At 35.6% G+C, this 72,089-nt stretch overlaps 2 protein-coding genes, 1 long non-coding RNA gene and 2 pseudogenes across 6 annotated transcripts; 2 read left to right on the forward strand and 3 right to left on the reverse strand.

The window, feature by feature from the left end:
• Nucleotides 1-3,424: 3,424 nt before the first annotated feature.
• Nucleotides 3,425-15,542, reverse strand: LOC142629587 (TMV resistance protein N-like). 3 transcript variants are annotated; one of them, XM_075803595.1, is made up of 11 exons: nt 14,951-15,542; nt 12,891-14,007; nt 12,427-12,687; nt 11,673-12,353; nt 10,336-11,575; nt 9,781-10,070; nt 9,233-9,613; nt 8,646-8,950; nt 7,444-7,668; nt 6,303-6,404; nt 3,425-4,244 (listed from the first exon to the last, which is right to left on the reverse strand). In XM_075803595.1, exons 1-5 carry the CDS (start codon nt 15,442-15,444, stop codon nt 10,361-10,363), a joined length of 3,768 nt encoding a protein of 1,255 aa, XP_075659710.1. In that variant the 5' UTR covers nt 15,445-15,542; the 3' UTR covers nt 3,425-4,244; nt 6,303-6,404; nt 7,444-7,668; nt 8,646-8,950; nt 9,233-9,613; nt 9,781-10,070; nt 10,336-10,360. The 3 variants fall into 3 exon arrangements, with proteins under 3 accessions (XP_075659710.1, XP_075659709.1, XP_075659711.1); XM_075803594.1 differs by having other exon boundaries at nt 9,233-10,070; XM_075803596.1 differs by having other exon boundaries at nt 3,425-4,249; nt 9,233-10,070.
• Nucleotides 15,543-28,075: 12,533 nt separating this feature from the next.
• LOC142627801 (uncharacterized) lies at nt 28,076-30,430 on the forward strand (annotated as a pseudogene).
• A 3,136-nt stretch (nt 30,431-33,566) lies between these two features.
• On the reverse strand, nt 33,567-37,639 carry LOC142629590 (uncharacterized). Its single transcript, XR_012843082.1, has 3 exons — nt 37,159-37,639; nt 36,458-36,558; nt 33,567-34,401 (listed from the first exon to the last, which is right to left on the reverse strand). It is a non-coding gene; the product is annotated as an uncharacterized LOC142629590 (long non-coding RNA).
• Nucleotides 37,640-37,645: 6 nt separating this feature from the next.
• On the reverse strand, nt 37,646-45,070 carry LOC142629588 (TMV resistance protein N-like). 2 transcript variants are annotated; one of them, XM_075803598.1, is made up of 7 exons: nt 44,430-45,070; nt 42,385-43,501; nt 41,920-42,180; nt 41,166-41,846; nt 39,811-41,068; nt 39,235-39,539; nt 37,646-37,870 (listed from the first exon to the last, which is right to left on the reverse strand). In XM_075803598.1, exons 1-5 carry the CDS (start codon nt 44,918-44,920, stop codon nt 40,436-40,438), a joined length of 3,183 nt encoding a protein of 1,060 aa, XP_075659713.1. In that variant the 5' UTR covers nt 44,921-45,070; the 3' UTR covers nt 37,646-37,870; nt 39,235-39,539; nt 39,811-40,435. The 2 variants fall into 2 exon arrangements, with proteins under 2 accessions (XP_075659713.1, XP_075659712.1); XM_075803597.1 differs by having other exon boundaries at nt 39,235-39,681.
• A 4,027-nt stretch (nt 45,071-49,097) lies between these two features.
• Nucleotides 49,098-49,575, forward strand: LOC142628554 (uncharacterized; annotated as a pseudogene).
• Nucleotides 49,576-72,089: the final 22,514 nt, after the last annotated feature.

A 72,089-nucleotide genomic window follows, 5' to 3' on the forward strand; every position in this document is an offset into this window, starting at 1 on the left:
TGGATAGAACTTATTGCTGAAAACTGAAAATACTGTAGCAAAATAATTTTTAAATGTGTGAATAGTCTTTGCGGGACCCATTTTTAATAAAAAAAATTGCTAAAAAAGTACGTAAACGGTGCGCGCACAATACGCGCCTTTGCGCGCTTGTCCCCACAGCGTAAAAAAAAAAAAAAAAAAAAAAAAAAAAACGTGGACGCAGCAAATATAAGCTGGATCCAAACCCTCTCTTAGTATCTAGAGCTTCGTGAGGCTCGCTGGTCCTCTCTGAAGCTTGGGCATCGTGGTATAAAAGTCTCTGGTCACCCAAGGCTGGGCTCGCCCACTACCATCCTAGATGGGCCAGTGGCCTCTGGAAAGCCCAATTGAGAGATAAACTCCTGGTCTGAACCCAACACAGAGCGACCTTGATGTTGAGCCCGTGAGAGCTCCCTTTGACTCCTAGGAACCCATTTAGAGCTCCTTAAACCCCCTTTAATCACCCCAAAATTTTGATAGGCCCGTGACCCACTAGAAGGACCAACCACGTGCTCCCTCTGATTTCTATTTACCCACATAGAATTCTTCAGACCTCCTTTATTAGATTTCCATCCAACACGCCTTATTCCTTCCCCATTCACCTCTACTATCAAGCCTCCTCCTGTCCAGTCAGCTTTCATCGATTCACGCTCTTTTCCATAAGCATGTTTATTCCGATTTGAGTTGAAATTCAACAGAGATCTCTTATAATTTCCTACTGTATTTGTCTCTCCAAATTCAAATTCCTCATTAATGCTCCGGGAACCCACATCGCCTCCTCCAAGGTTCGTCTGACCAGAGAAGTTCACCGGCATTTCTCACAACATCCTCCGCTCAATAACTAGGTTCTGCTTCTTCCCCTTGTTATTCTCTAAAAGCAAATTCTTTTATCAAGGGTGCTGAGCAGGTTTGGCTGCTGATGCCCACGCACCGTATCGACAAAGGTTTTGAAAGGTAGAACCCCTGAGTTAACCTTATGATGTTGAGCTACAAATTTCCCAGACCCACCATTCACATAGTTTTCAGGTTCCAACATCTTCTTTAATCTAACCCAAAAACCCTCCATCCATTCTTTGCTCTGCCTTCTGGAATAATAATGGACCTCCTAGACCCGCCAACTTTAAACTCAGTCAGTAGTAGGAACAAGCCAAAAGAGTTGGAACTCCGTTGGAGGGTGTAAGCTAAATCACCTTCCCTGAACGTATAAAAAAAACTTCGTACTGATCCCAACAACAATCTGTTCTATACTCCTCATCAGCCATTGTGCCACAATCTTACCCATGAAGACCGACTTCATGAAGTACCTTCTCCGCTCAAAAATCCTTAAAGAAAAATACCGTCCCCCTTCCTCTACCTCCAGTTGAAAAAATTTAGACTCAATAAAAAAATTGCGTACACCACCCATAATGGAGAAGAGATTCCGATAATATAGAAAAGAAATAGTATTGAGAGAGATCAGAGAGTAAAAACCACAAATTTGTGACTAATCCGAGGTAGCCAGGCCTCTTCTTCTATGTAAGTTATCTAATGTGTCTACCTTGTATCTTATCATACAACATGGTGCCTGTAATATGTTTGAAAGTAAATAGGAAATCAGATTTCAATTTCAACAAAAAATCCAAGTAAACTTGGTGAAATCATCAACAAGTACAAGATAGTATTTAAAACTATTGATGATTGTATTGGAGCTGGACCACATACATTAGTGTGGATTAATTCTAAAGGTTTAGAAGACTGAAAAATCAGATTTAGCAAAGGTAGTGCCTACAATGCACATCAGAGTTATTTGCAGTACATGATTTTGAAAGAAAGGGAACTGCTCGAGCAAGAACTTTATGACTAGGGTGTTTTAGTCTGTGATGGCATGGCATCCACTTTTTGGAAAGAAACCTATTTACAGGATTTACACAAAGTCTAGATGAACCAGGACATGTATTGAGATGTGAAGGTGATGAAGATGCAGTTGATGCTTAGGGTTTTGAGTAGATTGGATAGACTCCATTTTCACTCAAATTCTGGTAGAATATTTTCCCATCTGAATATCTTGACACTGGAAATTATAGCATCAAAATGACAATTGTTACACAAGCATAATTGTGAACTGAGAGTAGATTAGAAGCAATACGAGTCACATGTAACACATTTCTAAGTTGAAAATTATGGTATTTAGTGCTAAGAGAGGCATTACCTACATGAACCTTCCTCCTCTACCACGGTTATGTGAATTTCTTGCTCGACCTTGATTTCCTCCCGAATTCAGACACATCTGCGCCTGTGAATGACTCACATTCTACTTCTGGTTTGATGAGGCATACATTGCCATAGAATGCAAATTTCCTTCGGCATTTTCAATCAGAGTTTTTTCATATGAATTATTAACTTCGAGTCTTGATTGCAGAAAAAAAAGTGAGCATACTCCTTAGGCAAGCCTCTGAGGACTATGCAGATTAACTCTTCGTTATCCACTGTAACACCAACTGCTAGTAATCAATCTCTTGCAGCTTTAATTCTCTGTAAGAATCCATTGATAGTGTCAGTGCCTTTTTCTATATTTTGTAGTCCAATCTTCATATTCAAGATATTAGCCCTCCAAGTTGAAGCAAATCGTTGCTCCGAAGTATTCCAAACTTCTCTAGCATTGTTGATTCCAACCACCAAAGAGAATTCTGAAGGCTCTGCTACCATGTGAGATTCAACGAAGGAATAGAGAAATTTAAAAGAAAATATCTAAATGATTGTATTAGCTCAGACACTCTGTGTTAGATTCATTTTTATATAGTCATTTGCACGATTAGAGTCAGTTATAGATCTAACAAACTATTAGAGACTGAAACAGTAATCTTAGAGTTAGTTAGTACAGGTGGATCTCACGTGTTGTAAGTTAATTAATATCCAAGATTGAAATGGCATTGTTCTCTTAAGTCATTCCTTCATTAAATGAAAACGTGTCGCGTGGCTCTCAGCTTTAGTAGGAATGGAGTGCTGTTTAGGTTGACTGTCGTTTATCTCTATCTCTATCACAAGATTCATGCTTCCCTAAATGCTAATTTGGTTCTTACTGCTAAACAGCCTTGAAACTCAAAGCATAAAGCATACATCCAAGTAAACCACATGGAACTGTGAATATCTTACTGCTACATTTCCATGAATCAAAGACTCCAAGGTAGTGTCAAATCCCTAAGGCAGTCATAAAATTTCGTAAATCGGTGTACAAGTATTTACAGATGTTGAATTTCACTATAGTAATTTTTTTCCAATGAAAATATAAGTATCTCAAAACTAGGAAGGTAAACCAAAAAACTATCTGGACACAGGCAAAGGCTTCCTACATGAGAACTTTTTGGATCAACTCAATTCAGTAATGTAGAAAAAGGAAGAAGTTAAAAGAGGAAAAGAGGAAAAGAGATGAGGAAATTGGAATAATGTTCATTATTTGAATGAATGAAGTACATATGGATATTTTTACATCTATGCCAATTCAATTATGCACAAGAAGAGGCAGGATTGCAACTGCACAACTATCTTCAACTTTAACAACATATAACTCTTTCAACTGTAAACTTCATTAACAGAAACATAACTATTCTATTGGTGAGCTTAGGTTGGTTTGCTGAGCAAGTGGAAGGATTGCAAACACTGCCTCCAAAACATGTTAAATATTGACCCATTCTCACACCTCACAAATAAAGGAAGTAGTAGATATTTTGAAAATAGGGCAAACACTTCGGCAAAATTTCAACCATAATCTATTGCCATAATATTATGTCGGTACCAATAAGTACCAAAAGGCACCTGCAAAAGGCTTTTACAGTTATGTCTTTGAAGCAGATTAGGACACCCTTGTTATTGTATTTTTGGCTTGTGCTACTCTCTTGGCCTTTGGTATCGAACAGCATGGCTGGAAAGATGGGTAGTATCATGGTGGGAGTATTATAGTTGCTGACATTCTGGTTGTTGCTGTTTTTTCTTTCCATAACTTCAAGCAATCCATGAAATTTGAAAAGTAGAGACATCATGGTGGACATAATTAGGGATTTTCAGCACCAACATATTTCAATGCACCTGTTGATATTGTCTCTCCCTTAGTCACAATTGTGGTGGTGTCAATTTTGGGTATGCCTCTGGCTATTTCTCTGCTTTGACTTATTCTCTGAAATGCATGATGGATGATCATGTGTTGCCTCAGGACCTCCTTGCTTGTGAGACACTGGGTCAGACACAACAATCTGCACTAAAAAAACAGGCACCCTTACATTAAACAAGATTAAGGTAACATAATTTTTCCTTAAAGAAGCAATGAGTGAAGATAATTCTACATAATAGTATCAAATGTTCTTGATATAATGCAAGAAGCAGTTGAGTTAAACACAACCAGTACTATTTACAACATTGATTTTGAATTGCCTGTGAAGATTTCTGGTAGCCCTGCCAACAAAGCTATACTTTCTTGGGATGTCTTTAATTTGAATATGAATGAAATCTATAATCCATGATGAAGCCTTTAATGCAGAGAAAAATAGAAGAAGAGTCTTGGCAAAGAGGAAGAGTAAGAAGGCTGTTCACACCCAAAAGAAGGATTGTCAGACTAAGGGATACAAATTCAGAGGACTGCTTCTAGCTAGCCTTTAACATGACATGAGGGTAAAAAGAAGAGCGCCTCCCTGCCCCCCCCCCTCACCCACCTTTGGCCCCCGGGTGCCCAATGCATAAAATAATTCTAAACCAACTAAAAGTTAAGAAGCTACTTCAAAGTAATTATTAGTTTTACTAAGTATCAAAAACTCCTATGGAAATTCAAAGGAAATGTCATTCTTCATTGAATTTTATTGGGAATACAGTTGGGGTAGTAAAAGACATACAAGATTGAGGGTGAAATTCATTCATTCAAGTGGATAAGAAGTTATAAAATCATTAGTTTGAGAAGCACAGTAAAGAAATCATACTTTAGTGGATCAAACAACTTGGTCCAACTTGACTAACCATAATATCAGTCCATGATTGATCTTATTTATGTGTTCTCATGTCTGACAAATTACTAATGTAGAAGGCCTAAAATCACACTTACTAAAATTACAATGAAGCATAAGCAAACCAAACTCGAAGCAAAGTGACCTCATGATTACTCCCATATTAAAAGCAAATTATAAGGCCAACAATTACCAAAAGCTAGAAAAAGGAACACACGCGCACATTTACTAATGCACAATTTACAAGAATGATGATGATAGATATAGGAATCTGTTTCATCTTTTCATCAGTTGGATAATAGATATTGAATGATGATTAATTGTCAACAAAATTGATTGTAAATTTAAGTTGCTTCAATAAGAAGAAATTTTCAGAATGCTCAGCTCTCAAGGTATTGCAACAATTTTAAGGTTACATTATATCTTAGGTATAATAGCAACTCTGGCAAGAGAACAACAATACCACAAAAGGAAGATGAACACATCAACTCATGTCAAAGTAAACAGACCATGATTTAAGGCAAAGCAAAGGGAGGCCAGGGTAGTTGTTGCCTCCCATGGGATTGAAATTTCTTATATGAAGTAATCCTTTGTATCATACGCCCCAATTCTTCTAATATATAATACACTGGTTCCCTTGAGTTTTTGCAGATGTCACAACCACTTAATCCCATTCAAAAGCCAGAGGTTTTGATAGGGTTAAGGTAACATCAATGGTACACCAGAAAAATTATTGATCTTTATCATGAAATTTTTGCTTGCCCTATAATTTTATTTCTAGACATACTTTATCCTAAATACACATTTTCCTTCAAAGAAGTTATTGTCCCCCTAACAAAAGACCCTAGGTTATATTATTGAAAAAAAAAAAGTGTTCACTATAGAGAGGAGTTATACATAAAATTGGCCTAGATAGGATGGCTAAGCAAGAAGAGAGTAATTTATATGTATCATCAATTTTTTTTTAAAGATATTCCAATGTTGAGATAATGAAGTTAATTAATTTCGTGAAAAGGTGATTATGATAAGCTGCAAACCAAGAGTACTAATTTATATGTTATTTCTTCTAATTTTGGGTGCCCTTATATGCCCTGGCCAGGAAGCAAGAATCGTGTGACCGGGCCACTTACAAGCAAACTTGTGGACAATCACTTTTGACAGGGATTGTTTTAGGTGACGGTTTTATCAATCTATAGCTCAAAGTAGGTTTTAGTTTGATTTGCAAGAAGGTTAGTCATAGTTCGATAGAGTTTACTTTTTTTTAATTCAAGAATATCCCAAGCAGAGTAACATACGAAGTAATACTTATGAACATACCTCAATGGCCTATGCCAATTCTGTGAGGGCAATCAGGTACTTGTTTTGAAATTGAAGCTTGTCTTTGCCTTTTCACTCACTTGCTAAGAGCATTCATCTTTTCTGCAAACAAGTTTGCATGTTTTCAAAGCATAAAGCTCCTTCATACAGATAAAAACATCTGGATCTAATGTTAACAGTTTAACTTATCAGCCATTGTCCTCATTAATATTTTTCTTTTATGCTCTCTAATTTTGGGTTATTCAAAGCAGATAATCAAATTAATAAATTATCGAAACCCACATCTAAGCTTCTCGAAATATAGTTTTTCTGTTTGCCCATTTAATGCATTTCAAATTACATAAGCATTTTCTATGTGACCGTGTTTATTAGATAATGTGGTTATGAGAGTACCACCATAGTTATTCTTCCAAAATGCACAAGCACCCACAAACAGCCTTCTGGCACACGTAGAAAGGGTCCATTTCTACGATTGCAATATAATAATGTCCTAAATTTTTTTTATAAAAATATATATTCTACATTGATGAATTTTATTACAAGAAAATCAAAGCATTTAAAATTATGTGTATTTTCATTGTAACTCATAAAGATGATTATATAGTCGCCATATAGGGAAAAAACATTGTAAATAACAAACACAGCTGAACAGAAAGTATATGACAAAAGATTGACTCACAACTACAGTTCCAAAACATTGTCATCCTGGATAGTAAATTCATTTCTGTGCTGATGGTTCTAGGGTGGAGAAGGTCTGTATATAACAACATTAAAAAGTTCATTCAGTTTCAGCTAACTATATATGAATGTTGCTGTCCTTGCATCAACTTTCTCATAAGGTCCCACTAACTGCAGTCCAGCCATTGTGTGAACCTAATAATGGATACAATGAAAGCTAAAGCCTTGGCCACTGAGCTACCCAATAATGACAGCATGGTAAAGCCATCTGTGGGTCAATCAAAGCCATTTGTAACCAGGGTAATAGCAGTCTAACTTATTTTTGGTGCGGATGAAAAAGTGAAGAAAACACTCATTTTTAAAACTTTTCATTTGTCAAGTCTTCAATGAATTTAATGCCTAGGCAACTAGAGAAGAGGGTTTATTAAAACAACAGGCTGTTTTTAATAATTCTAAGGTTTACCATAGTCCGTCAACTGGTGATGGTGGAGTTTCTGCAGCAGTTTGCCAGTGTTGAGAGGCTAAATTGGGGGCAATGGAATGCTTGCTTTGGACTTGCATCTTTCTGTTGACCAATTGTAGGCTCTTCAAGTGTATTCCAGTTTCTGGAGAGCAGCTGGTGAAGCAAAGGTTCTCAGCTTCTTGGAAGACTAACCAATAAGTCCAATCATTTGTAATGTGTGACTTTCTGCATTAGGTGAAGTGAAGGTAAAACGTAGTGCTAAGGGATATCAATTCGAGAGAAAGCTTCCAGTTAGTCTCGAACGTAGGATATGTTCAAGTACACAAGGAGTAATAACTGTTATTTTTTTGACAAGAATAATATAAAACTTTAACAAAACAGCAATACAAAAGGCCTTAAATCATGTCAGCTAAAATTACAATGACATCAAATTATATTTCCAATTACAGAGTACTAGTATGCTATCATGTGAACTTCGGGGCAACAAACTGTATTTGTACATGAGTTCCTTCAAAAGGAGCAACACCAAGAGAGGCTGGACACATGATACCATATTCTGGACCTTAGCATGTAATGAATTTTCAGAACTGGTCTTAACAGCAATAAATTGATAGACCAAAGTCCAAATAGACATATTTTGCCAAAAGTAAATCACACCTCAGACAATATGGGGTAATGGGCAAGAAACATACTCATGTCCCCCATGATGTGTCAGTAACTTAAGAGAGAAAGAGAGAGAGATCATGAAAATCATGATACAATGAACTTCTATCAGCTTGTTTTCATAACTTTTGTTCTAAAAAATTGATTTTTTTTATAGTATTTTAAAATTCTTAACTTTCTTTTTGAAAAAAATATTTTTTGCAGAAATAAAACCTCCTTATTCGCATAAAATTAAAACCAAGACCTCAATTCCACCACGTAATGATTTGTACTGCACATTCACCTTATAACTTAACATTTTTTTGTTTTTTTCTAAAACAACTTAAAAGTGTTTATCAAATGACTATTTCTTTCATTAATTCTGGTTTTTCTTTTAAATAATGTCCTTTCAAATTGGATCGATACCCATGATGTGAATGAGCCAGTTAATTTGAGAGAGAGAAGTGATAAAAGAACTAACAGATGCAAATGAAACAACAAAACTAAGGGAGGAGACATACCTGACATTTAAAAACATAATAGAGAATGTTTCAATGTACCTTGGCATATTCTTAGAAGTTCAATCAAGAGGTTCTCATTTCTTTGAAAGTAGATATGGATAGAAGTCAGCATCCTACATGCATCATCGGAGGGCAAGGCCATCATTGCAGTTGTCGGAAAGTTTACAGGCAAAAGAAGACAAGTGATTTGACCCCGGCGCCCATCATATGAGGCTGTGGGCTACGTTTTTATCAAACCACATCCATAAATGAGGAAGAAGCCAAAGCCGAAATATCCTTCATTGTGCTCTTCCATTCCCAGCCGGGCTTGCAAGCTGGATTTACAATGAAGTTGATGATATTTTCTGCAATCCATAAGATAAATCCTCAACAACCAGCTAACAAGATCAATATTATCTCTACAACAGATTCATCCGACTGCAAACAAAGGAAGAGAAATAGCAATCCAATTGTGTAATCTTTATTGTATTTACTGAACCTCTTCTTCTGAAATGTAAGAGAGTTCATTCATTAATTCAGCCCATAGTAACATTTTATCAAATACTTGGAGTGTTCATACTTGGGATTATAAACATTAAAAAAAAAAAAAAACAAACAAACAAACAGTTTCAACGTTATTATAGTACCTTAGCATATATCTTTGAAGTTCAATCAAGAAGTTCTCATTTTCTTCAATGGTGGACTTGGGTTGAAGTCAGCGTCCTCATTTAGAAAGGGCTGGGCCATTGAAGATATCGGTGTTGGGATGGTGTTGGTCGGGTGACATTGGTGTTGTATTTCCGGTACAACAATAGGCATATCTGTCCAAACACTCTCATTATTTTGGTCTTCAGTTCCCTGTGTAATCTCAAGTGATCTCACGTATGAGTCATACTGTTTGTCAAGACGATGGGCTAGTTGGTCTATGCTGGCTTTAGTGTTTGAAAACAGAGCATCCTCCCTTGCATCCCAAAGGATTTTCATTGCCACTGCTGCATACAGTGTGAATTCATCTTTGTTCACTCTTTCTGCCAGTAATTCCATTGGGGGATCAATTATATGTTCAACGAATTCCATTATAGATTGAGCTTGGATCATTTCGACTCGAAAACCCCATGTACCACCATACTAAGGGAGGAAACATACCTTGACATTTAAAAACATAATAGAAAATGTTTCAATGTTATAAGGGTACCTTGACATATTCTTAGAAGTTAAATCAAGAGGTTCTCATTTCTTCGAAAGTTGATATGTATTGAAGTCAGCATCCTACATGCAGCATAGGAGGTCAAGGCCATCTTTACCGTTTTCGGAAAGTTTACAAGCAAAATCAAACTAGAGTGATTCGACCCCAACGCCCATCTTATGAGGCTGTGGGCTACAGAATTAGTGAACCCCATTCATAAAGCTGAAATTTCTTTCATTATGATCTTCCATTCCCAGCCGGGCTTGCAATGAATTTGATGAAGCTAGCTGTGTCACTTTCTGTTGGCTCAGAAAATGATGACAAAATTCAACAGAGCAACCCAAAGAGAAATGCTCGACAACAAGCTAACAAGACAAAATTATCACTAGATCACATTCATCCAACTACACTAAGGAAGAGAGATAGCAATCCAATTGTGTGATGTTGACTGAATTTTATCATTATATATATACGTAAACACTGAAACTCGTCTCTCAAAAAGTAAGAGAGTGAGGTCATTCATTCAGAACATAGTAACATTTTGTCAATATTTGGAGTGCATACCTTTATACTCTCTATCACAACTTGCTCAAGTCTGTCCTGTTTGGCCAATGGCATTGCCCATCTTGCCGTTGATGTTTATGCCACGTCTGATTCCTCTGCCATTTCCTTCTTGATCTTTGAGAACCACAGCTAAGCCTACATTCTTTTGATCACATGACGCATCAAAATTAAGCTTTACCCATTGATCAGGTGGTTTGGTCCAAGCACTTTCCCTGTTTTGCTCTTCAGTTCCCCTTGTAGTCCAAAGTGATCTCAAGTTAGAGTCGTACTGTGTGTTAAGACGATGGGCTAGCTGATTTATGCTTGGTTTGGTGTTTGAAAACAGAGCATCCTCCCTTGCATCCCAAAGGATTTTCACTCTTTCTGCCAGTAATTCCATTGGGGGATCAATTATATATTCAACGAATTCCATTATAGATTGAGCTTTGATCATTTCGACTCGAAAACCACATCTACCACCATACCACAATCCTTTAGCCAAGGGACAACATTGAAATAGATGTAAAACTGAATCTTTTGCTATTTCACAAAGAGGGCAATAATAGCCATCTTGAGCATTGGACAATCGGTCCAGCTTTTGCTTAAAGGGGAGGACATCTGCAGCCACTCTCGATAAAGACATCTCTAATCTTTCATCAAAACTCATTTTTAATCTTTCCTGAATTCTTATGCAGGCCACCTTATCTACAGCAGAGTTCTGAGGAGAACATGTGCATGCTACATGGACCCCACACTTTTCTACAGTAATTTCGGCTTTTTCTGGATTATCATTTGAAAATTCAAATTGAAGCTTAACTTCAGTCCCTTCATTTAGAATTATGCCTTCCAATGAACTATCCCTTATATAGAACACCCATAGATAAGAATAAGATGACGATGGTCGAGTTCGAGTTGGAATATATATAGTATTTGAGTGCAATCCTTTATAACCATCAACGAAAATGTTGATAGCAAAGTAACCTGATAGAGAATAGCTATACCTCTCCTTCGATTGCACTTGAATAACAACACAGAAAGCAAATGATGGAAGAAGTTTCCGACTGACCGAGAATGATATGGAACTTCCACCAATTTGATGGTTGAACCATTTTGGAATCTTACTTCCTTGAATGAACGCTTCTCCATCAATTTTAAATGAAAACCCCTTTTTATGAGGAAAGTCAGTTTCAGATGCATAGTCCCGGTGCGATGATCCCCTTGGACATACAATATTCCGTGGAAGCCCTACCTTTTCTGCGAACTGCATGCATTTAGCAAATTAAAGAAACCACAGTTTAGCAAATCTAGTAATATATTTGGGAAAGTTAACCAAAATTGAATCTTTGAGAGAGATGAACCTGTCTCAATAATCTTCTGCTTGATTGTGGATCCAACGATTTGCATCCTGTTACTTGTACTGTAACCAAACATGATGGAAGTCTTGAAATTTTCTGAAGATTACAGCAGTTGCTAATATAAAGGCTCGTTAATTGAGGAAATCTGCTAGAGATGTCGGGGAGGGTAGTAATGTTGCTGTCGATAACCACTAACTCTTCCAATTTGGGGAAGCAATCAGGAATATCCAGGTTCTTTGGAAAATATTCAACATCATACATACAGAGGAGATTAAGATTTGGTAATGTAGAGAAGCAGCTTGGAAGATCATTAAGATATTTAGTACCGATGATTAATTCTTGAAGGCTAGTGAGATTTCCAATTGACGGAGGCAGAGCTAATCTTTCCGTACTTTGCCCAATATTGGGAAACTTCCAAAGACTTCTACAGCCTTGGAGATTAAAGCATTGAAGGGATTTCAACTTGAGATTCCTCGGAATCATTTTAAGATTTTTACAGTAAACGAGACTCCAATATTCAAGCGCTTCAAGAAGTCCAACAGACTGATGAATCTCAACTAAATTTTCACAATTATCAAGTTCTAGCCGCTTTATGTTTGGGGCAATCACCGATAAGTCAGGTAATTTGGTAATGTTTTTACAGTAATTGAAATCCATATATTTCAAAGCTGTGAGCCGGCACCTCTGTAGAGGATGGAAAAAAAATCAATAAATATAGCATAAAAATATAATAATTTATAAATAGTAATGGTCATACCTCAAAATGCTCGTCCAATTTAATGTGGCTTCCTGGCACTGTAAGTGCAACAAGTTTTTGAAGACTAACGGTGGCTGGCAAGGAAGACAAAGGAAACTCATTCCAATCAATTAACCTTAACTCATTTGGAAGATATTTAACATCTTCACAAATTAAATTACGAACAATCAAGTATTTGAGTTTTTTCATCCTTCCAAAATCTATTTGCATGTTTCTTGGTTGTGGGAAGCACAATGTTATGCCTTCAACTTCTTCTAATCCCTAAATGGACAAAGAATTACAATAATTACATTATACAACAAAATTTACAATTATTAAGTTGTAAACAAAATAAATGTGGATAAAGTTATATTTTCTTCAGCATTAAACGGGAAAAAAAAAACAAAGAAATGAGAAAAATATTCACTACAAAAATACATATGCTTGGTGAGAAAAAAGAAAAGATAAATCAAAATAATTTATACCTTATCTGGTAGATCGGAAGCACCATCATAACACAATAACCTTTTATGTTTCTTTGATACTTTTGATTCTTGTTTGATAATTTCCAAACCCATTTGTTGTATCAAGTCATGCATCGAAAATTTGCCGTCTTCATCAACAAATATGAGAGACTTATCTTTAAGTATTTCAATATCATAATATGGGTCATAAGAATTGCAACTTTCTAGTATATTTTCGACAAGATCTTTGCCTAATCCCTTGAGAAAACATGCAATATCAAGGAAAATATGCCGTTGAGTTTGGTCCAATCCATCATAACTTATTTTGAGTACTTTTAGAATATTTGGATTAAGAATTCTTTTGTACTTATCTAATGCACTTTTCCAACAACGCATATCATCTCTTGGATACAAATCAGAACCTATTATTTTCAAAGCTAATGGAAGACCTTTGGCGTAGCTTATAAATAGGTCTACGAGTTCTAAATAACCTTTCTTAGGCTTGTTTTCTTTGAATGCATGTTGACAAAAGAGCTCACGAGATTCATGTTTATCTAATTCCTTGAGCCTGTAGTTATAGTAGGTTAAATGATAATCTTCTTGAAGAGTAGATAGTAATTTTTCATCTGTTGTTGTAATAATAATTCTACTTCCAGAAGCAAAACGATTGCATTCACCAAGCAAATCTGTTACTTGAATTAATTTGTCCACATCATCAAGAATTATAAGAATTCTTTTGTGCTGAGGCATTTCCATTCTCATATTGATTCTTTTAATTGCACCAAGCTCCTTCAAAGTTCCACCTCCTAAGATCTCAGAATAAAGTGCCTCTCTTAATTGGCATTGTCCATCATTTGTTCTTGAGTTTTCTTTAACATTCTCTAGAAAGATGCTTCCTTCAAAACGATATGCAATTAAGTCATATATAGATTTTGCAATTGCTGTCTTACCAATTCCAGGAAGGCCATGGATCACTAGCATACGCACATCATTTGAACCAATATCTAAAAGCAAACTTATATCCTCCACACGAGAATCTATTCCAACGGGATATTTAACATCAAATATTTTTGTATAATTTAATTTAACTCTTGAGATCACTTCAAAAACTTCTTTGATAAGAGTAAATTGAGGGTGGCTGCCAGTTGCAAAGCATTAAAAACTTGTTAGAAAATAGAATATAAAGACGAACTAAAATTCAAAATGTTTAGCATGTGTACTATGGCTGAAATATTGTTAATATAAGTTAATGGCGAGTAACTCATGGATCTAAGAACTATTAGTATGAGCCATTTTTTCCTCAGCCAGAAAATCAAATTTTGGCTTTTAGCATGAAGACTCGTGAAAATCTAGTTAGGTAAGGAAACAAGCTTCGTGAATATCCACTTCTAATTGACAGACTCTAGCTTGAACGCATTCATTAAGATATTTTAGGGATCAAAGTTTGGTAAACATTATATGGGTGTGTAGTGAATCTATAATGGGTCCCAAGACTCTCCATTACATCAAAGTAAAAAAAAAAAAAACCTAAAATTGTAGAATGATAATTGATTTTCTTTTTCAAAGGGAAAAAAAATACTTTTGCATTTTTTCACCGATTCCAAAAAGGCCACAAAATATTAAACCATAGAAATCTAACTCAATTGAAACCGTAAATTGCTTGACAAAAAAAAAATGTTATGAGCGTGATGAATAATTATTGATAAGTTAATAAAACCTAAATACAAAAACTTAATAAGCAATTTTGCATCTAAAAAAAATTAAACAATATATATATATATATATATATATATATATAATATAGAAAGATGAATAAATAATATTTAATTAATATTGAAATATTAAAAAAACCTTAAAAACCTCAAAATATATAGAGCTGCCTGAAGTGAGAAAATCTTATAATTAATTGATAAGATAATCAGTTATATGTGCTTACCTTTCTATCTAGCCTAACTAGCACATTATTAAAAGATATGAACTTTCAAATTTTCAAAAAATAAGGCAAAAAATAAGACTTCGCGTGAGAGTTGTTTAACGTTAAAATTTTTTGGTGATAACAAAAATAGTGATAGAATGCATACTCTTTTGTGCAATGCCATCCACCTATATTGCCGGCTTCATGTAGAGCCATCCTCCATTTTTGCACTTCCATTTTATCCTTGAACTTTGTTTCATGTTCTGTCAAAGCTTCTCCAAACTTTCCCTTTTGGTTACGTACTTCTGATGGATCCACCTTGTAAAAAATTGGTAGCACAATTTGTTGGTCTTTCGTTTTACACTCAAGAATTTTGACAAGTTCTTTCAAACACCAAGTGGAAAATGCATAGTTTTTAGAGAATACAATGATTGAAATTCTTGAACCTTCAATGGCTTCGAAAAGTTTGTCTGAAATTTCTTCACCCCTTAAGTGCTCGTTATCGAGGAAGATGTTAATACCATGATGAGACAAAATGCCGATCAAAATACTCGTAAAATTATTGCGGGTATCGTCACCTCTAAAACTCAAAAATACATCATATCTATACTGGTGGGTGATAGAGGAAGAAGAGTCTCCTTTGTTGATTGGAAAAGCCATGGTGATTTGGATAGACAATAGAACAGATTTAAAAGGAAGAGAAGAGTTTAAGTGATGAAATTGGAATTGTAAGAGTTTAAGTGAGAATTTTCTGAATGGGTTTTTGAGAGAGAGAGAGAATGGGAATGGTAGTTCCTGTGACTGTGAGGCCATAGGCCCATAAGTGATAAGACTTATGTTAGTTTATTGTGAAAATAGTATATTATTAGTGAGTTGGTGGCCCAAACGCGGAGAAGACTTGTTTAATGCTAATTGGAAAATCACGCTGGAACCCAGTAGGAAAGTGGGGAGAAATTTCTTGGGTACGTCTTATTTTTGGAGTGTAGTCACTGTAGTGTAGTTTATGCATTCTAAATACGATTATCAAAAATGCATTCTAAATACATATTCAAACTTCTTCTCAAAAATAAAATAAAAAATAAAAAATTCATATTCAAACTTCAAACTTCAAACTTCAAACTTCAAACTTCAAACTTTTTCTGTGTCTCTTCTAGATTTTCGCTCGTTCTCACGGGTTGTCATACTGTGAAACGTGCTGTATCACTGGGACCCACCTCGGGCGCTATTTTTGTTTGGAATTTGTATCAGAGGTCATGAGAAACGCCACAAACACATGATGCTGTCGGCCAAAATGGCCAATGCAACTATTTTAATAGTTATCTCTACTATATTAAACGCGAAAAGTAGACAAAAAAAGAATAAAGAAGCATTAAATTTGTGAAATTAAATATTAATTAATATAACTATATTGAATTTAATCGGAAAAATGTTAAGATTTACTAATTTTATTGTTTAAAAACTTGAATTTGAATTTGGATTTAAATTTAAAATTAATTGATTTAAAATTTATTAATTTTAGGAGTTATTTCAAATCTAATCATTTAAAAAAAATTAAAATCTTTGTAGATTTGTCAAATCCAAATCCTTAACATTTTTTTAAACTTCCCAAACAAGTTATTCGGATTTTAATCACCCAAATTCAAATCTAAATGCCAAAATCATATTATCCAAACACATCATATGTAACTTTCATCAATTAAATTGATGTTGTAATGAGTGTGATTGATAATAAATTTCGAAAACATAATGAACAAATATACAAATATATGCATTTTTTTTGTAGAAATACTATGACTACAACATTTTCATAATACTTTCACAACAAATTGTAAGTGATAGGTTGTTATTAGTAGGACAAAAAAGTAATTTCATTGGTAAGTTCAAATTTGAACCAATGACAACTAATTAAGAACCACCTATGATTTGTTGTAAAAATATTGTAAAAATGCTGTGAACATAACAATTTTTTATTTTTTATTAATGACATATCAAATTGTAAAAATTATGCAATAAATTTTGTAATATCCATAACATCACTCATTAAATTCTACTTTGAAAATAACACTGTGAGGACATTAAACTGGCTTATCCGCTTTGGGGAGCCAGTCCCTCACGGTTTAATCTCAAGCGGCGTGGAGAACGATACCGATACCTGGAGCAAGGGCGGACCTTGGAACTCGAACAGGCAGAGCGGGCGTCCCACATCGACAAGAGATCCCTCCCACATGTGGTTTATAAGCGTCTGGCGCGACCACATGTGTACCACTACTACACATGTGGGAGGGATCTCTTGTCGATGTGGGAGGGATCTCTTGTCGATGTGGGACGCCCGCTCTGCCTGTTCGAGTTCCAAGGTCCGCCCTTGCTCCAGGTATCGGTATCCAGGTATCGGTATCGTTCTCCACGCCGCTTGAAATTAAACCGTGAGGGACTGGCTCCCCAAAGCGGATAAGCCAGTTTAATGTCCTCACAAACACTATCAGTACTTTATCATATATTTGAATATAATTAAAAAAATTCATAGGTTTTACCAATTATTTATTATTGAGATTTCAATATACTAAAAAATAATCAACACATTACTCACTACCTGCCATACATTATCTCATTCTCATTTATTTACTCTTTTTTTCCAAATTGTTATTGTTACTCCCTTTACAAGTAGCAGCGTTGATAGTAAATTGATTGGTACTTTGATTTAATGATAGTAAACTAGTAAAGTCTCGGATAATTGAATAAGAGATGGGGTTCAATCTCTATCTATATCAAAAACTGATTGGTGTTTTGATTTGATGATAAAGAATTATCATCAAGAGTAGATATCATAGGCTGAAACTCTCCAAATAAATAAATTAATTAAAAAAAAAAAAAAAAAAAAGAAGAAGAAGAGAGGTTAGCAATAGCACAAGTCACAACAACACAAGCGTTTTTTACTCTTGACTATATCTGTGGTTGTGCTTTTTCTTTATTAAATTTCTTCTTCTTCTTTTTTCAAAATCACAAGCTATCTAGCTGTCCCCCTCAAACTTAGTTAGAATAGTTCTCCAGTAAAGATAAATATTAAACAGAGTTAGAGAAAGAAAACTACGTGAACATTGACTCGTCACCTCCGTGAAGTGGGCTAGGCGATGCAATGCAGCAGCAGTACCTTCGTGGAAGAATGTTTTTGAAGCGGTGGTACCAGAGTTCAGTTATTTATTTATTTGTTTGTTTGTTTACCCTTGAAATCAAGACATCTGTAATCTGGTTTGATAAAATGGTTTTTTTTTTTCTTGTAAATTTTTGAAAGGCCTAAGGATGAGCATGATGGTTAATTTTGTTGGAGTATTTGGGTTAAATTTTAAAATGTTGTTGTGTTGTTTGGGCTAAATTTTATTTCATTACAAGGCCAAGAATTGTATTGAGGGCAAGAAAAAAAAAAATTGGTCAAGGGAGGCTAGGAAAAATTTTGCGGGCCAAACCCCAGAATTTTATACATTTTTCAAAATGTTTAGTTGGGGGGGGGGGGGGGGGGGGCTATAATAGCTCCGTTCCTTTTTTTATGGATAGTAGTAATTTCATAGTTTGCTAATTTGTGTAATTTTAGTTGTATTAGTTTGTTAACGAGTCATATGACTTCTTTAAATAATATATAAATAATTTTTTAAATTAATATATAATGGTTTGGGAAAGATAGCTCAATGAACAAAACTTTCTTTTGGTTAATTAGTATCCTAGTCTTGCTTATAGACATAAAAATGATCAAGGTATACACACTATTGTTAATATCCTAGTCTTGCTTATAGACATAAAAAGGTTCAAGGTATAAACACTTCTGAGGGGAATTTTTTTTGAAAATAACTATAAAAACCAAACAATTTTGTTAGTTAGCATAATTTTGAAACTATTTGGGTATCTAACAACTCAAGATCAAAGAACTCGATTTTGGAATGCTAAATCGACTACACTGAACTCGATTTCAACATCGTTTGCAGCTGATATGGATACTTGGTCCACGTAGGCATCAAACTTGAGTCAAATGGACTCGAGTTCTATAAAAAAAAATCGAGTCTGTTGGACTGGATTAAATTGTTCGTCTCCTTCAACAATTGCAGACAAACTTCCTTGTTCTTCCAAGCCCCAAAAACCCATGAACAAGACCAAATATAAAACCCAAAACAAATACCTGATCGGATGGGATTTCCCTTGCCTGAAGTTTTCGCCGCCTGGTTTTAGTTAGAATCGTCGCTTAGGTTGCTTCTCCTCGACGAACCTACCGGGTGATGCTTGCTTGGTTCTCACTTCGAATCCAAAGCCTCGATTGCGTTGGACTACGAAGCTCCATGAGAGGTTGGTCGACGTTGTGACCCAGCTCCGACGTGTTCAACCTTTGCCACCATCGCCTGAAGCATTTGCTGCCTAGGTTGCTTCGTTCTTTGGTGCTTCGTTCGTTGTTATTGCTAGGTAACAAAATCGAGCGTTACAGACTTGATTTTCTAGGTTCCGAAATCGAGCATTACAGACACGTGAATTTTCATGCCTACGTGAATAGATTTCCACATCAGCTGCAGCAAGATGTTGAAATCGAGTTCTGTGTACTCGATTTGCATTCCGAAATCGAGTTCAGTGTTCTTGATTTTCATTCCAAAATTGAGCGCTTTGGTCTCGAGTTGTTAGATTCCCAAATAGTTTCAAAAGTGGGTTAACTAACAAGATTGTTCAGCTTTTATAGTTATTTAAAAAAAAAAATCCTTCTGAGGGATAAACTAAACATGAGTCATCAAAATCATCAGATAATATGATGATGCTTGTTGTTTTAATAAAATCGATGGAAATGCCTATTAGTTTCATAAAAATATATATCTACTAGCCTCATCACACGTGAGGAGTGATGAAGCTTTTTTTTTTTTTTTTTGAGTTTAATATAATTTTTCAATTTTAATTTATCTATTGTTAGTGAGGTTACATAGGAATTTTTTTTATAAAATTAAAATTTAGAATTTGATTGAAAGTGTGCTAATTTTTAGGAAAAAAGTTTTTCTGGTAGTTTTTTTTTTTAATTTTGTTGAATTACATTTTTAACCCTATTTTTATTTTTATTTTTTAAGAATAAGAATTATCTAACTAGAATAGGGGTATTCTTGACATTTTCTTGAAGCCATAACTAACTTTTTTAATCCTCTTAACATATAGAGATTATAAGCTATTTCGCATTCATCTATATTTATACTACTATTTAAGGGGTTTCTCCTGTTTGAAAAGGACTTTTGATGGTTTAAAAATACCCCTTCACTCCTAAGTTTAAGTAGAAACAAACTAAAGGGTAACCTGGTAAAAATACATTTCTAACTCCTTACAACATTACTTACAAAATATGATCACTTTTTGTTGTTTTTAAATTCAATCTAAATTTTAAATTAATTCAGTCAACAATTTTAAAATTTTTTTTTAACAATTTTTTTAGTAGAGGATTCTAATAGCGGCCCACTAACCAAACCCTCTCCTAAACTCTAATTACGGTTTTTCTTTTTTCTTTTTCTTTTTTTTTTAAAAACACGATTTTTTTTATACAATTTGTTTAGTATAGGATTCTAATAGCACATTAACCACAACTTCTCCTAAACTCAGTATCTCTAATTTATATCTCACACAATTTCTAAAAAGAAAAATATATCTAATACACGTTTGACATATCTTTTTCCTAAAAATTAGCATACATTATCTCTATTTAAAAATATCTCAAATTTCAGTTTTTCTGCATAGTTTTTTTATGTTGTCTCTCCATTTGTTCCCACCCTCATTTCTCTCTGTTGCTAAAACAGTGTTCTACAAACGGAATTAAATTATGTCTTTGTTTTTTTTTTTTTTTTTTGGTGAAATTTATAATAGTGGTTGTAGTATTTAATTATGGGTTTTTTTTTTCCTACATTTTTTTTAAAATTTAATTTTTATGAATAGGTTGTGAGTGGGTTTGCGTTAACATTGGAGTCTAATACAATACACCATCATCAAAATCCAAGAAGAAGAAACTCTATTTACAAAAGCAAAAGACTTCTTTATCATAGCTACTGAGAGTCTGTCTTTTAATGTGGATTTGGTACACTACTTTTACAAAAGCATTCACATCATGTTATAAAATTTTGATATTCATTCTTTGTTAGGACTGTGTTATTTTGAACATTATCAAGTTTTTGATATTTATTCTCTGTAGGACTGTGTTTTTTTTTTTTTTGGGACTACTGTAGGACTGCAATAATTAATGAGATTGAATATCTTACTTAATTACGAAGTAATAACGGTGCAATACCAATGTTGCCTCTATTTAATGTTTACTATTTTTCTTATTTTTAATTCTCAATTTTTTTAATAATAATTTTGGTCTCTTTTTTCGGGTCACAAGTCAATAATTTTGTTGGATTACATACTGAGCATATTAGATGAGTTCAAATGAGAGACTTTACAAAAATATTGTATGATTCAAGGTTCATATAAAGTGGTAGTTGGTTGTTTAAGACTTTTTTTTTGTAAAAAAAAAAAAAGAAAAAAAATTATCCTACCTATGTCTGTATTTATCAATTTGTGTAATTCTATTTCTAGGTTGGATTCTATTTATTGTTTTTTGGAATGGTAATGTACATATCATTATTAGTTAAAACTCCTATACTTTAACTTTATTTTCCTTAATCACATCTCTTCCATATGAAATTAATTATCCCTAACAATTGATGTGCCTTTCACTAAAACTTCTTTTCATTTTTTACAAGAAAATATATTTTTAAAACTAAAAGATAATATTGCGCATGTGCTAGCCTTTCCCATAAAATAAATTTAAAACTATTTATTTATTTTATTATTTTTTTTAGGCATTTGAAACTTTGTTATGGATGTATACTTAATGACTACATTTTAAAACTAAGTGGCTACCTTTTAGGATTAAAAAAAACTTAGTGAGAGCCGTTCTCATTAAAAAAATACTATTTAATTTTTTAATTTTTTTAGGTATTTCAAATTTTGTTATAGATGTGTACTAAGTGGCTATATTTTAGGACTAAGTGGCTACCTTTTAGGATTTAAAAAAACCTTTATGACTCATTAAAAAAATTAAAAAAAAAACTTCACAATCATGAGCCTTTCCCATACATATAAAAAAAAATAATACTTTTTTTTTTCTTTTTAGGCATTTGAAGCTTTTGTACTAGAATTGTGCCAGTTAAAAAAAAAAAAAAAAAACTTTTGGGCTTGGGTTCAAAAAATAATAGATGCACAAAAATAAATTATGTGGCTTGATATTAAACTTTGAGAATATGGGGCATTCTCAAACGGTATTGTTGGTGTTTTAAAAAATTAATACTTTTAACTTTTTTGTTTTTTTAAGGTAATTGAAACTTTTGCTTTGGAATTGTGCCAGTTTATAAATAAATAAACTTCTAGGCCTAGGATCAAAAAAATAATCGATGCACCAAAATATAAAAAATAAAAAATTATGTAACTTGATTTTAACTTTGAGAATATGTGAACTTTTCAAACGGTATTCGTGGTGTTTAAAAAATTTTAATACAAATTTAAAGATAACTTCACAACTTCCATTACACAAAAAAAAAAAAAAAAAAACCTTCATAACATGAGAGCCTTTACTATTAACAAAATTAATACTATTTAATATTTGGGGTAGGGAAATTTCATCTAATTGAGCTACAAGTAAAATACTAGCTTTTGAGTGCGTGCTGAGCATGTGCTCAGAGGCTCTTATGTTTTTTATTTATATATAAAAGTTAATAATTTGTATAAATTATAATTTATAATTACTTTATTTTTCAATCATGAAAAAAAAAAAAAAACTAGGAGTGTGATGAACAAATTATTTCACCTACAAACATATAATACTCTCATTAAATCTCTAGATTTTTTTGCGATTAAAAAATATAATAATTTTAAATTATAATTAATACAAATTAATGAAATTATTAACCGCTGCCAAAAAAAAAAAAACCTAGCATGCACGTAGAATTATTCTTTAGCGATTTTATTTAAGAAATCAATGAAAAAGCGATGGCTTTCCTATTACACTGCCTTGAAACTCGAACTATATGCATCGGTCTAGGGACAAACACATGGAATTGTGAATATGGCAGGAAGAGTCCAATCCTGAACAGGTGTCAAATTATTGACATATGTTTCTAAATAAGTCCAATGCACAAATATATTAGGATTTTGTTAACGTGTACTCTTAAGGCACATAATAATAAATCACTTTTAAAAATATTTTTTCGAAAATTAAAAAAGTATTGATACACATTAAATATGTGCACTTAGGGCACGCATTAACCTAACTTTTGTCACGTGTCAAATTATTGAAAGGTCACTTACCGTTCAAATTCATTTTCAAACTTTAAAGAAAGGGAGACACAATTTTTTTTTTTCCTTATCTTCTTTGTCATGAAATCTCTTTTTTCTTCTTTTCTCTCCCTACATCATCTTTTGTCCATTTTTCTTTAGATAAAAATTATTATACACACTCTGTTATACACTTTTTTTTTTTTTTTTTTAACTGAAACACATTTCGGTTCAAAAAAATATGTAACAAATTGAAATCGTGTCTTCAACTCACAATTTCAATTTCAAAAAAGTGTGTGATAAATGCTACCCTTCCTTTTCTAATCTCTCTTCTATTTGCATGTCTTTGTACATTATGGTACTGTTAATATGCTGAGGTGGCAATGGTCATACCTTGATAGGATAGGTGGAGTTATTAGGGTGAATAACAACTTTTTTGTGTCACAAACTCACAATTTTTGTCACAATTTTAATATTGTCAATTGTGAGTGACTATTTATCACTTTCACATTGACTTACCAATTTTTTCTCTACTCACAAGCAACTACATTAAAATTGTAGCAAAAGTTGTACCTATGACTTTCTTAGATAGGTGAGATAAGTAATGACCCACTTGAAAGTACTAAAATCCAATCATGAGTTCACATAAGAAGAGTGTGAATTTAGATATGGAAAGGAGAGTGTCCTAGCATTACTCATCCAAATTACATGAATCTGCATTGAGAGCATCTGTAAATTATTTTGGAGTGAAACTATAGCATAGTTGTGCATTTCATGGGCCATCGCCTGGTATAATGTAATTTTATGGGCCTTTCTAGTCAATTTGGGCTTAAAATAAGCTTCTAAGATAATATCTTCTATAAGTTTCTTCATTCTTTAGACAACCTCATCCTACAGAGCCTGCACCCATAATTAATTGAATCCTAAGCCTTCATTTTTGAATGAAAAAAAAACTACCCATCAATTACTCATCTTCAATTTGCAGATGATCTCTTTATTTTTGCTAAAGCAAATGAAGAATTCTTAGGGAAAATTAAAGCTTGCTTGGATATTTTCTCAAACTGGTCTGGGCAGAAGATAAATTACTTCAAGTCAGTCATTATATTCAGCAATAACACTCCTTGTACCCAGAAATCTCGGCTAGCAAACTTCATTGGTATAAATGCCTCAAACAAGAAGGAGAAGTACCTGGGCATTCCAATAGCATCTGGTAGGGATAAAAAAAGCAGCAGCTGAGAAAATAATTGAGAAAGTTAAACAGCGTCTGCAAGGCTGTATAATGAAATCTCTGTCACAAGCTGGTAGAGTCACTCTTATTACATCAGTGGCTTCTTCCATCCCATTATATCAAGCTTCGTCTCTCATTCTCCCCCCTCAAATTTGTTCCAAGGTTGATTCTCTAAACCGAAAATTTTGGTGGGGATCAAAAGAGGAAAACAAGCATGGATGTTGTCTCAAAAGCTGGAACTCAATTTGCACCCATAAAGATGTTGGGGGACTTGGCATCAAAAAAATGGCAAACATGAATAAAGCTTTAGTGGCAAAAATGACATGGGAAGTTGCAAAGGGAGTGAATAAAATGTGGGTTAATATTTTCAGGAAAAAATATGTTCGGAATAGAAAATTTATGAAAATGCCCACTCCTATAGGTGCTTCATGGGCATCTCAAAGTATCTTCCAGTGCAGGGAGGTTATCAAAAAAGGGATGTGTTACCGGATCAGCAATGGTCTTAACACTTGGATATTGGAAGACCTGTGGGTACCTAATGAACCTGATTTTATTCCAAAAGTTAGAAGTGGAATCTCAATGGATGTCCATCTGGTTGCTGACTTAATTGACAGAGACACTAGACAATGGGACAAAGGTAAGTTGTCAAACTTATTTGAACCCTCATCAGTGACAAATATTCTAAACATTCATCTCCCTATCCATATCCAACAAGATCAAATTTATTGGTGCCTTTCTCATTCAGGAGAATTCTCTGTGAAGTCAGCCTACAATGCCATTAGATGCTCTAGTTATTCAAGGCATCCCCATATGTCTAACAAAGATTGGAAAGAGTAGTGGAAACTCAAAGTTAACGCTAGACTCAAGAATCTTTTGTGGAAAATGTGCTGGAATATCCTCCCTACTTGCTCTGTCCTTAATAACCGTTTTGCCTTCCTTCTTTTGATTGCCCTTTATGTAATAATGACACCGAAACATTAGAGCATCTTTTTCTGCATTGTGAGTGGGCTGCCCAGATTTGGCTTATGGCTCCTTGGCCTCTAGTTAGTTAGAGGTTTATAGTTTTCAATATTTTGCTTATATTGATAAATAAACTTGAAAATAAAAATATATTTGAAGACATGTTAAAACACTGTTTGATACGATAATGGTTAACTTAAACATATCAGCAAGATCATCTAAAACATACAATCAACTTTTGATTGAGAAGTTTAGTGGTACCACAATGAAAAAAAGTGACAATGTCAATGTAGATGTCAACAAATGATTTGTTATTGCAAAAGATTCAATTGGTCTGTTCCAGACCTCTAAGTTTAAATAGTGAAGAGTGAAGATATTGTTCAGAGAGAGAGATCCTCCTGCCAATTTGACCACCAACACTGAGAGGGTGCGCACACTTCCTTTTTTTTTTAATCAGTATATTTCGTATTAGTTTTTTTTTTTCCACTTCAAAATTTGATGTGAAGGTATTATATATGAAGCAAGGTATTATTTTTTTAAATTATTTATCATTATTTCTTTCCAAATTGTAAAATAGTTTTCGATCCATTGACAATAGGGAATATTTAAACCTTGATTGTGAGTGTATTTTGTTTGTGTGAGACTATATATATATATATAGAATCATACATCAACCCAGTATGAATTAATCTGCTTGGATATGTATCTTATGATTTAAAATCTTAAAGGTATCATGTCATTTCAAAATTTTATTGCCATATGAATTAATCCATTTGTAGAGTTTCATTCTGTTTCCAACCAACTTTAATCTACTCATTTCCATTGTCCTTCCCTCCCTCCTCAATCCAAACGGGCCGGGCCTATAGTACAGAGAAGTCTTCATGCAATAATGCATATATAATATAAAGAATGGTCTTCCAAGCTAAATCAGAAAGACGCTACAGCTAGCTGTTTGTCTTCATTGATCAAGCTGCATAATCTAGCAGCGTGTTGAAAACTTATGATGACTTGGCTGTATCTTCTAAAATTTATCAAACATCGTGGGCATTTTTGGCTACATGGCTTTGATAAGAATTCTGTTCACTATGTTACCGTTTCTTGTGGACTTGGTCATAATGTAATCAAGCCCCAGTGACGGAGCCAATACTTTTATCTAAGGGGCCAAGCTAAATAGTAAAATTTCAAGATCTCATTCTAAGAAAACGATGTATTTTTACTTAGGTTCACATCTTTAAAGAGATCAAATTGAACTTGGATAGGATTATTCTGTATTGAAAATTTTGTCAAAATTTTAGGAGGGGTGAACAAATAATTTCAAAGACTAATTAGGATTTTTGTTACCACTATTAATGAAAATTTTGAAAAGCTAGGGGGGCCATGGCCCCCTTGGCCCCAATGTGGCTCCACCATTGACCCAAAGCTAGATGTGACTAGAGGCAATATCTAAATCTTACGTGAGATTTAACAAATTATGTACTCATAGAACTAAACCAACATTGAAATAATAAGTCTGTTTTAGTCTCTGAAATTGAGTACGTGGGAGATAAGTTTTAGATATGGAAAAAATTAAAAGCTATTTTTTTGCATAAAGAGTACTAATCACTTATCTAACATTCCACGTGAGAAATTGTTAAATTGCATGGTTAAGTATCTTTGAATATTCAGTGAATAAATTTTTTTTTTATAAATACCTTTAATGTTAATATATTTTCAGTTTTAGCCGTTGTTTTTATTTTGATATTATATAACTGGTTTTAGAGCTTTACTAAATTCCTCTTACTTTAAGCCGTGCTTTCTGGTGTCAATTTTTTGTCATGACCTCATCAAACCTTTCACTCATCACAATCCCCACTCCACACGCTCCAAAGCTTTTAGGCTTCACGTTAAAGTCGTACTTTATTCTTCGACAAAAAAGAAAGGGCAGCGTTTATTACTTTGCACTGCCCTATTACAGTCAACATGAACACATTTTTTTTTTCCCCAACTGAAATTGTGACTTGTTGAAGTGAAATAGTGACTTAAAAGTAAAGTGTTACCATTTCAATTAAAAGAAAAATTACTAAAATGCAAAACTGACTAGATTTCGTTTCTTTTATTTAGTTTTGTTTTTGTTCATTTCAGTCTTCTAAGTTTCTGATTCATTCAATTATATCCTTTACGTCAACTTTTGTTAAAACTTAAAAAAAAAATGGAAAATATTTTTCAATCATTAATTAAATTTTTTTAATTAAAAATTTGAAAAAATTAACCACCGCATATAACAAATTTCTTCCTATTTATGAATATATAATTCCTACACACAATATGGATCCAATTAACTCAACTGGTAAAAAATTTGCTCCCAAATATAGTATGGCCAAAAAAAAAAAAAAAAAGAATCAAAATTTTCTTACACAAAAAATAATTATCATGGTGCTGTGATGGATTCATATCTATCGCATCCATATTCGAATTTTTTATGCACGTTAATAAAGAATGGTCTTCCTGGTGCCATTCTAAAGAAGCTATATCTGTCTATATCTTCATTGATAATATCAATTTGATATGCAGCGTCAAGGAAACTTATGAAGACTTGGTTGTTTCTATAAAACCTCTGTCAAGAATTGTCCCATAAACTTTCTGCAGTGAAATGCACGTAGGTTGATCTTTTCAAATTCAAGTTCAGTACAATTAGGAGGAAAAAGCCATAGTCCAATCACCAATGATAATCTCTCAAACCATTAGAACTGGGGGTTGCAGCATACTTCATTTGCTGCATTCTACAATTAACACATACATTGAAAAAAAAAAATGAGGCATTTTCATTTCTCCTTAATGCTTCTCATCCTCTTTTTTCAAATTTTCGCTTGCTATAGAGCGAGAAAGGTAGGGGGTACTGACTCTGGCACTGAAACAGAAGTACTCTTATCTTTCAAATCCTTTGTATCTGATCCCCAAAATGCTCTGTCTGGGTGGAATATAAGTTATTCTCACTGTACTTAGTTTGGGGTCAACTGCACCAGCAATACAACAAAAGTTCAATCACTACACCTTAGCAGTCTGAGACTCTTTGGTATTATTCCTCCTCAGCTCTCCAACCTCACTGCCCTCATAGCTCTAGACCTTTCAAACAACTCCTTTTTTGGTCAAATTCCTTCTGAGCTTGGCCATCTTTCTAGCCTTCAACATATAATTCTCATGGGGAACATAATTAATGGCACAATTCCTAACAGTCTATCTCATTGTCGTAGGCTTGAAAATATAATGTTTCAGAACAACAAACTTAACTGGTCATCTTCCTCGTGAACTAGGCCAACTTCATGAACTGAAATTTCTTGACGTGTCCATGAACAATCTTACTGGTATAATTCCCTCTACTTTTGGCAATCTCTCCACTCTTACCATTCTCAACATAGCAAGAACTCAGATATCTAGCGAAATTCCAAATGAGTTGGGTCGTCACAATAATCTTGTCACTCTTCAACTCTCGGAGAATCAATTAAGTGGTGAGATTCCCTTTTCAATTTTCAACATTTCCTCCCTGAAGTTCTTATCTCTCACACTAAACAGGGTAGTTGGAAAGCTTCCCTCCAATATAGGCCTTACCCTTCCCAAAATAAGGGAACTCTGCTTGGAAAGCAATCATCTGGAAGGACCAATACCAAGTTCTTCATCCAATGCTTCATATGTTGAACACCTTGATCTCTCTTCAAATAATTTCACTAGGCATATTCCTTTACTTGGTAACTTGAAACATCTTGTCCAGTTACTCCTTGGTGCGAACAGTTTATCTTCTAGAACAAAACTGAATTTCCAGTATTTGATTCCCTTACAAACTGTACCCTCCTAAGGAAAATCCTTCTGAATTCTAACCAATTAGAAATCTCTCGGTCAATCTCCAACATTTTTGTGTTCATGATAATTTCTTGACCGGTAGCTTCCCTCAAAGATTGGAAATGTACCAAAACCTTATCAATTGAGAAAAAAAAATTTCAAAGGTAAAATACCAAACTCCATTGGAAAACTTCAGAAACTAGAAAGACTTATGGTTATTGACAACTTGTTCTCTGGAGAAATTCCGGATGTCTTTAGCAATCTTACGTGGCTACATGAGCTATAGACATGGCAAACAACCAGTTATCTGGTAGAATTCCCATGAGTAAAGCAACATGCTAGCGATTAGTGATGCTTGTACTAGCAAGGACAGCCCTCAATGGCAGCATTCCAAAGCAAATTTTTGAGCTTCCCCAGCTAAAATTTTTGCTGTTGGCAAATAACAGTTTAAGCGGTTCTCTGCCCAACGAATTTGGCCATTTGAGGCAGCTTGAAATCATGGTCATTTCTGGAAACCAGCTATCTAGAAATATTCCTGCAATAACCAAGAGATACTCAATTTTGCAACGTCTTAACATTGCAAGAAACAGGATAACTGGCTCAATTCCAAAGTCACTGGAAAATCTAGCAGCACTGGAGAGCTTGGATCTTTCTTCCAACAATCTCTCTGGCCTAATCCCAACAGAATTGGAGAACCTTAATGCTTTGCAGATGTTAAATTTGTCTTTCAACAGCTTGGAAGGAGAAGTACAAAAAAATGGTGTCTTTGTCAACATCAGCTGGGATTCTCTCCAGGGAAACAATCAGCTCTGCGTATTTGACCATGAGACTGCAGAAAAGCTTAGAGTCACTACTTGTGTGACAAAAACAAAATCGAATTGAGATTTAGTGCTCAAAGTCATTATTCAAACCTCTTCTTTCATTGTGCTTGTGTGTGCATTGTGTTTAGTATGTGCAGTGATCACCAAAAAGAAGAGAAAGACAATAAACAATGAAAGTTCATCATCTGAACTGAAGGGTTTACCGTCAAGGCTATCTTACTCTGAAATCCAGCTTGCAACAAACGGGTTTGTCACAACAAATTTGATAAGTTAGGGAGCTTTTGGGTCTGTTTATAGAGCTGTTTTCAGTACTGGTGAAAATGGAATCCACACCACAGTTGCAGTGAAGGTTCTTGACTTGACACAAAGCAAAGCTTCCTAGAGTTTTGATGCAGAATGTGAAGCCCTCAGAAACATCCAGCATCAGAACCTTGTTAAGGTCTTCACTTCTTGCTCCAGCATTCTTCTGGTGAAGATAGCAGCAGCAAGAACAAAAACAACATTGCTTTGAGAGGTGAAGAGTGTGTGGCTTATGGTGAGAGTTGGACTGTCTTTGCTGCTGATTCATTGAAAGAACGTTTTACTATGGAGAAGAAAGATGTTCTAGAGGATGAAGCATTGCACTAGATCTATTTTGTGTATTTATGTTTGTTTCCCAAGCTGTTTGAAGCTATAATTTCTTACGATTAGAAATGCAAATTGATAGGAGGATCTCTTTAATGACCAGTTAATTTGATCATATGTCAAATTTTATCAATTCTATTTTCTTTATCAATCCCCCATATTAAGAAAGTTCGAAAAACATTTATGCGAATATATGCTAAAACACGTGAATGCAAGAAGATAATTGTTTAGGCCATGTCATAAGGGCACCATATTCTTCATTCATAGGTGCAAAACAGTGTGGGACAAGGCTGCAATTTTATATTAAGGAGGTTATGTGGTATAGTAATCAAGTTACCGTAGGATGTTTGTTTGTGCCAGATAAGGATGTAGTATGAGAAAGTTCTGGTTGGGAAATATCTGGTGTAGAAGTGGCTGGTGGAGAAGGATAGGCATGCTGGGAACTAGTTTCTGCCGAAACTAGTGGAACTGAAGGTAAAGGTGAAGGTTTCAGTACAGGTAGAGTAGAAGAGGATTGTGCAGTGGAATTAGATTGAGTAAAGGGCTGAAGAATTGATTGAGAACAATAGTGCAATAAAAAGGTAAGCCAAAGAGTAGGTGAGGGAGAATTTGAGGGAGCACTAGATTGTGAGGATGAAACTTGCGTCAATGCAGAAAAACCATGTTGATTAAACAAAACATGCCTGGTAACATAAATTCCGTGAGAGTGAGGTTCACGACATCTGTAACCTTTTGAGTAGGGAGGGTAACCTAAAAATACACAAGGAGAAGTGTGAGGTTGAAATTTGTGGGTATTACAAGGCTTAAGAAGAGGAAAACAAGTACAACCAAGAACTTTCAAGTGTAATAAATCTGGTTTGGCCTTAAAAAGGAGCTCCCAAGGTGAAAGATTATGGAGTAAAGGAGTGAGTAGTCTGTTTATGAGATGCTCAACAGTGGAAATAGCATATGACCAATAAGTGGTAGGTAATTTTGAGTGAGAAAGCATGGTCAAAGCACACACAACAAGATGCCTATGTTTCCTTTCAGCCACTCCATTTTGTTGGGGTGTGTGAGGGCAAGATAATTGGTGAGTAATACAATGATTAGAGAAAAAATCATTAAAGGCATTAGAAGTGAATTCACCCCCACAATTCAGATCTTAGAATTTTGATTATGTGATCAAGAAGATTTTCAATGGTGCCTGTAAAATGTTTGAAAGTAAATAGGAAATCAGATTTCAATTTCAACAAAAAAATCCAAGTAAACTTGGTGAAATCATCAACAAGTACAAGATAGTATTTAAAACTATTGATGATTGTATTGGAGCTGGACCACATACACTAGTGTGGATTAATTTTAAAGGTTTAGAAGACTGAAAAATCAGATTTAGCAAAGGTAGTGTCTACAATGCACATCAGAGTTATTTGCAGTAAATGATTTTGAAAGAAAAGGAACTGCTAGAGCAAGAACTTTATGACTAGGGTGTTTTAGTCTGTGATGGCATGGCATCCACTTTTTGGAAAGAAATTTGCAGAATTTACACAAAGTCTGATTCTTTGATTGGGTAGATGAACCAGGACATGTATTGAGATGTGAAGGTGATGAAGATGCAGTTGATGCTTAGGGTTTTGAGTAGATTGGATAGACTCCATTTTCACTCAAATTCTCATAGAATATTTGCCCATCCGAATATCCTGACACTGGAAATTATAGCATCAAAAGGACAATTGTTACACAAGCATAATTTGTGAACTGAGAGTAGATTCGAAGCAATAGTAGGCACATGTAACACATTTCTAAGTTGGAAATTATGGTATTTAGTGCTAAGAGAGGCATTACCTATATGAACCTTCCTCCTCTACCACGGTTATGTGGATTTCTTGCTCGACCTTGATTTCCTCCTGAATTCAGACACATCTGTGCCTGTGAATGATTCACATTCTGCTTCTGGTTTGATGAGACATACATTGCCATAGAATGCAAATTTCCTTCGGCATTTTCAATCAGAGTTTTTTCATATGAATTATTAAATTCGAGTCCTGATTGCAGAAAAAAAGTGAGCATACTCCTTAGGCAAACCTCTGAGGACTATGCAGATTAACTCTTCCTTATCCACTGTAACACCAACTGCTAGTAATTGATCTCTTGCAGCTTTAATTCTCTGTAAGAATCCATTGATAGTGTCAGTGCCTTTTTCTATATTTTGTAGTCCAATCTTCATATTCAAGATATTAGCCCTTGAAGTTGAAGCAAATCGTTGCTCCAAAGTATTCCAAACTTCTCTAGCATTGTTGATTCCAACCACCAAAGAGAATTCTGAAGGCTCTGCTACCATGTGAGATTCAACGAAGGAATAGAGAAATTTAAAAGAAAATATCTAAATGACTGTATTAGCTCAGAAACTCTATGTTAGATTCATTTTTATATAGTCATTTGCAGGATTAGAGTCAGTTACAAATCTAACTAACTATTAGAGACTGAAACAGTAATCTTAGAGTTAGTTAGTACAGGTGGATCTCACGTGTTGTAAGTTAATTAATATCCAAGACTGAAATGGCATTGTTCTCTTAAGTCATTCCTTCATTAAATGAAAACGTTTCACATGGCTCTCAGCTTTAGTAGGAATGCAGTGCTGTTTAGGTTGACTGTCGTTTATCTCTATCTCTATCACAAGATTCATGCTTCCCTAAATGCTAATTTGGTTCTTACTGCTAAACAGCCTTGAAACTCAAAGCATAAAGCATACATCCAAGTAAACCACATGGAACTGTGAATATCTTACTGCTACATTTCCATGAATCAAAGACTCCAAGGTAGTGTCAAATCCCTAAGGCAGTCATAAAATTTTGTAAATCAGTGTACAAGTATTTTCAGATGTTGAATTTCACTATAGTAATTTTTTTCCAATGAAAATATTTATAAGTATCTCAAAACTAGGAAGGTAAACCAAAAAACTATCTGGATACAGGCAAAGGCTTCCTACATGAGAACTTTTTGGATCAACTCAATTCAGTAATGTAGAAAAAGGAAGAAGTTAAAAGAGGAAAAAGAGATGAGGAATTGGAATAATTTTCATTATTTGAATGAATGAAGTACATATGGATATTTTTACATCTATGCCAATTCAATTATGCACAAGAAGAGGCAGGATTGCAACTGCACAACTATCTTCAACTTTAACAACATATAACTCTTTCAACTGTAAACTTCATTAACAGAAACAAAACTATTCTATTGGTGAGCTTAGGTTGGTTTGCTGAGCAAGTGGAAGGATTGCAAACACTGCCTCCAAAACAGGTGTTAAATATTGACCCATTCTCACACCTCACAAATAAAGGAAGTAGTAGATATTTTGAAAATAGAGCAAACACTTCAGCAAAATTTCAACCATAATCTATTGCCATAATATTATGTCGGTACCAACAAGTACCAAAAAGCACCTGCAAAAGGCTTTTACAGTTATGTCTTTGAAGCAGATTAGGACACCCTTGTTATTGTACTTTTGGCCTGTGCTATACTCTCTTGGCCTTTGGTATCAAACAGCATGGCTGGAAAGATGGGTAGTATCATGGTGGGAGTATTATAGTTGCTAACATTCTGGTTGTTGCTGTTTTTGCTTTCCATAACTTCAAGCAATCCATGAAATTTGAAAAGTAGAGACATCATGGTGGACATAATTAGGGATTTTCAGCACCAACATATTTCGATGCACCTGTTGATATTGTCTCTCTCTTAGTTACAATTGTGGTGGTGTCAATTTTGGGTATGCCTCTGGCTATTTTTCTGCTTTGACTTATTCTCTGAAATGCATGATGGATGATCATGTGTTGCCTCAAGACCTCCTTGCTTGTGAGACACTTGGTCAGACACAACAATCTGCACTAACAAAACAGGCACCCTTACATTAAACAAGATCAAGGTAACTTAATTATTCCTTAAAGAAGCAATGAGTGAAGATAATTCTACATAATAGTATCCAATGTTCTTGATATAATGCAAGAAGCAGTTGATTTAAACACAACCAGTATTATTTACAACATTGATTATGAATTTCCTGTGAAGATTTCTGGTAGCCCTGCCAACAAAGCTAAACTTTCTTGGGATGTCTTTGATTTGAATATGAATAAAATCTATAATCCATGATGAAGCCTTTAATGCAGAGAAAAGTGGAGTCTTGGCAAAGAGGAAGACTAAGAAGGTTATTCACACCCAGAAGAAGGATTGTTAGACTAAGAAATACAAATTTAGGGGACTGCTTCTAGCTAGCCTTTAACATGACGTGAGGGTAAAAAGAAGAGCGCCTCCCTGCCCCCCCTCCCCCACCTCTGGCCCCTGGGTGGCCAATGCATAAAATAAGTCTAAACCAACTAAAAGTTAATTAGCTACTTCAAAATAATTATTAGTTTTACCAAGTATCAAAAACTCCTATGGAAATTCAAAGGAAATGTCATTCTTCATTGAATTTTATTAGGAATACAGTAGGAGCAGTAAAAGACATACAAGATTGAGGGTGAAATTCATTCATTCAAGTGGATAAGAAGTTATAAAATCATTAGTTTGAGAAGCACAGTAAAGAAATCATACTTTAGTGGATCAAACAACTTGGTCCAACTTGACTAACCATAATATCAGTCCATGATTGATCTTATTTATGTGTTTTCATGTTTGACAAATTACTAATGTAGAAGGCCTAAAATCACACTAACTAAAATTGCAATGAAGCATAAGCAAACCAAACTCGAAGCAAAGTGACCTCGCGATTACTCCCATATTGAAAGCAAATTATAAGGCCAACAATTACCAAAAGCTAGGAAAAAGAAACACACACGCACGCACATTTACTAATGCACAATTTACAAGAATGATGATGATAGATATAGGAATCTGTTTCATCTTTTCATCAGTTGGATAATAGATATAGAATGATGATTAATTGTCAAAAAAATAGACTGTAAATTTAAGTTGCTTCAATAAGAAGAAATTTTCAGAATGCTCAGCTCTCAAGGTATTGCAACAATTTTAAGGTTATATTATATCTTAGGTAGACTACCAACTCTGGCAAGAGAACAACAATACCACAAAAGGAAGATGAACACATCAACTGATGTCAAAGTAAACAGACCATGATGAAAGGCAAAGCAAAGGGAGGCCAGGGTAGCTGTTGCCTCCCATGGGATTGAAATTTCTTATATGAAGTAATCCTTTGTATCATACGCCCCAATTCTTCTAATATATAATACACTGGTTCCCTTGAGTTTTTGCAGATATCACAACCACTTAATCCCATTCAAAAGCCAGAGGTTTTGATAGGGTTAAGGTAACATCAATGGTACACCAGAAAAATTATTGGTCTTTATCATGAAATTTTTGCTTGCCCTTTAATTTTATTTCTAGACATACTTTATCCTAAATACACATTTTCCTTCAAAGAAGTTATTGCCCCCCTAACAAAAGACCCTAGGTTATATTATTGAAAAAAAAAAATGTGTTCACTATAGAGAGGAGTTATACATAAAATTGGCCTAGATAGGACGGCTAAACAAGAAGAGAGTAATTTATATGTATCATCAAATTTTTTTTAAAGATATTCCAATGTTGAGATAATGAATTTAATTAATTTCGTGACAAGGTGATTATGATAAGCTGCAAACCAAGAGTAGTAATTTATATGTTATTGCTTTTAATTTTGGGTGCCCTTATATGCCCTGGCCAGGCAGTAAGAATCGTGTGACCGGGCCACTTACAAGCAAACTTGTGGACAATCACTTTTGACAGGGCTTGTTTCAGGTGACGGTTTTATCAATCTATAGCTCAAAGTAGGTTTTAGTTTGATTTGCAAGAAGGTTAGTCATACTTTGATAGAGTTTACTTTTTTTTTAATTCAAGAATATCCCAAGCAGAGTAACATACGAAGTAATACTTATGAACGTACCTCAATGGCCCATGCCAATTCTGTGAGGGCAATCAGGTACTTGTATTGAAATTGAAGCTTGACTTTGCCTTTCACTTACTTGCTAAGAGCATTCATCTTTTCTGCAAACAAGTTTGCATGTTTTCAAAGCATAAAGCTCCTTCATACAGATAAAAACATCTGGATCTAACGTTAACAGTTTAACTTATCAACCATTGTCCTTGTTAATATTTTTCTTTTATGCTCTCTAATTTTGGGTTATTCAAAGTAGATAATCAAATTAATAAATTATTGAAACCCACATCTAAGCTTCTCGAAATATAGTTTTTCTGTTTGGCCATTTAATGCATTTCAAATTACATAAGCATTTTCTATGTGACCATGTTTATCAGATAATGTGGTTAAGACAGTACCACCATAGTTATTCTTCCAAAATGCACAAGCACCCACAAACAGCCTTCTGGCACATGTAGAAAGGGTCCATTTCAACAATTGCAATATAATAATGTCCTAAATTTTTTTTTTAAATATATATATATATATATATATATATATATATTCTACATTGATGAATTTTATTACAAGGAAAATCAAAGCATTTAAAATTATGTGTATTTTCATTGTAACTCATAAAGATGATAATATAGTCACCATATAGGGAAAGAACATTGCAAATAACAAACACAGCTGAACAGAAAGTATATGACAAAAAATTTACTCACAACTACATTTCCAAAACATTGTCATCCTGGATAGTAAATTCATTTCTGTGCTGATGGTTCTAGGGTGGAGAAGGTCTGTATATAACAACATTAAAAAGTTCATTCAGTTTCAGCTAACTATATATGAATGTTGATGTCCTTGCATCAACTTTCTCGTAAGGTCCCACTAACTGCAGTCCAGCCATTATGTGTGAACCTAATAATGGATACAATGAGAGCTACAGCCTTGGCCACTGAGCTACCCAACAATGACAGCATGGTAAAGCCATATGTGGGTCAATCAAAACCATTTGTAACCAGGGTAATAGCAGTCTAACTTATGATACAATTTAGGGCAAGATCTATTTTTGGTGCGGATGAGAAAGTGAAGAAAAAACTCATTTTTAAAACTTTTCATTTGTCAAGTCTCAATGAATTTAATGCCTAGACAACTAGAGAAGAGGGTTTATTAAAACAACAGGCTGTTTTTAATAATTCTAAGGTTTACCATAGTCCGTCAACTGGTGATGGTGGAGTTTCTGCAGCAGTTTGCCAGTGTTGAGAGGCTAAATTGGGGGCAATGGAATGCTTGCTTCGGACTTGCATCTTTCTGTTGACCAATTGTAGGCTCTTCAAGTGAATTCCAGTTTCTGGAGAGCAGCTGGTGAAGCAAAGGTTCTCAGCTTCTTGGAAGACTAACCAATAAGTCCAATCATTTGTAATGCGTGACTTTCTGCATTAGGTGAAGTGAAGGTAAAATGTAGTGCTAAGGGATATCAATTCGAGAGAAAGCTTCCAGTTAGTCTCGAATGTAGGATATGTTCAAGTACAAGGAGTAATAACTGTTATTTGTTTGACAAGAATAATATAAAACTTTAACAAAACAGCAATACAGAAGGCCTTAAATCATACCACCTAAAATTACAATGAGATCAAATTATATTTCCAATTACAGAGTACTAGTATGCTATCATGTGAACTTAGGGGCAACAAACTGTACTTGTACAAGAGTTCCTTCAAAAGGAGCAACACCAAGAGAGGCCGGACACATGATACCATATTCTGGACCTTAGCATGTAATGAATTTTCTGAACTGGTCTTAACAGCAATAAATTGATAGACCAAAGTCCAAATAGACATATTTTGCCAAAAGTAAATCACACCTCAGACAATATGGGGTAATGGGCAAGAAACATATTCATGTCCCCCATGATGTGTAAGTAACTTAAGAGAGAAAGAGAGAGAGATCATGAAAATCATGATACAATGAACTTCTATCAGCTTGTTTTCATAACTTTTGTTCTAAAAAATTGATTTTTTTTTTTTTAGTATTTTAAAAGTCAAACTTTCTTTTTGAAAATAATATTTTTTGCAGAAATAATGCCTCCTTATTTTCATAAAATTAAAATCAAGACCTCAATTCCACCATGTAATGATTTGGTAGGAGGTACAATTTGGTCAAAAGACCATACCTTACTTTTTAACCATACAAGTTAGGCTCAAATCATCCAACAATCCTAATTCAGCTACAACCTACAAGTAACCTTTTAAGTACAACCCACTAGATATTGATCTTCGTCAATTTAAAAATCATATGCCACTTGAGAAAGAAAACGGCTTTCATATTATGTTGAACAAAATCAGTGAGCTAAGAAAGCCAAAAATATTTTTTTAGATTATTAGCAGCACATACTTGTCCATTGACATTTAAAAATTTTTTTCTAAAAAAATTTTAGAAAATTTTAACAATTAAAGGAAACTGAATTTAGCTGCATTTTAAATGAATAACTTCTTTGTATAGTTTATTAGATGCCAATATATTACTTGTACTGTACATTCACCTTATAACTTAACATTTTTTTGTTTTTTTCTAAAACAACTTAAAAGTGTTTATCAAATGACTATTTCTTTCATTAATTCTGGTTTTTCTTTTAAATAATGTCCTTTCAAATTGGATCGATACCCATGATGTGAATGAGCCAGTTAATTTGAGAGAGAGAAGTGATAAAAGAACTAACAGATGCAAATGAAACAACAAAACTAAGGGAGGAGACATACCTGACATTTAAAAACATAATAGAGAATGTTTCAATGTACCTTGGCATATTCTTAGAAGTTCAATCAAGAGGTTCTCATTTCTTTGAAAGTAGATATGGATAGAAGTCAGCATCCTACATGCATCATCGGAGGGCAAGGCCATCATTGCAGTTGTCGGAAAGTTTACAGGCAAAAGAAGACAAGTGATTTGACCCCGGCGCCCATCATATGAGGCTGTGGGCTACGTTTTTATCAAACCCCATCCATAAATGAGGAAGAAGCCAAAGCCGAAATATCCTTCATTGTGTTCTTCCATTCCCAGCCGGGCTTGCAAGCTGGATTTACAATGAAGTTGATGATATTTTCTGCAATCCATAAGATAAATCCTCAACAACCAGCTAACAAGATCAATATTATCTCTACAACAGATTCATCCGACTGCAAAAAAAGGAAGAGAAATAGCAATCCAATTGTGTAATCTTTATTGTATTTACTGAACCTCTTCTCCTGAAATGTAAGAGAGTTCATTCATTAATTCAGCACATAGTAACATTTTATCAAATACTTGGAGTGTTCATACTTGGGATTATAAACATTAAAAAAAAAAAAAAAACAGTTTCAATGTTATTATAGTACCTTAGCATATATCTTTGAAGTTCAATCAAGAAGTTCTCATTTTCTTCAATGGTGGACTTGGGTTGAAGTCAGCGTCCTCATTTAGAAAGGGCTGGGCCATTGAAGATATCGGTGTTGGGATGGTGTTGGTCGGGTGACATTGGTGTTGTATTTCCGGTACACCAACAGGCATATCTGTCCAAACACTCTCATTATTTTGGTCTTCAGTTCCCTGTGTAATCTCAAGTGATCTCACGTAAGAGTCATACTGATTGTTAAGACGATGTGCTAGCTGGTTTATGCTGTCTTTAGCGTTTGAAAACAGAGCATCCTCCCGTGCATCTAAAAGAATATTCATAGCCAATACTGCATACAGTGTGAATTCATCTTTGTTCACTCTTTTTGCCAGTAATTCCTTTGGGGGATCAATTATATGTTCAACGAATTCCCTTATAGATTGAGCTTGGATCATTTCTACTCTAAAACCCCATCTACCAGCATACCACAATCCTTTGGCGAAGGGACAACATTAAAATAGATGTAAAACTGAATCTTTTGCTATTTCACAAAGAGGGCAATAATAGCCATCTTGAGCATTGGACAATCGGTCCAACTTTTGCTTAAAGGGGAGGACATCTGCAACCACTCACGATAAAAATATCTTTAATCTTTCATCAAAACTCACTTTTAATCTTTCATGAATTCTTATGCAGGCCACCTTATCTGCAGCGGAGTTCTGAGGAGAACATGTGCATGCTACATGGACCCCACACTTTTCTACAGTAATTTCGGCTTTTTCTGGCTCATTATTGGAAAATTCAAATTGAAGCTTAACTTCAGTCCCTTCATTTAGAATTATGCCTTCCAATGAACTATCCCTTATATAGAATACCCATAGATAAGAATAAGATGACGATGGTGGAATTCGAGTAAAAATATATCTAGTTTTTGAGTGCAATCCTTTATAACCATCAACGAAAATGTTGATAGCATAGTAACCTGATGGAGAATAGCGATACCTCTCCTTCGATTGCACTTGAATAACAACACAGAAAGCAAATGATGGAAGAAGTTTCCGACTGACCGAGAATGATATGGAACTTCCACCAATTTGATGGTTGAACCATTTTGGAATCTTACTTCCTTGAATTAACACTTCTCCATCAATTTTAAATGAAAACCCCTTTTTATGAGGAAAGTCAGTTTCAGATGCATAGTCCCGGTGCGATGATCCCCTTGGACATACAATATTCCGTGGAAGCCCTACCTTTTCTGCGAACTGCATGCATTTAGCAAATTAAAGAAACCACAGTTTAGCAAATCTAGTAATATATTTGGGAAAGTTAACCAAAATTGAATGTTTGAGAGAGATGAACCTGTCTCAATAATCTTCTGCTTGATTGTGAATCCAACGATTTGCATCCTGTTACTTCTACTCTATCCATACATGATGGAAGTCTTGGAATTTTCTGAAGATTACAGCAATTGCTAATATAAAGGCTCGTTAATTGAGGAAATCTGCTAGAGATGTCGGGGAGGGTAGTAATGTTGCTGTCCATAACCCCTATCACTTCCAATTTAGGGAAGCAATCAGGAATATCCAGGTTCTTTGGAAAATATTCAAAATGAATCATACAGAGGAAATTAAGATTTGGTAATGTAGAGAAGCAGCTTGGAAGATCATTAAGATATTTAGTACCGATGATTAAATCTTGAAGGCTAGTGAGATTTCCAATTGACGGAGGCAGAGCTAATCTTTCCGTACTTTGCCCAATATTGGGAAACTTCCAAAGACTTTCACAGCCTGGGAGATAAAAGAATTGAAGAGATTTCAACTTGAGATTCCTCGGAATCATTTTAAGATTTTTACAGTTAGCGAGACTCCAAAATTCAAGCGCTTCAAGAAGTCCAACAGACTGATGAATCTCAACTAAATTTTCACATCTATCAAGTTCTAGCCGCTTTATGTTTGGGGCAATCACCGATAAGTCAGGTAATTTGGTAATGTTTTGACAGTCACTGAAATCCATATATTTCAAAGCTGTGAGCCGGCACCTCTGTAGAGGATGGAAAAAAAATCAATAAATATAGCATAAAAATATAATAATTTATAAATAGTAATGGTCATACCTCAAAATGCTCGTCCAATTTAATGTGGCTTCCTGGCACTGTAAGTGCAACAAGTTTTTGAAGATTAACGGTGGCTGGCAAGGAAGACAAAGGAAACTCATTCCAATCAATTAACCTTAACTCATTTGGAAGATATTTAACATCTTCACAAATTAAATTACGAACAGTCAAGTATTTGAGTTTTTTCATCCTTCCAAAATCTATTTGCATGTTTCTTGGTTGTGAGAAGCACAATGTTATGCCTTCAACTTCTTCTAATCCCTAAATGGACAAAGAATTACAATAATTACATTATACAACAAAATTTACAATTATTAAGTTGTAAACAAAATAAATGTGGATAAAGTTATATTTTCTTCAGCATTAAATGAAAAAAAAAAAACAAAGAAATGAGAAAAATATTCACTACAAAAATACATATGCTTGGTGAGAAAAAAAGAATAGATAAATCAAAATAATTTATACCTTATCTGGTAGTTCGGAAGCATCATCATAACAGAATAACCTTTTATGTTTCTTTGATACTTCTAATTCTTGTTTGATAATTTCCAAACCCATTTGTTGTATCAAGTCATGCATCGATAATTTGCGGTCTTCATCAACAAATATGAGAGACTTATCTTTAAGTATTTCAATATCATAATATGGGTCATAAGAATTACAACTTTCTAATATATGCTCGACAACATCCTTGCGTAATCCCTTGAGAAAACATGCAATATCAAGGAAAATATGCCGTTGAGTTTGGTCCAATCCATCATAACTTATTTTGAGTACTTCTAGAATATTTGGATTAAGAATTCTTTTGTACTTATCTAATGCACTTTCCCAACAGCGTATATCATCTCTTGGATACAAATCAGAGCCTATTATTTTCAAAGCTAATGGAAGACCTTTGGCGTAGCTTATAAATAGGTCTACGAGTTCTGAATAACCTTCCTTAGGCTTGTTTTCTTTGAATGCATGTTGACAAAAGAGCTCACGAGATTCATGTTTATCTAATTCCATGAGCCTGTAGTTATAGTAGGTTAAATGATAATCTTCTTGAAGAGTAGATAATAATTTTTCATCTCTTGTTGTGATAATAATTCTACTTCCAGAAGCAAAACGCCTGCATTCACCAAGCAAATCTGTTACTTGAATTAATTTGTCCACATCATCAAGAATTATAAGAATTCTTTTGTGCTGAGGCATTTCCATTCTCATATTGATTATTTTAATTGCACCAAGCTCCTTCAAAGCTCCACCTCCTAAGATCTCAGAATAAAGTGCCTCTCTTAATTGGCGTTTTCCATCATCTGTTCTTGAGTTTTCTTTAACATTCCCTAGAAAGCTGCTTCCTTCAAAACGATATGCAATTAAATCATAAATAGCTTTTGCAATTGTTGTCTTACCTATTCCAGGAAGGCCATGGATCACTACCATACGCACATCATTTGAATCAATATCTAAAAGACAATTTATATCCTCCACACGGGAATCTATTCCAACGGGGTATTTAACATCAAATATTTTTGTATAATTTAATTTAACTCTTGAGATCACTTCAAAAACTTCTTTGATAAGTGTATATTGAGGGTAGCTGCCAATTGCAAAGCATTAAAAACTTGTTAGAAAATAGAATATAAAGATGAACTAAAATTCAAAATGTTTAGCTTGTGTACTATGACTGAAATATTGTTAATACAAGTTAATGGCAAGTAACTCATAGATCTAAGAACTATTAGTATGAACCATTTTTCCCTCAACTAGAAAATCAAATTTTGGCTTTTAGCACGAAGACTCGTGAAAAACTGGTTAGGTAAGGAAACTAGCTTCTTGAATATCCACTTCTAATTGACAAACACTAGCTTGAATGCATTCATTAAGATATTTTAGGGATCGAAGTTTGGTAAACATTATATGGGTGTGTAGTGAATTTATAATGGGTCCCAAGACCCTCCATTACATTAAAGTAAAAAAAAAAAAAAAACCTAAAATTGTAGAATGATAATTGATTTTCTTTTTCAAAGGGAAAAAAATAGTTTTGCATTTTTTCACCAATTCCAAAAAGGCCACAAAATATTAAACCATAGAAATCTAACTCAATTAAAACCTTAAATTGCTTGACAAAAAAAAAATGTTATGAGCGTGATGAATAATTATTGATAAGTTAATAAAACCTAAATACAAAATCTTAATAAGCAATTTTGCATCTAAAAAAAAATTAAACAATATATATATATAATATAGAAAGATGAATAAGTAATATTTAATTAATATTGAAATATTAAAAAAAACCTTAAAGACCTCAAAATATATAGAGCTGCCTGAAGTGAGAAAATCTTATAATTAATTGATAAGATAATCAGTTATACGTGCTTACCTTTCTATCTAGCCTAACTAGCACATTATTAAAAGATATGAACTTTCAAATTTTCAAAAAATAAGGCAAAAAATAAGACTTCGCTTGAGAGTTGTTTAACGTTAAAATTTTTTGGTGATAACAAAAATAGTGATAGAATGCATACTCTTTTGTGCAATGCCATCCACCTATATTACCGGCTTCATGTAGAGCCATCCTCCATTTTTGCACTTCCATTTTATCGTTGAACTTTGTTTCATGTTCTGTCAAAGCTTCTTCAAACTTTCCCTTTTGCTTTCGTACTTCTGATGGATCCACCATATAAAAAATTGGTAGCACAATTTGGCCTTTCTTTTCACACTCAAGAATTTTGACAAGTTCTTGCAAACACCAAGTGGAAAATGCGTAGTTTTCAGAGAATACAATGATTGAAATTCTTGAACTTTCAATGGCTTCAAAAAGTTTGTCTAAAATTTTTTTACCCCTTAAGTGCTCGTCATCAAGGAAGATCTTGATACCATGATGATTCAAAATGCCTCTCAAAATATTCGTAAAATGATTGCGGGTATCCTTACCTCCAAAACTCACGAATACATCATATTTACACTGATGGGTGAAAGAGGAAAAAGAGTTTCCTTTGTTGATTGGAAAAGCCATGGTGATTTGGATAGACAGTAAAACAGATTTAAAAGGAAGAGGAGAGTTTAAGTGATGAAATTGGAATCGCAAGAGTTTAAGTGAGAGTTTTCTAAATGGATTTTTGAGAGAGAGAGAGAGAGAGAGAGAGAATGGGAATGGCAGAGTAAAGGAATTGAATGTTAGTTGAGTTCTTGTGACTGTGAGGTCATAAGACTATGTTAGTCTATTATGAAAATACTAGTGGTGAGAGTTGGTGGCCCAAACACGGAGAAGACTTGTTATCTAATGTGAAAATGCTAATTGGAAAATTGCTTACCATTCATTTTCAAACTTGGGACCCGAAAGAAAAGTGGAGAGAAATTTCTTGGATACGCGCTTATTTTTGGAGTGTAGTGTGTTACCATTCATGCATTCTGAATTCGTATTCAAAGTTTCCTTTTTCTTTCTTTCTCTTTCCTCTCTCTCCCCTTTCTTCGAAATTTCCTTTTCCTTCTTTTCTCTCCCTCCATCACCATCATCTCTCTATCCCTTTTTCTTTTTCATTTTTCTTTTTTAATCTCTTCTTTTATATATATATATATATATATATATATATATATATATATATATATATATATATGTGTGTGTGTGTGTGTTTTAATATTTTCTTTCTTTCTCTGTTTCTTCTAGGATCTCGCTCGTTCTCACGCGTTTAATATTTATCTCTACTATATTAAACGCGAGAAGTAGACAAAAAAGAAAAAGAAGCATTAAATTTGTGTATTTAAATTAATCAATATAAGTATATTGAATTTAATTAGAAAAATATTACAAATTTTATTACATAACTTTTATAAATTGAAGTTGTAATGAGTGTAATTAATAAATTTCAAGAACATAATAAACAAATATATGATTTTTTTTGGTGACATATCAAATTAGAAAAATTGTAAAATAAATCTTGTAATGTCTTTCGTTTAATTCTATTTTGAAAATAACACTATCTGTGTATTATCATATATGTGAAAATAATTTAAAAAAAAAGGTAAGTTTTGTTGATAATTTATTATTGAAATTTCAATGTACTAAAAAAACAATCAACACACTGCCAACTACTCCCATACATTATCTCATCCTCATTTATTTACTTTTTTTTTTTCCGCCAAATTGTTAGAGTTGCAATACACAATAAATTGGTAGCAGTAGCAGAAGTCACAGCAACAACAAGCTTTTTGACTCTTGACTTATGGGTCCGTTTGGATAGAACTTATTGCTGAAAACTGAAAATTGAAAACTGAAAACACTGTAGCAAAATAATTTTAAAATGTGTGAATAGTACCGTGGGACCCATTTTTAATGAAAAAGTTGCTGAACAGTGAAATTTGTAGGTCCGTGAACAGTGCACGAATGCACTGTTCACAGAAGATTTAGTCAACACTTGCGGCTGGAAGGAAAAAAAAAAAAAAAAAAAAAAAAAAAATTAAAACGCAGACGCAGGAATAAGTTTATCCAAACGCCCTCTATATTTGTGGTTATGCTTTTTCTTTATTAATTATGTTTTTCAAATTTCAGAATCATAGCATCACAGGATATCCAGCTGTCCTACTCAAACATATAAAAGATAAATATTAAACAGGGTTAGAGAAAGAAAACTGCGTGAACATTGACTCGTCACCTCCGTGAAGCGGGCTAGGTGATGCAGTGCAGCGGTGGTACATCCCTAGAAGAATGTTTTTGCAGCGGTAGTACTAGAGTCCAGTTTTTTTTTTTTTTAATTAATTCATCTGTAATTTTTTTTTTTTTGAGAATAAACTCATCTGTAATCTGGTTTGATAAAACGTTTTTTTTGCTAGTAAATTTTTGAAAGGCCTAAGGATGGGCTTGGTGGTTAACTTTTGTTGGACTATTTCGGTTAAATTTTAAAATTTTATTGTGTTATTTGGACTAAATTTTATTTCAATACAAGGCCATGAACCATGTTGAGGGAAAGAAAAAAAGATTTTGGGTCAAGGGGGCTTGGAAGAATTTTGCTGGGCCAATCCTTAGAATTTTATACATTTGTATATACTACATAATTTTTTTATACATAGGAGTTTTGAATATATATATATATATATATATATATATATATATATATATACAGCCTTGAAACTCGAGCTATGTGCATAAATCCAAGTACAAAACATGGAATTGTGAATACGCCAGGTAAAGTCGAATTCTTAGAGCACTCGCAGGGTGTAAAAAAGTATCTATTTTATATTATCAAAAGTTACTTTATCTATTTTATAATCTTATTTTATAACTCACCTAACATTCAAATTTTTATTTTTACACATAACTCATTAAAATAATATAAATTATACTTACAAATAATATAAAAATTTCAATTTCTCCCTCTTTCCTCTCTCTCCAACAAACCCACATATCACTTAAAATAATAAAATTTAAGTTTACCACCCAGTTATAGTAAGTTGCAAATATGCCAACTTATTGTAACAAGGTGACAAATTTTTTTACAACTACATACCCGGATGAGGTGAGTTTTGAGTGAATTTGGTTGTAAAATAGCAAGTTAGAGGGTTTTACACCTCCCAATACTAGTGATCTATCAAGTGTCAAATTATTACTACGTATTCACATTTAAACGGTCCAATGCATAGATAAAGTGAATCCAATTATTGGAAAGTCACTTACCATTATGATTCATTTTCAAACTTGGGACCAAGAAGGAAAGTGGACATAAATTTCTTGGGTATGCACATATTTTGAATCAATTTTCAAACTTCAAAAAAAGGAAGACACAATTTCTTTTATCTTTTCTCTCTCTCTCTCTCTCTCTCTCTCTCTCTCTCTCTCATGAAATCTCCTTTTTCTTCTTTTATCTCTCCCTACATCATCTCTCTGACATTTTTTATTTAGGATAAAAGCTATTATTGCACACTTTTTTTCTCCACTCACAAGCAACCACGTTAAAATTGTAGCTAAAGTTGTGTGTGCTAGACTTTCTCAAACAAGTGAGATAAGTAGTAGTGGACCCACTTGAAAAAGTTAAAATCTAATTACGAGTTGATACATGAGAAAGGATCTAAATTTGGGTATGAGAAAGAGTGTCCCTAGCAGGCTAGCACCCAAATATTACAAGGTCTGCATTGAGAGCATCCTATAAATTATTTTGAAGCAAAAAACTATAGCAAGGCTGTGCATTTCATGGGCCATTGCCTAGTAGAATGTAATTCTGCCGGGCCTTTCTAGTCAATATGGGCTTAAAACAAGCTTCTAAGACAATCTCTTCTATAATGTTTCTTCATTCTTAGGACAACCTTATCCTACAAACCCTGCCCCCATAATTAATTGAATAAGCCTTCACTTTTTAACGAAACAAAACTACCATTAAGTCCAAAGATTTTCAATCTCCTCCGTGGATATATGGTAATGGTATATTGATATTTTATTTTATTTTATGTTTTCAATAGTTTTGGGTTTAGGGGATTCAAGAGAGCCTTAGCTCAACCAACATCTCCGGATATTTCTAATAGAAACATTTTGGGTTATGTTTTGTTTTCCTAATCCATAATTTATAATGTTGTGTATGAATTAAGCAGATTAAAATTAATTAATTAATTTTAAATTTAAATTTCCAAATATCAAATTCAGTGTGGTCACTAAATTAGATCTTGCCAAAATTTTGCTGGGCCAGATAAGAGCCTGCAAATGCTTGAGATATTGACTAACTATTTCAACAACAAGCCAACCTCCAACCAGCCCAAATTAGGTCCGCTAGTTTACAGTCACAAGACAAATTTGGTCATGTCCAAACTTGGTTAGTTACGTTTGAAGGGGGGAAAAAAAAAATAGAACAGATAGGACCTTCCTAATATTAGGGAACTAGACATTTTGGGCAAGAGAATGCCTCATCCTCATGACACATTGATGTTCGAAGGACAATACACCTATAACATCACTGACATTGCTTTTTTATTCATCAACAACCATTTGCCATGTATGATTTGTAGTGAAAAAGTTGTGTTCCTAACTTTACTTAATGCCCAAAACCTCTAAATTAAAGGCTAATTAGCCCTTGGATACCCTCAAATATAGGAATCACAAAGTCTGCATCTATATATGTGAAGTCCAACAAAGTTAAAATTGACTGAGAATAAAAAATAAAAAAACAGGTTACAAGTTACAACCATTGAGTCCAATTTCTTCTTTCAAAATGAGTGTAGCCATGGTTAATAGCTCCACGGTAATGGGATTCATCCAAGACACAAAGAAGTTCAACAATTGCATCAATGAATGTTTTGAGATGCTAGATATTGATGGTAACGGTATGCTTTCAAGAGAATTGCTTTATGGGGGTCTTCATAAGCTTTTGTCATTGGAAAACAGTACCAACCAAGAGGAAGAGATCAATAATCTCTATGAAGTAATTTTCAAGAGGTTTGATAAGGATGAAAAAGGTTTCATTGATCGAATGGAATTTGAGTCTCTTATTAGGGAGCTCATGCTAGCCATGGCTCGTGGAATTGGTGATTTGCCAGTTCTAGTGGCTCTTGAGGAACAGTCTGCTTATGAAGGCTGTTCAACATGAAGTGGCTAGCTTGAAGGAAGGTAGTCGAAAGAATAAAAGAAAGAGAGAAAAGAATGTGCTTCGTGATATATGCCTTTGTTGTCATAAATTGGAAACTAGCTAGCAACAAAAAAACGTAATAGCAATTTTGGGTTTTTTATTTATTTTTTATTTTGCACCTAATAGAAACGTAATTGCAATTAGTTTTGTAAGTTTTAAATATCTATGTGATAATTTACCTAGTGATTTGGATGTTGTATTCCAATCGAATTTGCCTAAATTTTTTAATAAAATATCTCTTACCTTTTGCTCAAAAAAAAAAAAAAAAGTGATCCACACAAATAATTGTTATTTACTACAATTTAGCGTATGGCGTATCATCAAACAAGAAATATAAAAACTGTAACATAGGAAAATTTGGTAACGCAGTGAAAAACTGAGGAAAAATCTCTTCAAACATTTAAATGACTCCAAGGACACAAATAGTCCAATAGAAAATCTACTATGAAGGAACAATTACAAATAATCAGGACTCCAAACCTTTACTATTTCTAACAATGTCACTTGAGCAAGCGTTTAGCAAACATTCTGTTTGACTTATATGATCGCTTGAGTAAGTCCTTAATTCACTCAAGTTAAACTTTTGAAACTTGGGATCTTCATGTAACTTATGACTCAAAACTTTCAACAATATTATGAACATACCCTTCACATTCAATTTCACAACTCATTAATTTGTACAAATGTAAGTGGTCAACAAAAAAGTGATGGGTCTATATAATGAGTGGGAGAAAGTGTGCAGACAAAATAAAATATCACAATATTTTCACAACAGAGATGGTGACACATTCATTATAGGGGGCTTCATTTAAATCCCTTGAGTTGGTAAAAAAAAAAAAAAAAAAAATATATATATATATATATATATATATATATATATATATATATATAATTTGAAAGAGATATAACTCATAGGATTAATAATGAAGCTATATATCATGCAACAATTTCAAAATATAAAACTTTGTAGGAGATAATTGTAGAACTTCATGTATTCGAGTAACTCTTTTTTTGCGATGTCGATATATTTAAGTTCTCTTTTGTTTTAGATTTTGTATAATTTATGTTTCTTATTAAATCTCTTTAAAAAAATCCTGAAGTGGCCACTATTCACTATCCCTTTGTTTTTAGTTGAGGCAGGTTTGAGTGTAATATTTTATTATTTTATTTTAATCTACGATGGGTTGACACCTTAGTTGTTGTGAAAAATGTTGTGATTGTAAAACAACTACTATAATTAGCAAGCAGAAATTTCCAAACTCACAATTGCAAAAATTAATAAGTTGTGAAAGTGGGTGTGCACTAGATTTATTCCAAAGTTTGCCTAACTAATTTGTAACAATTATCACACTTTTTTGAATAATATGCAACACAAAACTTGTCCTCTCAAATATAATTATGGAAAATGGTTATTGTTAAGTTTTAGACCCCTGTAAAACACAATATGTTAAGTTTTCTAGGTTAAACATTCATCACATATAACATACACAACGAAAGAGTAAATAATACAAGATGTGATGACCTAGAAAAACCAATGAAACAACTCGTTTCCATGTAAAAAACCTGGAGGGAATTATCGCAAGAGACCAACAATGCATTATATCAAATTGAGATTAACAGTCAAGAATACCAGTTTGTAGTAAGTCTAACACAGTTACCAAATTAGGCTCTAAACTTCTCAGATTTCTTTGATCTAGATCTGTTCTCACATGAACCTCTAGTTCATGTCTCGATGTTCTGCACACTTGATAGCTAAAGGCTTTTCTGCAACTTTACTCCATTGGTACTAGAAATATAGATTTGATCTCCGGTAGGTGCCTGATAGAGATAGGAGGTACAAAACCTCACAGATCTCACAAGAGTAACTCTCAAGACTTGAAAAATGGGTATTAAGGTTTTCCTTTTATACTTAGAAGTGTTGGACTCAAACCTTAAATGTTTCGTGGGTTGTTTGGCCTTATTTAAATGTAGAATCGCAGTTTAATCGATCGAAGGCTTTTCTTGATCGGTCGAGCTTGACAGGTTTTGAATTCTTCATTCTGTTGCTTATACGTTCTTGAATCTTGACTTGTATCAACTTGAGCAATGTCTATAACACTTCAAAGACCCTAAGATCTAATCCTAGACAAGTTGTTATTCTCGATTTGCCAATATATAACATATTTAGAACTTGATGTTGTGGAAGCCTGAAAAAAGCACACACGATGCTCTATTAATGGAACAAAAATTAAACTATTAGCTTCTGGTAGTAAACCTCGAATCCACAAGGGGTTTCTCTAAATCCATAAGGAGATAAACTGGAAACCATTAGAGAAATAATTTGACAAAATTCTGTGTTTATTGATAATAGTTTGAAAACTAAATTGCCTTTGGAGGGTATAATATGTTTAAATAATAAAAAGAAAACATAGGGCAACTAAAAACCTTAAGGCGGCTACAAAAGCATGTAAACCCCTAATTTGACTAATTGACTAACAAACATTAAAAGTACTTAAGGAAATAAATGCCCTAAACCTAAAATAAATAAAAATACATAAAAATATCAAATATAAAAATTACAGAAATTAATTTGAATATTCTGTCCTACATCAGACCCCTCCACTTGAAACAAACATGTCCTCGAGTTGATGGTTGAAATATGAAATTTGAAATCTTCCATTCCAAGAGAAGAAATACTTTGAATACTTCATCTTCCTTGTCTTCTTGCCAAACTTGAAAGTCATCAATTGAGCAACTTGAACTTCTTGTCCCTTGTTCTTCATGCAATTGACAATATTCACCAAATAAGAGTCAATAATCAAATCAAATCTTTCCACCCCAATAAAATCAAGAAACTTTGTTTCAGTGTCTCCCACCAAAATAATAGGAGCTTAAATGTTGCCATCATCTAATTTGACTTCGTCGAGATCCTTGAAACTTTCCTCTTCATCTTCATCCTCAATTGTCCCTACCATCTCAACTTTAAGATATTTCTCTATTATAGGGTTTTCATCAATCTCTTCCACAATTTTTATTTCAGGTTTTTCTTCCATAATAAGGCGTTCATTAATTTCCTTAGAAATCTCTATATTTTCTTCTTTGACTTCTACATATTCTTCAAGAAAAATATTTTCTTCAACATGCAATTCCTCCCATATTTGTGGAATATACGGCTCTTTAAAATAAGTCAAGTATGAACTTCTTGGCCAATAATAATCTTGTATTGTATACGACAAGATTTCTTCACATTCCAAAGGATAAAAAATGATAGCAAACATCTTTTTCATCCTTGGCCATGAACGAATCTTGTCTTTACCTTGTTGGATTCTATTAGATTGTACTTGTCCCTACCAACATAAGGCATACTTATTAAGTTTATACAAAGCAAGTCCAACTTTTCTCTCATAACAAATATTCTCATAATCAAATAAATTCTCTAGATCAAGTAACCAATCAAGAAAATCTTATTTAAAAAAATATCCATTAAAACTTGTAATTCTATTATAAGGCCTATATGAGATTTGCTTACCAATAGGTTGCCTGTGAGTTACGTCTCCGCTGCAGTTATCCCTATTATTTCTATTCTTCAATGATGCCATCCTAGCATAGATATTTGTGAGTGCTTGTTGTACATCATGTAATACTCGTTAAGTTATACACCGTTGTTGTGGTGGTGGTGGTTAACGTTTCGTCGGTTAGCAATCAGACCAGAGTAAGTCAAGACTTTGATACTAACTAATGTTGCAAAGGCCTGAAGAAAGCACACACGATACTCTCTTGATGAAACATAAACTAAACTATTGGCTTCTGGTAGTAAACCTCGAATTCACGAGGGGTTTCCTTGATTCCATAAGGAAATAAATTGGAATTCACCAAAAGAAAGAATTTGACAAAAGTATGTACTTATTGATAATAGTATGAAAACTAAATTGCCTTTGGAGGCTACAATGTGTTTAAATAGTAAAAAGAAAACTTAGGGCAACTAGAAAACCTAAGGCGGCTACGAAAGCATATAAAACCCTAATTTGACTAAACAACATTAAAAGCACCTAAAAAGAAGGAAACAAATGTCCTAAACCTAAAATAACGAAAATTACATAAAAATACTAAATATAAAAATTACATAAATTAATTTGAATATTCTGTTCTACATCAAAACCTAAACATTTATGACTAAATATTTATAACCTAACAGTTATATCACAATTTTACAAAGTCTTGAATTTGAGTGACATAAGAAGCATTGTTTCCCATTTGGTTCATAATCTCTCAACACCCCCTATCCCCCAAAAAAATTACATAACCATTGTAGGTCTAATTATTATTATTATTTTTTTTTTTAGGGCGAAACTTGAGATTCAACTATATATATAATCAACAAAAAATGTTGTCCATTCATATAAATATATATATATATATATATATATATATATATATATATATATATATATATATATTTGATGCTCATTTTTGCAAATCTGTACCTAAAAGCCCATAAGGAAGAAAGCCCAATAAGAAGCAAAACTCAAAAGCCTATGTGGAGGAAAACCCAATGAAAATCAAAGTCCAAAGGCCCACCAAGAAGACTAAAGAGCAAGAAATGTTCAAAGAAAGAAATGCAAGAGAAAGCGATTTGCAGCAGAATGCAGATCTACAGAAGAATACAAATCTGCAGTAGAATACCAATCTGCTGCAGAATACAGTTCTTCAACAGAATGGCTTCAACGAATCAGGAAAATTGGGCCCAAGACCCTTTTGATCCAATCAACATTATTTGGCCCACAAAGGCCCAAATTCTTTTATATAAAAGGATAGGTGTGAAAACTAATATGAAGAAGAAGCATGATGAATAGAAACAAGGAACAGCAGGAAGTGTCAGCAACAGGAATTGAGTGAAGGAAAGAAAAGCCAAACCAAAGGAAATGACAAATACGACAAGAAACGCATGAAGAAATAAGACAAAGACATGCAATAGAATGAAACAAAGTGTTAGGTTCTAAAAGTTTAGAACAATTGGCAAATTGTGAACACAAACTTGTCTAGGTATAGATCTTAGAGTTTATATGTATTATTAGACACTGCTTAAGGTGATACAAGTCAAGATTCAAGAACAAGCAAGCTGCAGAAATAAGAATTCAGAATTTGCCTAGTTCGACCGATTGAGAGGCAGGTTCGATCGATCGAGAGTCGTATCTATAGAATTTTAATTAAGTCCAAATAGCAATTCAAACCCATTAAAGATTAGGGTTTCAGGTCTACTTCTTTTAGTATATAAAAGAAACCCTAAGCACGTTTTTAAAAGGCTTTAAGAGAGAAAAGAGTGTGCCTCTTTTGTAGATCTAGGGTTTTGTACCCAAAGCTCTTTAGAGTCTTGTTGTTGTTTATGCTGTGTGTATGAATCTCTTGTGAGATCTAGATGTGTTTACCTTCATACATACTTAGGGTTATTAAGATCGAGATTGATGTCGAGAGCTTGGTGATTGATTCAGTTGCTGCATAAAGAACTTTCAAGAAATACAAGTGGTGTACTTGTGGATACTATGAATCTGAGAAAGAAGTAGTCTGTGGACTCAGAATTGTCACGTGGTCGTGGTAGTAAGTTTTTTACTTGAGGTAGTAATAGGATGTTAATGGTATAAGTCGCTGTTGTAAAACTTCAATTCTTTTATAGTTGATTTGTTTTACCTTGAGGATAGCTAGGTTAAATCCTCCTTAGGTCTTTTACTGGTTTGGTTTTCCTGACTTATCATATCGTGTATTATTTACTTTTTCACACCGCTTTGCATGATATGATTTACTTGTGTTAACCTAGATTTGAATAATTTACCTAAGTAATCACTTGGCTAAATTAATTAGGTCAAACAATTTGTGTTTTAAGGGGTCTAAAAACGTACACAAAGCTAATTTGCTACGGCAGAAACAACGTAGGAACAAAAAAAAGACAAAAACAAAAGATAGTGGAGCAAGCACACAAGGGCTAGAGCACCACCAACCTGTACCCAGCCAATACAAGGGAGGTGGGCCTATGGTAAAGGGGATTTAGAGGGTGTGGTTTGGTGGTGGGGGTAAAAAGGGGTCTCTATCTGGTTTCCAGCCATGACTTCTTTTGGGAATATACCCTACTGAGATGGTATCTTACCTAAAAGAGGTAGTAGATGGCTGAGACCATCTGATGCATGCCATAGATGTAAGTGGTGAGGTAGCCCAATCCTTATCCATTTGAACCCAAAGGTACATGTATACAACAAGAACAAATAAAATGGAATTTTGTCACGAAATGAGTAATGGTGCAGCAAATGTATTCTGAGCAGAGATAGTAGCTGAGCAACCAATGGGTTAGTGGGCAGTCCTGAAAGAATGCCCATAACAAGTCAAAAACAATTGGTGAAGCCCTATGGGTAAAAGAGAGAAATCTCATTGAATCATTTCACTATAAAAGAAAGAGGTAGCCATGGATGAAAGAGGGGAGGCACCCATGGTAAAAGAGAGTAGTAAACACCTAGACGACTCTTAGAGGGGAAGGCACCCAAGAAGAGAGGGATCCAAAAGGGAAAAGACCTAAGGGAGAAAAAAAACACACGACGAGATAGTAGTCAGAAACTAGGAGTAAAAAGAACTGAGAGAAGGAAAGAAAGAAAGAAAGTGGTAAAAGGAAGAAAGAAAACATGAAAGAAATAGGGGCATGCATCAATAGACCATCTTCCTCCCCCCCCCCCCTTCTCTTAGCAAAACCACTCTTTGAAGTCCCCCAGAGTAATAACTAGTAGCCATTTAGGTCTATTCTCCAAAATGCACAACTTTGATGGCAAAAGCCTATGACAAGGTTGTTCAAGTTAAGGTTTTGGTTCCTTCTTGGTTTATTTATTCTATGGGAAGATTCAATACTTGATTTCAATTGCAAATATATTTGGTTTCACTCGTTAGATTTTATATCTGTTCTATTTAGTCGTTCTGTTGTAGCACATTTTTTATCACGTTCATTGCATTAGTTGTCCTGCTGTAGTATCTCTATTTGCTGTACTAGTTATTCTGCTGTAGCATATTTTTATTATATTTACCATGTTATCTATTATACTAGCTAAACATTTTCTGATGAAGCTTTCTTATTTCTTTGTTATTATGTGTTTTACTTTTGACACAAACTAATCATTATTTTGCTATACGCACATGTATACATTATAGCTCATTTTCTGCAAAATATATTTTTTATATGTATATGTGAATACGTATAAGTACATATACGAATATATGTATGTATATATTTGAGAATATGCTAACTCATGTAAAAAATGAAAAGTAGTCATCGTGTTGTAGAAGAGTGTAGAAAGCTTTACCGCACAGCAGAAGGTTTTACTGCACAGCAGAAAAGTCAATCCTGGAGAAAAGTTCCTTCTGCGCAAAAACTGGAGAAAAGTTCCTTCTGCAGCAGAAACAGAGGATAAGCCCACTTTGCAGCGTCTTCCCTTGGACTTTGGACTCAACGTTTGTACACAAACTGACAGCGGTAGAATGATACTTTGGAGCTCATTCTGCAGAGCGCCAGACCCAACTTCCTTCTTAGAAAAAGCCTAGACTAAGCGTTGTCTAATAACATCAAGACGCGTGTCTAAGGTATAAGAAACGTAAAAAGAACCCTCGACATATATATGTGTGTGTGTAGGTGTATTTGTTGATTAACAAAGAATAATAACATGATTCATAGGACCCTTTGGTTGTTTGTGAATTGTTCCATATGTGGTAGTAAGGAAGATCATATGACATCGTTATGCTTTGTAATGTTCCAGTTCATGCAAAAAATTCTATTTCAAAAGAAAAAAAAAAATTGGCAGAAAGAATCGGGGATAATTGAAAGAAACTAGGAAAGTCGTTCAATAAATTAATCAAATCTGCTAATTAATCTTTCTTTGGATTCCTAATGTAGAGTTAGAAACAAGGGTTAGCAAAGTCACTAAATGGACTCCTATTGGCAATTGGATTTAAACTAAAGTTTTAATGGTTTGGAGGCCGGGTCCGGAATCTTATTCCTTGAGATGGGACAGGCCAAAGGGAAATGGAGAGCCATATGTCAATTTTCAACTCTCACAGGGGTGGATTCCAGCTTATAAGAGACAGTGAAGTAGAACTACAAATAGAAGTTGACAGGAACATAGTTACCTAAAGTTTATACTATTTTTTTTTTAATAATAAATAACTTTGTACTATCTAATTGATGATAGATATAGTAGAAATCCTATAGATTTTTCAAATATATTTATGGGCAAGGTAACCAAGTTTTGACTATTTGGCTAGGGTTAGTACATTCATTGACAAATGCAATTACGTGGGATTTCAATTTCGTTTATAATCTACGAGGGTTGTATTTTTTAATATTTTGAGTCTGTGTGCATCGATGGCAATGGGATTATTAAAAAAAACTTGTCCTATATACCCCACCCCTAATGGGCTGGTTAAAAGTTTGAAAATGGAAGATAAATTATGAGGTTACATTATTATACTTGTAAGAGAATGAATCATAGCCCTCGTTCCTGAAAAATTATTAGGTACTTCTGGAGTATCATAAATGCGTAATCTTTCCTCTCACATGAATGGTGGGTCCTACCATGAATTTAATTAGTGGAACCCACTATTTATGTGAGAGGAAGGAGTACGCATTTGTAGTGTTCCGAGAGTATACAATAATTTGTCCTCGACCCTCGTCATACCCCTCTTATTGCACAGCAGTAGCCATGATTAATTTTTTTTGCCTTTTTAATCTAAATTTCTTTTTAAATTGGGTAAAATGTAAATACATATATATCTTGATTTTTGGGTCAAAATCAAACTTACTGTTTGATCTTCTAATTTGAAATTAGAAGCTCCTAAATTTTGAGAAATAGTCAAATTAATTTTATCTGCCTAAATTTTCGTCTTCTTCCATTGTGAATGCATGAGGAAAAAAAATCTTTAATTAAAATTTAATTTTACATTTTAATAAAAAAAAAATTAATCACAAAGAAATGAAAATTTAGACAGAATGATCAAATTTGGTATTTCTCAAAGTTGAGGTTAATTTCTAATTTCAAACTAATAAGTTCAAGGGTAAATTTGACTTTAGGCCAAAGATCTAGGAATGTTTTGTGTTTTATCCTATTAATTAAATTTAAACAGTTTGAACTAATTTTTTTTTTTTAAAAGACGATTTAGATGTGAGTATCAAAATATTCATGTGAAGTTGGGCATGGTAATAAATATTTTATGAGTATGGAGGGAGGTTTTAAGTCACGGAATAATGAGAGGAATAGATAAATATATCCATTCTACCCCATTGTCCTCCTTATGTTTCTCAAAGTGGTTGTGTGGTTAATTTTACTTATACTAGACCCGCTGAAGAAGGGTATCATAAATTCCTAACTTTTCTCAATTCAACATTTGATAAATAAATATATCTTAATTATATTTCATCTTTGGGGGAAGAAAGAAAGTTGGTCCTTATATTTTGGCAAAGATTTAAAAAAAAAAAAAAAATCAATATTAAGAACCAGTATTAGCTACCATATATGATGGAATATGTGGTAACTTTGCAAATTTTTTTTTTTTTTTTAATTTTCCCAAAAGAATTTGTAATTACCACAGCAAAAAGTTGAGAAGAAATTTTGAAGTGCAAATCTCATGATAAATGGGGTATGGCCTGATAGTTACACGTAAATATGGGGATTTGCCGGATATGTTCATAACATTGTGCAACCCAAGTAATCTTGGAACTTGGAATTGGATATATATAGAAAACCACTCTAATGCTCTATTTATTGTCTCTATTCAAATATACTATTGTAGATGCTCATTTTTGCGAGCCCGGCAGGAAGGAAGACCCAAAGTCATGGGCAAAAGAAAGTAGTATGGAAATGCCATTAAGTTAAATGGCAGGAATGACGGATAGTGGGTCTATAAAGCAAATAAATGGACCCTGAGGAGATAAGTGGGCCTAAAAAGGCCCAGAAGAAAGTAATAACAAACAAATGGGCCGTATGGAAGTGGAAAAGTGAGAATGGGTCATGGCTGTCACAGCGGGCTCAAGGCAATGTAAGTAAAGAAAGTAAGGGGCAATGGAGAACCCATGAGCCCCAAGGGAAAGGTGAGAAGTACTTAGGCCGAGGACGCCCAAGAAGTTAGTAAAAGCCCACGGGAAACATAGAATTGAAAAAAGGCCAAGGATGCCCCAAGAAAGTAAATAGGCCAAGGATGCCCAAATGAAAGTAGGTGGGACAAGGGAGCCCGTGAGTGGCAAAGGGCCCAATGAGATTATTGGGCCTTCGAAGAAAGAGTGAACGGAAAAGTCTAAAGAGGCCCAGCAGGCATGGGTCAAGCAAATCCCACGGCTGGTACAACAGAATGGTGTGGCAGGAAGCAAGTAACAGGGGCTGGAAATAAAGGCATTGAACTACCCACAATCGGGCAAGGCCCAACCCATAAAAGGTGCAAACCATAAATGAGGAGTCAGACGAAACAACCCACGCCAAAAGAAGCCAAAAAAAACAAGCAGCAAACTGGGCAGTTTGACTTTCAGACCGCGGCAGACAGATGAGCAGCAGGCAGAATTTGAACAAGCATGGAGGCAAGGCACGCGCAAGGCCCAGGCACCACCAGCCTGTACCCAGCCAATACAGGAAATGGTGAGGTCTTGGGTTAGAGGTAAGGGGGGTATGGTCTGGCGGTGGGGAGGGGGAAAAACTCATTTTCGTGTTTCCTGCTCAAGCTCTTTTAGAGGCAATGTCTTGCTGGGATGACATACTATCCAAAAGAGGCAAAGCTGAGTTGGAACCACTAGGTGTATGCCGCGAGGGATAGAGAGAATGAGAGTATCTACACCGTGGCAGGTAAGAGTGCCACAGCAAGCAAGCAAAACGAAAAAGCCTTCTCTGTCTGGTGAGGCGGAGTGGCGATGGCTGGGTGACTGACTAATTAGTGATGGTCGGAAAAGAACCCACGCCAGCCAAAAAACAATTAAGGGCTGTTAAGGTCTAAAAATATATAATAAGAAAACATGACTAAAGGCCCAAAGAGGTGGTGCATTGGGCCAATCCGTGGGAAATAGAAATTGAAATAAAAAAGAGAAAGGTTGGGGCTACAAAAGGAAAGAGGGACGATGAACCTGAGGCCCAAAAAAGAGAAGAAAATGGGTGAGGAGTCCATGGGAAAAAAAAGAGGAAAAGAATTCAGCCCGCCAGGACCAGAGAAAGGAAAGGCCAGAGAAAGAAAAAAAAATAAAAAAAAGAGCTGGGCAAGGACGCCGGGGGACTGCCTGGGATCTCTGGGTGGACAGCACGGCTAAAGAAGGATTAAGATAGCTCAAAAAGGCACTAGGAACAAGAAGCAGCTCGGCCCTTCTCGAAGCACCCAACAATGCAACACAAGGCCTGAGGACTTGGAAAGCAACGGCTTAGGAGTAGGAGGCCGGTGCCTCGAGGAACCCAGAATAGGAAATTCATGAAAGAAAATGGCTGGGGAAACCTTCGGTTTGACAGAAGAAAAACTCCACTTATTGGGGAAAATGACAAAAAAGAAGGGGCGTCTAAAAAGGGGTAAGCCCGAAGAAGGAAGACAGAGAAAAGGGGGCTTGAGAGAGAGAGAGAGAGAGAAAAGCTAAAGGTTCAGCTTTCCCAAAAGGTGCCTCAAAATAGAAGGTCAGCAAGACGCTTTCAAGAAGAAAACACCAAAAGAAGGGAGCTATGGAAAATAAGGAAATGAACGGTTGTCAAAAGGGCTGAGACAAGCAGGGGGCTCTACTACCCAAGGGGCCAAGGGGGAAGAACCAATGGTACCCCAAAACCCTAATGAGACACTATAAAAGAGGAGAAGCGGCCAACGTTAAAGTCATTCAGCAAGATAGAAAGGAGATAGAATCATTAGGAAAAAAAAAAAGGCTCTGTAAAACTCAAAGAAAACAGGGGAATATCTCCCGATATCCCAGAAACAGCCACTATAGCACATGCTTGGATTCAAAAGGATTCAAATTTTGCAAGTCTTAAAGGCCAAGAGAGTCATCTAAGTTTGTAATTTTTGAGCTTATTTGAACCTTGCATTAAGTCTTGGTGAGCTCATTGTAATCCACAACTAAGAAAAATTAATGAAATATTTCCCACTGACTCCAAGGATCCCGAGCAATTATTCTGAGTTTTTTTTTTAATCATTTAATCTGCCTTTGCTGCTTCCTTGTTAATCAATACATATATTCTCGCCTGCTAGTGTATGTGTATTGCAGGAGTTCTGCCTTGTGCATCACTTGGTCTTTAAACAGGCTATTTAGCTGCGGTAGACCAAGCCCAGTCCCTTCAAACTATAACTAGAGGGTCCGGGGGTCCTTGTTTAAGCTTGGGCCTTGATAACTATTCAAAAAAGCACCCTCACATTTTGGCGACTCCACTGGGGATTGGGGAAAGGAGAGGGAAGAAACAGTCCCTTCGTAGAGCATGGCTCCAAGAGCAAGGAACAGCAAAGGTACCAATGTACCACCCGCGACATCTGAACCCGTAGGAGAGAACGAGGTGGCCTCCAGACAAAGGAACGAGGTGCCTCTGGTAGAACAGGAGGTAGTATTAGGACAAAGGCACGCAGGACAGGAGCTAGACCCTATGGCTCGAATGACAGAAATGTTGAAGGATTTGCAGCAAGAGATTCGCCTCCTTAAAGAGGGCAGGACACAGGAAATCAGGGATAATGTTCCCCCTGTGGTCAACCAGGACAGAGCCCAGTCGGAAGGAGGGTCAGTAGTAGGAGGGGGAACTAACCCCCAGTACCTGACGTTGGCAGATGTTAGTGCCCTGTTGGAGCAGGAAAGGGAAAAGCTCTCAAGGATTCCCAAACAATTTTCTCGAGACCCCCCATTCCCGCCAGAGCTCCTCGGCAAGCCATATCCCAAAGGATATGAACCCTCGAAGTTCCATCCTTTTGATGGAAGGAGTGGAAGCACTGTGGAACATGTGAGCAGGTTTATACACACTATGGGCCCCTAAGCAGGAGACTGAGAGCTATGTCTAAGGGAGTTTGCTAAGTCTAAGGGAGTTTGCTAAGTCCCTAGAAGACAAAGCATACACATGGTACACCACGTTGAAGCCTGGGTCCATTAGAACCGGGGACAAAATGATGGAGAGGTTTTGTGAGAAGTATTACCCAGGAGAGGACAAGGTCACCTTCCAAAGCCTTCAAATGGTACGGCAAAGGACAGGGGAAGATCCTGTCCAGTTCATTAAGAGATTTGAAGACATGTCTCTAGATTGCTATGGAGACCATGAGGAAAAGGAGCTCATGGAAACTTGCATATCCAACATGCTCTTTGATTACAAACTCAATTTCGAAAATCCATGCATAACTCAGTTCGCTGACTTGCTACAGAGAACTAGAAGAACAACGCAGACTATGAGGATAAAGAGGGTGCCAGTACCCCAGGCCATGACAGCATCAGTGGGAGAAAAAAGGAAGAAGCCCGATGGGAAAATATTTAAGGAACCCCCGGTGATCCCATGTACCATGGAAGAATTGAACCAGGTCCTGGATAAGTGGATTGGAGATGGGGTGGTCAGGCCATTTACCGTGTCCAGGCCACCAACTAAAGAAGAGAGGAAGAACCCCTTGTTTTGTAGAATTCATAATTATGTCAAGCACTCCACTAAAGACTGTTAGACCTTCCGTAGAATTTTGCACAAGAAGCTAAGGGAGGGAACCCTAAAACTCACTTAAAAGGAGCTAGAGGTGCAAATGAACCCTCTACCCAATCACAAAGGAAATGGGGTAGTGGCTGTGGTGATCCATTGGAACCTAGCATAAGTAGAAGAATCTGAAGGATCTTTCCACCCAAGCACAGTCAGAACTCTCTAGAAAAACCCTAAGTTCAGATCACTATTTAACCAACTAGGATTTGGACCAGAAGCAAGAAGGGTGGCCACAGAGTCTCTCATGAGCATAGCAGCAGATTTAGGAATGGAGTGTTTCACAGCAGAGTCCCAAGCCAATCAAGCTTACCTAGAAACAACCAACGCAATAACCTTCACTGATGAGGACATAGAGGTTGAGCATCCAGACCATCGTAGACTCCTTTACCTAATGGCCACTATGAATGGTGTCTAAGTCAGAAGGGCATTAGTGGACACAGGGGCGTCGCTTAACCTCATCGCTTTGAGTACCTTGGAAGCCGTGGGCCTCATGGGTAGAAAGATCCTAGGGGCCCTCATGGAGATAACGGGATTTGGAGGATCAGCGGAATCAACAGATTGATATGTCCAGCTGGCTTTAAGGGTAGGGCCAATAGTGGCCCTGACAAGATTCCACGTGATTAATTCAGAGGTGTCCTACCATGTACTGCTGGGACGCCCATAGCTCCACAAGCACCGCCTTATCCCCTCCACGTACCACCAATGTGTTAAGGAAAGATTGAATGGGAAGCCCGTGAGGATCCCTGCCAATCGTAATCCTTTCAGCCAAGGGGAGGTGAACTTTGTGGAGACCATGTTCTATGATGAGTTAAAACTAGATGACGAGAGCCCCATACCAGGAACCCCAGGAGCACTGGTCCTGGAAGAAGAGGAAGGGGGAAGTACTGATGATCTGAGAGGCCTTTTGGAGAGAAAGAGACAAAAGAGGGAGCCTAGCTCCTTGGGATTCCAAAAATGTGTTGTAGTGCGAGAACCCGGAGGAAGGGTAATTTACCGTTTATGAAGATGCGCAAGACCTGAATGCACTATGCAAAAGGGTCCTTGACCACCAGACTGTATGGTTGCCCAAGAAGAAATCCATAAGGAACTAGTTCAGGAGGCCCAAATTCAACCTGAAGAAGAGCAAATAGAAATAAACTTGGGAGCCGAATTGGGATCCCAGAAGCTTGTCTTCATCAGTAGATAGCTAACAACACACGAAAAGGAGCAATTAATAGCCCTACTCCAAAGGTACATGGACGTGTTTGCATGGACCTATGACGAGTTGCCCGGTCTAGATCCAAAATTGGTGGTCCATGCTCTCAATGTGGATCCGAGGGTTAAGCTAGTGGTCTAGCCGGCGAGGGTCTTTCACACTAATGTGGAAGCTCAGATAACCTAAAAAGTCAAGAAACTGCTGGCAGCTGGATTCATCAAGCCCATCTAACATCCCAAGTGGCTTTCCAACATAGTACCTGTGAAGAAAAAGAATGGTCAAATCCACTGCTGTGTGGACTTCCGCAACCTAAATAAGGCATGTCCAAAAGATGAGTTCCCTCTGCCTAATATTGATCTCCTTGTGGACTCAGCCCCGGGGAGCTCCATGTTCTCGTTTATGGATGGGTATAGTGGATATAACCAAATCCGCATGGCTGCCAAGGATGCAGAAAAGACAGCTTTTAGAACCCCAATTGGGAATTTTTATTACACTGTGATGTCCTTTGGCCTCAAAAATGCAGGGGCCACATACCAGCGAACCATGACAGCCATCTTCCACGACATGATGCACAAGGAGATGGAAGATTGTGTGGATGATATTGTGGTAAAATCAAAAACAAGGGTAGGGCACCTCCAGGTACTCGAATAAGTTTTTGAGAGATGTAGGAAATACAAACTACGCATGAACCCCATAAAGTGTGCCTTCGGGGTGTCTGCTGGGAAATTCCTTGGGTTCTTGGTACACCATAAAGGCATAAGTGTGGATCTAGCAAAGGCCATGGAAATTGCCACAATGAAGAGGCCTATAATTGTAAGGGAGCTCAAAAGCTTCCTGGGGAGGGTCTCCTACATCAGGAGGTTTGTGCTAGGATTAGCTTCAGTCACAAGTGGCTTATCCAAACAGTTGAAAAAGGGGACTGAGTTCACCTGGGGAGCTAAGCAACAGGAGGCCTTCCAAAGGATCCAACAGATCATGAACTGCCTGCCCACTCTCCAAGCACCAATACGTGGACGACCTCTGTTGCTATACTTAGCATCAAACTCCCAAGCTATAGGAGCCCTACTAGCGCAAGAAAATGATGACGGGAATGAGCAACCCATTTACTACGTGAGCAGGACACTTAAAGATGCTGAAACCAGGTACCCCAGGATAGAGAAGGCATGCCTAGTGGTTATCTACGCGTCCCAATGGCTGAAACGGTATTTCTCGGCCCATCAGATCCTTTTGGTGACTAAGTCTCACCCCATAAAAGCACTTCTCCATCAGCCCCTCTTGACAGGAAGGATAGCACAATGGTTGGTTTTGCATTCTCAGTACGACATAGGCATCAGGACCCTCAGGGCTGTCAAAAGCCAAGTCATAGCAGACCTACTAGCCCAGTTCCCCGGGAGTGAGGAATGTTCGCTAAGTGAAGAAATCCCCGGGGAGGTGGCAATGATAGAACTCCCAGGGAAGAAGTGGACAATGAGGTTTGATGGGTCAGCAACGGCAACTTCAAATGGACTGGGAATTGTGTTAAGCTGTGAAGATGGGGACACCCTACCCCTCTTTCAAACTAGGGTTCTCCCGCTCAAATAACGGTGCAGAATATGAGGCGTATCTAACGTGGCTGACCATAGCACTCGTTATAGGAGTAAAGCACATGAGGGTTTTAGGAGATTCCAATCTTGTAGTCTCTCAAGTAAAGGGTGATTTTGCATTAAGAGAACAAAGTTTGGCAGCCTACAGGACTTGGGCGCAAAGGCTGGAGCAGGAATTTCAAAGCTTTAGCATCGAGTACACCTAGAGGAGTGAAAACAGGTTTGCCGATGCATTAGCTACCTTGGGATCCCAAATGTCTGTTAAAGGAAAAAACACCTTGATAAGGGTAAATAGGCAAGAACACTCCATCATATAAGTCCTCCGAAAGATGTTCTCCGAGGAACTAGAGCAATAAGATTGGAGAAATGAGGTCAAGGAGAAAATAAAAGAGGTAGGACATGAGGGGAGAATCGAAGAGCTAAAAGACTACACTATGATAGAAGGGGAACTATACAAGAGATTGCTCGGAGGGATCCTGCCTAGGTGTATCAATGAAAAGGAGGGGAAGCTGAGATTAGAAGAGCTGCATAGCCAAGCCTGTGGGTTTGCAGAAAAGATTAGTCTATATAGAAGAATGCAGCGCATGGTGTACTACTGGCCCAACATGAACAAAGAGGCAGCAGACATACAAGAGAAGTGTCAAAAATGTCAACTGTCGATAAACAAGGAGGAAGCTACGCCGTATTTGTCACGGAAGATTGGAGAATTCCACTTATGGAGTACTTGGCTCAAGGGATCCTACCAATTGACAAAACATTAACCCACTGGCTCAAGAAACTTGTGGTCAGGTACTCGTTACAAAATGGCATCTTATTCAAGAAGGGGTACAACGGGGACCCCCTGAGATGCCTAAGGCCAAAGGAGGCTAGAGAAGTAGTCAGAGAAGTCCATTCCGGTGATTGTGGGAGTCACCCAGGAAAAAGAAGACTGCACAAGCAGTTGCTGCTATTGGGGTATTATTGGCCAACCATGAAAAGGGACTCTGAGGAACTAGTCAAAACTTGCTATGCCTGCCAAATATTTGGAGATGCAATTCATACTTACCCAAATGTACTGCAGGATATGACAACACCATGGCCTTTTCACACTTGGGGGCTCAATCTCATAGGGCCTATAAACCTTTCTTCTAATGGTTATATATGGATCCTAGCAGCCACAAAGTATTTTACAACGTGGGTAGAAGCTATCCCTTTGAAAAAGGCCACTAGAGTAGCTGTAACAAACTTCATTCGAGAACACATTATTACAAGGTTCGGGATCCCCAAACGACTGATCAGCGACAATGGGACCCCGTTCATAAACAAAGACATGAAGAGCCTGACTGAGGCGTACTGCATCAAGCATGAAAGGTCTACACCATACTATCCACAGGGAAATGGCCAGGCAGAGGCCACTAATAGGGTGATATTGAAAATCCTCAAAAAGATGAAGCATGAGTATGGTGGGAAATGGAGTGACCACTTGACAGACATACTCTGGGCATGTAGGAGCTCCGTAAAGACAGCCACATGATTCTTACCATTCTCCCTAGTCTATGGAACAGAAGCCATCAGTCCTGTGGAGTTAGTCGTCCTTACACCAAGAGTAGTACTTGAAGAAAACTAGGAGGACGCCGAGGACACAAGCAATGAAAAGAGACTGGCAGATTTGGAAGGGTTAGAGGAAGAAAGAGAACTGGCTAGGAGGAGGAGCCAGAGGTACCAGCAAAGGATGACTAGGGCGTACGCACAGGCAATACGCCTAAGGGCCTTCACTGAAGGGCAGTTGGTACTGAGGACAGCAGAACATGTAAGAAGAAACCTCCCAGGACCTTCCAAATTCGCCCCAAAGTGGGAAGGACCTTACATCATTAGGGAAGCCCATGATAATGGGTATTACTACCTCGCAAAGGAAGATGGACAGTCCTAACAGAACCCATAAATGGGAAATGGCTGAAGCAGTGCTATGCATAGGAAAACAAAGCTCTCAGTACATCGGGACCTCCTTTCCTTTTCTTCGCCAGTCTACCAAGTATTTTCGTCTTTCCTTTTTTTACTTTGTCATGAATTTTGTTTAAGTAGCATTATTCCAAAACCCACGATATAAAAAAAAAAAAAAAAAAAAACAAACGTTTTGGGTTTCTTACTGTTTTAACAATTATTCTGTTTTCTTCAAGATGAACAACCACGTTTTGATTCAATGAAGCCTTTTTTTTTTTTTTTCCTTTAAATTATGGTCAAATATTATAAAAATTCAAACATGAGTAGACTTGAGGAGGATGCCTGGGCCGATGCAAAAACTCTGAAATACAATCCAGGACCCACATCACAATCAGTCCAAAGTACATGGCTTAGGACCACGGGTAAGAAAAAAAAAACACATGGATAACAAGCACCCGGGATACCTAGCCCAGTATTTGGCAAAAGAAAACCTGTCTGGTTCATGATTTGGGACTTCCCTAAAAAGGGGGGGGGGGGGAAGGACCCAATGTACCCAATTCGACACTTGAGCAGTAAAGTAACCGGCAGGGTACTCGGTCCAGCCCCTACGGTAAGACCCACAGGGACCATGGTTTAGGACTTGATGCATATATATGTATAAAAAGAGTAAAATAATGTACAAAAAAAAAAGAAGAGAGACAAGCCCATACACCGTTAAGAGACAGAAGCAGTCCTAAAAAAAAAAAGAGACAATACAAATGCAGAATCCATATCACAAAAAAGGAGGGGGGGAAGGAAAGCCAGAAACAGTGTCTAAGAAAGGCAAATCTTATACAGCCCAAAAAAAAAAAAAGATGTATTTAAACTAGCTAAAAGGAGGAAGAAAGCTAAGGAAGGAGGCCAGTCAGTAAAGAAACATCTGGAGAAATGGCAGGGACAGCTGAAGGAGGCAGAACCTTTGCCTTGTAGACTTCAAATCCTGCAAGACCTTGTGAGCACGAGCTAGAGCCCCCTCAGCAGCAACGATCTCGGCACCTATACTCCTGGAAACCAGCCTCTGGAATAGCATATGGGCCAGTGAATGCAAGTGAACCAACAGGAAGGATAGGTTGAACTTCGCCTCCAAAAGATCCTACACCACTCCTCTCCATTCCAAGAGCTTCTCTTCAGATAAGGAGTTAAGAGAGGAATTCCTTAGGGAGATCAGCACAGCACACAGCAACTCCATCAGGATGTTACCTAGAAACATGCCTCCTCTAAAGCCACTGGTGAAGTTTCCATGGGCTTTGGCAGCCCCTCCAGCAACGGCAGACCCTCCACAGGCACAGAGAAACGCAGGAAGTTGCCATAAGAAGCCCCAAAACTATGAAAATGGCTCGCAGGAAGGTTGTTGAACTCCAGAAGATCAAAACGAGCCAGGAAGGCAGGAAGCCCCAAGGCAGGATCTGTAACGACAACTTCTGAAGCTTTCCCCATCGATACGTCTCCACTTATGGGCTCTGGAGAACTCTCAATCTTCTGGACAGTTTGAGGGGTCCTGGCCTGAGAGTTAGCAATCTGAGCAGTTCCCGCGGACGCCTCAAAAACCATGGATTGAGAACCCCCAGCACCTGTGCCAACGCCTGCAAGAACAGGCATAATTCAACAGGAAGAATAGAGCCAAGAAAGAAAGAGGCATAAAAAGAAAAAGAGAGAAGTGCAAAAAAAGAAGAGAAGGGAGAGTACCTGTGGTGGAACTCCCAGCTCTTGCTCTTCTGATTCCTTGGAGGACTCTGTAAAGGAACACGCGGCATGTTGAAGAAAAGGTGAGGAAACCTTAGCAAAATGGATAAATGAAGGAAGGGATGCCGGGGGCTTCGCCATAGAAGAAAGAGGCAAAGGAAGAGCACGAAAGAAGAAAAGAGAAGATGGCACAATAAAGGGGATCAACACGCACCTTCAGAACCTTCTGATTCCAAAGAAGGAGCAACCTCAGGGGCAGATCTAGCACTAGTTTGACCTAACAAAGAGAAGAGAAGAAGGGAAGTCTAAAAAGAAAATATATGTAAACAAGGTCAAGCGTTTTATAAAAGAAGAGTGAGGGCTTACCTGTTTGAATGGATGGAAACGCGCCCCCCGAGGGTTCTTTGCTTAACGTAGGATCAGGCAACACAGTTTTGGCAAGACTAGAAGTCTGCCTAGGCTGGGGGTCTTAGGAAGCAAGAGGCTGAGGGGCTTCAGGATCCTGGGTAGCCAGAGGAACAGCAGATGGAATAGATAAGACGTCCTGCGTTGGCTGCCCGGTTTCCTCAGCTACACCACCACCAGGAGCTTCCTCTTCCACACCTGGAAAACCAACAGAAGAAGTGGTAACCACTACTTCTTCCAAAGTCCTGCCCGCCACGGGAGGGGACACTTCCACCTACAAATATGGGTATAAATACACAATATTAAAAAAAAAAAAAGGGAAGAAGAATAAAGAAAGAAAGGCATGAAGAGGGACGCACCACGTCATCACCGGATGATTGACTCCTGCCTTTCTTAGGGTCTGACTTGCGCTTGGATTGCAAGGAGGAAAATGGTCAAGTGGCAGTTAAAGGAGAAAGAAAGGCACTGCAACAACAATGACAAACCACCAAAAAAAAAAGGAGAGAAGAAGGAAAGAGGCCTTGCCCTTCTCTCTTTCTCTCTCTACAGAACCTCCAGTGGTCTTTTATTTACTACGGGTATGCCCAGAGGGTCCTAGAGGAGATTGGGGTACAAGATCAAAGGATCCCAAAGAACCTTGTACTGGAGAACTCACAGGAACCTAAGAGAGAGAGGACTCCACATGGTTTGCAATTCAAAAACCTATTAGTAAACCAGAAAAATGGACACCAAATTATAGAATATAAAGAATATGCATACACAAGAAAATCAGTATACTTTAAAGTAAGTTTAAATATGTTCTTCACCTTCGGATCAAAACACCCATCCATTTTAAGTGTAAAATAGTTTTTTGTAACAATTTTTTATTCCGGAATTAATATTAAGTTGTAAAAATGCAATGCAACCTAATGCTAGTTCTTTCTACTTTTCAATTTCTTCATTATTATCCAAACAAATAATAACTAATTATCATTCAAAGAGAAAGAAAGAGACCAATAATAATAATAATATTCTAATCACAAAGACAAACTCATTCCCATCTCCATTAGTGTATACAAAATCATCATCATATATTAAATATCAAACAAATAAACACAAAATTAACTTAAATATTGAAATTATAGTTATTATATTATATATACTCCAATATTTGATTGGAAACTATAATATTATCATAATCACACAAAAGCTTGTGAAACCTTGTTAACTACCTTATTACCTTATTATATATAGTCCAATATTCAAGAGATTTCATCTTGAGAATTCTTGGAATAATTTTAAGATTTTCACATCCGTAGAGACTCCAATATTCAAGCTCTTCAAGGAGTCCAACAGACTGATGAATCTCAACTAGATTTTCACATTTACTAAGTTCCAGCCTCTTTATGTTTGGGGCAATCACCAATAAGTCAGGTAATTTGGTAATGTTTTTACAGTCAGTGAAATTCATATATTTCAAAGCTGTGAGCCGGCATTTCTGTAGAGGAAGGGAAAAAAAATCAATAAATATAGCTTAAACATATAATAATTTATAAATAGTAACGGTCATACCTCAAAATGCTCATCCAATCTAATGTGGCTTCCTGGCATTTTAAGTGCAACAGTTTTTGAAGATTAACGGTGGCTGGCAAGGAAGATAAAGGAAATCCATTCCAAACAATTAACCTTAACTCACTTGGAAGATATATAACATTTTCACAAATTAAATTACGAACTATCAAGTATTTGAGATTTTTTATCCTTCCAAAATCCAGCTGCATGTTTCTTGGTTGTGGTAAGCACAATATTATGCCTTCAACTTCTTCTAATCCCTAAATGGACAAAGAATTACAATAATTACATTATACAACAAAGTTTACAATTATTAAGTTGTAAACAAAATAAATGTGGATAAACCTATATTTTCTTCAGCATTAAACGAAAAAAAAAATGAGGAAAATATCCACTACAAAAGTGCATATGCTTGGTGAGAAAAAAGAAAAGATAAATCAAAATAATTTATACCGTATCTGGTAGTTCGGAAGCATCATCATAACAGAATAACCTTTTATGTTTCTTTGATACTTCTAATTCTTGTTTGATAATTTCC

This window comes from Castanea sativa, chromosome 3 (genome assembly GCF_040712315.1).
Source record: "Castanea sativa cultivar Marrone di Chiusa Pesio chromosome 3, ASM4071231v1".
NCBI lineage: Eukaryota > Viridiplantae > Streptophyta > Magnoliopsida > Fagales > Fagaceae > Castanea > Castanea sativa.

What these genes read in the sequence shown, in the direction of transcription:
- LOC142629587 (XM_075803595.1), bottom strand. Translation starts at nt 15,444, where the DNA reads ATGGCTTTTCCAATCAACAAAGGAGACTCTTCTTCCTCTATCACCCAC. An exon ending in GGATGGCATTGCACAAAAGA is followed by an intron (nt 14,008 to 14,950) that starts GTATGCATTCTA and finishes TGCAACTGGCAG; the next exon opens with CCACCCTCAATTTACTCTTA. An exon ending in AATTGGACGAGCATTTTGAG is followed by an intron (nt 12,354 to 12,426) that starts GTATGACCATTA and finishes CATCCTCTACAG; the next exon opens with AGGTGCCGGCTCACAGCTTT.
- LOC142629588 (XM_075803598.1), bottom strand. Translation starts at nt 44,920, where the DNA reads ATGGCTTTTCCAATCAACAAAGGAAACTCTTTTTCCTCTTTCACCCAT. An exon ending in GGATGGCATTGCACAAAAGA is followed by an intron (nt 43,502 to 44,429) that starts GTATGCATTCTA and finishes TGCAATTGGCAG; the next exon opens with CTACCCTCAATATACACTTA. An exon ending in GCAGAAGATTATTGAGACAG is followed by an intron (nt 41,069 to 41,165) that starts GTTCATCTCTCT and finishes AAATGCATGCAG; the next exon opens with TTCGCAGAAAAGGTAGGGCT.